Source organism: Lolium perenne, chromosome 3, assembly GCF_019359855.2.
Source record: "Lolium perenne isolate Kyuss_39 chromosome 3, Kyuss_2.0, whole genome shotgun sequence".
Classification (NCBI taxonomy): domain Eukaryota; kingdom Viridiplantae; phylum Streptophyta; class Magnoliopsida; order Poales; family Poaceae; genus Lolium; species Lolium perenne.
The window spans coordinates 149,435,577-149,507,665 of NC_067246.2; the positions used below are offsets into that span (position 1 = coordinate 149,435,577).

Consider the following 72,089-nt stretch of genomic DNA (forward strand, 5'->3'; position numbering starts at 1 on the left):
CCTCGTGATGAGATTCGGCATCCCACACAGCATAATCACAGATAATGGCACAAACTTCGCACAGGGAGAATTAAAGGATTATTGTGAGGACGTAGGGATACGGCTGGACCTTGCTTCTGTGGCTCATCCACAGTCCAATGGTCAGGTCGAAAGGGCCAATGGTCTCATATTATCAGGAATTAAGCCACGTCTTGAAGAACCGCTGCGACGCGCAACTGGAGCTTAGGCTGATGAGTTAGATTCTGTCTTGTGGAGTTTACGAACTACCCCTAACAGGTCAACCGGATTTACTCCTTTCTTCCTGGTATACGGATCCGAAGCCGTGCTCACATCCGACATCATCCACGATTCACCGTGAGTTTCTGCCTACAATGAAGAAACTGCTGACGAGGCCAGACAGCTATCTGTGGACCTGATCGAAGAAGCTCGGAACTTAGCTGACCAACGCTCCACCATATACCAGCAGAAGCCCCGACGCTATCACAGCCGTCGAGTTCGGAATCGCTCTTTCATGGCCGGAGACTTGGTCCTCCGCCTTCGTCAGGTGAAAGACCATAAGCTGCAATCTCCATGGGAAGGACCCTTTGTCGTTAGCAAAGTGCTTCACAATGGATCGTACTACCTTGTCGATTTCCGGGAGCTAAAGGACAGACCTGCTAACTAGTACCGGAGACGCAAGCGAGAGGATCCGGATGACATCTATGACGAAACAGATCGCCCTTGGAACATTGCACAGCTACGTCCTTTCCACACTTAGCAAAAAATTTCCGAGTTACATACTCTGTAATAGTTATAGATGATCAATGAAATAAAGCTTTTGGTTCACTTTTTGAGTCTTTTACCTCCTTTACTTGTTCATTTTTAGATCGTGTATGTTTTCCAACTAAAACCGCAGAGCTGGATATTTCCGCCTAGGCGTGTATGAAAGTTGTGATTTTCAAAAATCGTCCCCTAGGACGTAAGCTTAAGTTTTCTGGTGGAAATATTTTATGTTGCGAACTCGTGGATTCCTAGTAGCGATTTCCGGCACCTTGGCTGGGGGCTTGTTTCCGCGGTTATTGACGGATTGCCATTGGGCTTCGTCGCCACTGGCGAGCGTTTCCGGTTAAAGGTCTTCCGGCTCGCGGAAGGTCAAATGAGTAAGCCGGAAAACATAGAAATCAGCACTTGCTTTCCAACAAAACGAAACATGCAAATAATATTAACGGATAGCAGGATAAGTTGTTTCCGCCCATGCATACGTGTTTCGTCCCTAACTACTTAAGAATTTAAAGTTATCTTACAAACCCTCTCGGGGCCAAAATGATGAATTGTTTTTTCCATCTTTTCCGCAGGAACAAGTTTTTACTTCTCCTTAGCCGGAGAAGTTTCCACATCAACATCAGCCTTTTCTGCGTCCTCCGGAGCTTCCTTCTCTGCGTCTTTGGCAGGAGAGGAGACATCTTCGTCGTCTTGTTCTTCATCTGCAGCAGGAGTTGCAGCGCCACCTTGGTCCTTGGAGCTTGTCCAGGTGTACTGGCTTCCGGATTGGGCAGGCCTGGATTCCGCCTAGCGCTCCTTGAGAAGCTCAGCTTCGAGGGGCTCGTCGGCAGGAAGAACCGCCTTATCATAAAATTCATCATGGCGAATTCTCCGGGCAATGCGTGTGTCGTAGCTACTGACTGCATCCAGAAGTGCGTTGACGTCCGCGTCCGGAGGAACACCAACAGTTAATTGGTCAAGGTTAAGCTCCGGGTTGTGCGCTAAGCACATGGCCAAGGACATGGTAGCTGCGCCCCGTGCCGAAGAAGCTTGCAGATCCACCACCAGCTCCGGAAGCACATCCATCCTCTTGATGAGCTTGCGCACATCGCAGGTTCGGCTCTTCTTGATATTTAGGTTGTGGCAGATTTTCCTGGAGGCGGAGATGAGGTCTTTGCAATCTTCTCCGGCTAGCTGAAGCAGGTCATCACGCGGGAACTGGCTCCGACGCTCTTCATCATATCCAAGAGGATCTGAAAGACACAATTTTTGATAAGTATAACAAATTAAGCGCAACATATGCACTACTCTATGAGCTTCGAGGCCATACCCATAAAGTCGGAATTCAGCAGGTCCCAGCAGTTCTCCGCTGTCTCCATATAATTCCGGAGTCCTCCTAGCTCCTTCTGCTGCTCCTTGATGGTCTCACTGTCAGTCTTCCTCTTGAGCTGGAACTCGCCCTCTTTGCGGATGAGCTCCGAGCTTTTCTCAGCAAGCTTTTTCTCCGCCTCGGCAAGTTTTGCCTCGAGAGTTTTCTGGGAGGAGCGCAGGGTTTCAAGCTCGGAGGAGGCTGCAGCAAGGGACGAGGATGAACCTATTCAAAAGATATGCAAACGTTAAGTTTGAGATGCGGAACATAACCTACGGGCAAAGGAGAGTCGAAACCAACCTTGGGCTTCCGACAACTGCTTCTTCAGATCTGCATTCTCCTCTTTGTAGTGTTGGATCTTTTCCGCCTGGCTGAGGGTAACGCGGCGCTGAAGAGCAATGTTTTTATGCAGCTCAAAATGCAGAGCCTGCTGTTCCTGTAAATCCAGTCAGTGCAGGAGTGAGTTCCACAAGTATTTTATGGTTAAGTCTTTCTAAAGCATTGTTGCCGAAAATCTTTCCGCCGTAATGCTTGGGGGCTGCCACGACATTTAAATCTTCCTTTAGTTTGAGTTTTCTCTAAGTATCTAGATGCTAACTACAGTAGTTTCCGCCTAAATACTTGGGGGCTACTGGGGAGTTACCTTCCGCTTGCAGATAAGCTTGTCCAAGAACTGGCCGGTTTCCCTTTTGAAGTCGTGGATCTCCGACGTCTCGGCGTCAGGTTTGCCCCAGGCATTGTTCAACATAGAGTTGAGCAGATCTTGCTCCAACTCCCATTTTTCCGCCTCCGTTAGTTTGTTGAAAAACTTTGTGGCATAGGCTTTGGGGTGGAGGTAAGATCAGCCGGATCTCCAAAATTCTTGGGGAAAACGACCATATCACCAGTTGCGGTTGCAGCTTCAGCTTTGCCGGAGGAGGTGACCTCTGCTTCTTCACGGCCTTGTGCTTCAGCTTCTTCAGGGGCAGGGCCCTTGCCGCCGGAACTTTCTCCGCCCGCTCGGTCGCTACTAACCAGAATTATCTCCGGTGGAGTGGATGCAGCAGGAGCAGGCGATTGATCCGCGGGAGGAGGAGATGGCTGTGGGGTAGCTGGGGGGGCGCTTGGCGGAGCAGGAGTGGCAGGACCAACGGCTGGGGACTTCTTCATGTATTTTGTGATAGGTTCTTGCACATTGGTCCGCGTAGTGGTGGTGCTCGGATTCCTGCAAGCAGGCAAAGGAAAAACATAAGTAACAAAGCTTGTCAAATTTGAAAGACGCACGGTACTCGGAAGCTTACATCGCGCCCGAAATGTTGGGGCGTGAGCGCTTTCCTGCTGTCATCAGCAGCTTAAGACGCTCACGCTCCGCCTTCTTGGAGTCGAGCGGAGGCGGCTTGGTAACCTTGGGCTTCTTGACGGAGGCCTCGCCGCTAGCTCCGGCTTCAGAGCCGGAAGCTTTGGCGCGGGGACGCTTTGAAGGTCGAGGGGCAGCCTTTCGAGGCGCTCGCTCCTCTTCCTCCTCAAGGTCCTCCGGATCCTCCTCCGCCGCGTCGCCGCTGACTGGGACTCGGAGTATGGTGCGCAGATCCTCCTCCGCCAAAGTATCGACCTGCGAGGTGGGTTAGAAGAACAAGTTAAAACACTTAGAAAAATTGAGAAGTTGAAGAACAACGAAGAAGCAAGTGCTTACCGGAGGACATTGGTCGTTCGTCTTGATGTCTTTAATCAGTTCTGGGACCTCTTGGCCCCAGCCTATCTTCACCAGCTTCTTGAATCTCCTCTTGAGGGAGTCAGCCGGAAGATCATGGCGCGTCACCCGGAGAGGATCGTCCGCCCCAGTATATGCGCACACCATGCGTGCGTTGTAGCGCAGAGGTTGGATTCTCCGGGAGAACCAGCTAAGGGTCAGCTGGGCTCCGGTTAGTCCATCGTTGACCAACCAGGAAATCCTCCGGGCCGCCTTATCCAGTATCGGAGTTTGAGCGAGCGAGGGGATGAAGCTCCAGCTAGCCAGTTCTTCTGGGGGCTTGTTGCTGAAGGTGGGGAGTCCGTCGTGGACACTCGGAACTGAAACATTCTTCACGTAGAACCATCCGTCGTTCCAGTACCGGATGGACTCGTGGGAATCATGAGGCGGATACATACGGCTAGGTCGGAGCATGAAAGTCACGCTCCCGCAGTTCAGCATAGCCTTTTCCTTTGTCTCCTTCTTCAATCGGAAGAAAAATCGCCACAGCTTGACATCTGGTCAGATCCCAAGATGCCCTTCGCAGAGAGTTGCGAAGTTGGAGAGGAGAAGGTATGAGTTGGGGCAGATGTTGTGGGGCTGGAGCCCATACGTGTCGAGGACGGAGAGAAAAAACTCCGAACAGGGAGCGATAGCCCGCGCTCCACCCATGCCTTGGTCATGACTCGTTCATCCGCATCGGGTTTGGGGACGTCGGAGTCGCGCATTAAGCTCCAGTGCTCGGAGATCATGCCCTCGTTCTGGAGCTCTCTAAGCTCCGCGTCAGTGGTCTCGCAGGGCCACCATTGACCCCTCACGCCTTCGCGGATCCGGGCCTTGGAAGCCTTCTTGTTTTCCGCTTCCTGAACCTTGGCTGCCATTCTAGCTTGGCCTTGGAGTTCTTCTTGGAGCTCTTGAGCGGTTGGAATCCGGCCTAATACGGTACTGGAAGAGGCGGAGAATGGTTGAGGGAGCCTAATGTCGGAAACGTATGGTGGAAGATATGCAATGGGATCCGGGCAGATTGGTTCTACAGTGCTGGGATCCGGGCTACTCGGAGAACAACCACTACAGTGTGGTGAACCATGCGACATGCTTCCGGCTGCACCCATGCGAACTAACTTGAGTAACCAGAAAACTACGCTAAGTCTACTTCTTCTTCTACGGGGCCGGTGCACGTACCGATTAATGGCGCGGCGGTCCGGCGAAGCTCCGGTGAGATGGAGGTCCTCGAACTTGCAGCTTTGAGCCTCCGATGACCACGAATCGGCGGCGGAGACGCTATCCCGATCAACCGTGGCAAACTCGGTTCGGAGAGAGGCCTGGAACGACGGTGCGCAAAGTTCCCGTGGAGAAAGCTCGCCGGAGTCAAGATCCGTCGGGCGGCGCGGCGCGAGGAGGAAGACGATGCGGTGAAAGAATGCGAAGTTACCGAGCTGAGGGGTATTTATAGACCTCGCGCGGAGATTCGTGATTCGGATCCAACGGTGGAAACGAAACGGTCACACCGTCAGATGATTGACACGTGTCTTAGGTCAAAAGCGGTAAAATGACGTGGAGGTAACTTAACTGTGCGCTCCCGAAATTTCCGGCTAAAGATTCGCATCTCCGAAAATTTAGCGCGGGAAAAGAGGAAGTTGTGCGCGGGAAAAGTGGAATCTCCGTTGCATTATCAATTTAGAAGACAAGAGGAATTCCAAGCAGATGAAGCCGGAAAAAAGTTTGAAGCTCTTCAAGATTCTCTTCGGATCCGAGCTGAATGAAGTCGGAGGAATGATGAATCTTGGAGAACTTCGGGGGCTACTGTTGTGGGTATACTTTATGGGTATATCAACAGCATGGCCTAGATCCGGCAAGCCCGGGTGGCCCATTGGTTGGTGATGAGGCATGTGGCCCATCGGGCGGCCCAGTTGCTGTAGATCCTGAAGGATGAAGTCCAGCCCAGGAGCAGGAAGCCGGATCCCAACCGACCTACGGAGGAGGCCGGATCCGTGAAAGCCCATGAAGTATCCGGATCCAGCACGCACTTAGGGGAAGGCGGATCCTTGACGTACACGGCAAGACTTTGTACCGTAGTTAGGCAACTTGTATTCCGGCTAGGACTCTCCATGTAAACCCTAGATCTGTGCGCCTTTATAAGACGGATCCCGGGAGCCCTAGAGGCACAACCACAACTCATTGTAACAACGCGAAAGCGCCCAGATAATTCCAGACAAGCAGCAGTAGGCCCTGTCATCGTGCAGGTGTTCCGAAGTTGGGTAAATCGCGTACCACCGTCCCGTGTGCACTCCGCCCTATGGCCCCTACTTCTTCTCCCCCTCGTGAGGATCCCTCCTCCGAGGCACCGTCAAATAGGCAACGACAAGAGGCTACAGCAAGATTATAAAGTTGAAGCAAAGTGCTAAAACTGTACATGACCAGAACATCCATTCTCTCAGCAGTCATGAATATATGATCCTCCTTTACTCCCAAAACTTGGCCGGAACATATCCAAAAAGTGTCTATGAACATTATATTTGCCCTATGATTTACAATTTCACTCACAACTCTACACTATTTCACTTAAGATTATATTTCTATTTGTATGAAAATATCACTGAGGATTTCCTCCGCAGCGCGCGGAGTATTCATCTAGTTCCCAAGTATGAGTGACTCTTTTGATACCTAATTACCCTCTCCTTAGTTGTGTGATGAGTAGCATCATGCCCTTATTGTAGCCCTTGTTCAAGACAATAAAACCTTAGGTTGGGAACCCCTCGGAAATGTTTGCCAAATGTTTTGAAAACCTTGGAGGATTTTTGGTCTTGCCCAAGTGTGATTTTATGAAAGTAGAGATCTTCGTAAAAATGGATGTTCAAGGAAAAGGAAGGAGAATGATGGTTCAAAAACATTTGCGCCTATGTATTCATCCAAACTATTTAACCGTGCAACCGCATTACCCTTAAGGCCTCGTTCGTTTAATCCCTCAGAGGCATGGATTGGCCTAGATTGTGGTCCAATCCCGGTTGCCCAGCCCGACGCGTATTTTTTCCAGCCCAACATATTTGTTGTCTTCGGTTATTGGAGCACTGGATTCTACTGGATAAATAGCCCTACCCATCCCGTCAAATTTCACTGAGCACGTTTGGAAAAAATACAATCGCCATCGAACATGTCGAATTTTTCCACGACGCGAGGGAGCGCTAGCAACGGCAGGTGAATACAACGATGCTGCGTTCTCGTTGGATTAACCGAACGCCTGGAAAACATATCGGGTTATGGGCAAGGGATTAACATGGATTGTTGGGGTTTGGGTGGAGGGTCGGGATTAACCAAATCCAAACCTGGATGTATTCCAGGGTCTGGATGCAATCCCAACAAAACGAACAAGGCCTAAGTGGGATGGGCTTAACTCGGAGTTTGTTCGCCTTAGTATGGGATGCCTCACAACTATATAAGGGTGTTGTCCCCCAGAATTCGGATTGTCGTTGGTTTGGACAATTGTATAACGGGATGCCTTCGGGGCTACCTGTCCGGAAGACACCATGGGTCTCCCGTGTGGTAATGGGGTCACACTCAATGAGGTGAGCTGCCATGGTTTGCCGGGGAGGTACACACTCCATGGGGAAGGGTCCTATGCTAGGGAAAATAGGAGAAGATTTATGTCCGATTGTTTTTCATGGCATAGTTGATATGCATGGAAGATGCGCACATGATAGACTCACGGATCTTGTGGGGAAAGTGTGCAACCTCTGCAGAGTATAAATCTATTCGAATAGTCGCGTCCGCGGTCATGGATGATTGGAATGGCCGTTGCTTAGCCTGATAAGTTTTGTTTTGAAAATGTTTTCAATGAGAAAAAAGAGGAAGTTGTTTTGTTGAGGTATCGGGAGGGTATGGAGGAAAGTGGAAAGGTTTTTGGGGTCATATGGTGAGTGCTAGAGAAAGGAAAATAGAGTTATCCCATCCTAGTGGTTTTAAGTTCAGATTTTTTTTGAAGTATCTTCTTCAACAAAGATATAGAGATGCTATATCCACGAGAGAAGCTATCTCTCGCACACATGTTATATCCACGAGAGAAACTATCTCTCACACACATGTTATATCCACGAGAGAAACTATCTCTTGCACACATGCTATATCCACGAGAGAAAACTATCTCTCACTTTGTTGCCTTAGAATAGCGTCTATTACCTTGCTACTTCCAAATATGCATCCCCTTAATCTCTCATGATGGTTTGCGAGTATAATTCCAAATGTACTCACGGTTTTGTCCCTAGCTATTTACTTGGTCAGACTTGGAGGAATTCGACATATGAAGAAGGATTTTGACGACGTCTATGCGAGCTAAAAATGTTCTCCAGTCAGTTGTTGTAGGGTTATGACAGATGACTTGAGATCTGCGTTGTTGAAGTGATTCCGCTACTCTGGTGTTAAGTTAGACCTTTCGAGGCTACTATGTAAGTATTGGTCATGTGACCTATTTGTAATATTCTTATTCCGTTTCGTAATGGATGATGTAACTTTGATATCAGTTCGGTTATGTGTTCACAGGGTACTGATCAGGGGATCGTGAACTGAGTGCATAACGGGTATTTCGGACAGCTAATCCGGGGGTCCCCACAGTACAGGCCTTATCTTCAACTACTAGGTTCTTTAGGGTGAGTGTTGTAAAGGGCATGTTTGCCCTTTGTAGCTGCCACGTGTTACTTGAATGAAAAGCCACCTGGGTAATTTAGACCCCTCTGTTGTTCAAAAAAGAAGATGTTGACTGTTTACTTTCTAATAACGCAACCAGTTTAAAGAGAACGGAGGTAGTATAAACAGCACGAACCAAACGTTTTCACATTCTCTCGGACAAAGAAATGTTCTTCAAATCCCGTGAGACTCAGTTTCATACAGGTCACCGTTGAACTAAAAATATTTGCAAAATACATTATATACCAGCTTCAGCTCATAGTAGTAGAAAACATTCAAGCTTGATAAGCTCAAAGATATCTTGGAGTTTGTCTCTGCACATCTCGATGCCTACCTCACACTCTGGCTTCTCCTAATCTTTCTCATGATCAATCACAGCTCACATATTTTTTAGGACATGCTGCTCAGAGAGCTTGAATGATGGTTGCTCGTGTCACCTCCTGAAGATCCCCATCCAGGAATTCCTCCCAAATTTTGAACTCAAAAATTGGCCATTACCTCATTGGCTACACGTCAGATGACCGGTTTGCATACTCTTGAACCAATGCTCCAAAGAGCGATGGCCTTTCAATCAGGGCGGCAGGCCGGTCAAACTCCTTGGCTAGTCCTGATAACAGTGATTCGCAGTTTTAGAAATGTTCTTAATAAAAAGCTAGTTCTTTTTCGCGGGTGAGAAAAAAAAAGGCTAGTTTACTTGTGAACTTTAACAAACCCCAAATATAGTGTCGGCCGACAAGATGCTAATTTCAGTGTGGGTTTTCGGAAGAGAGGGTACGCTAAATTTCAGGTGGTTACCTGCATCTATGACCAGGACTCTGTCGCAGTCCATGACCGTCGGTATCCTGTGCGCAATGCTGATGATTGTACACTCTGCAAAGTCTTCCCGGATGATTCTCTGAATCACAGCGTCGGTTTGGGAATCCACCGATGCAGTGGCCTCATCCATGAACAGTATTTTACTGTGTTTCAGCATCACCCGGCCTAGACAAAGCAGTTGCCGTTGTCCCACACTCCAGTTCTCACCGTTGTCAACAACTAAATACGGAAATATATTAAAAAAAATTGATTCAACAAAATAATTTTATGACAATATTTTTGCATGTTAATGGACAACATTAAGCATCTTCAGTTAGTTTGTTCATGCAGGACAGTATGGAAAATCGAATCAATGAACACTAAACTATAACTAGGGTACCTGATGCGTCAAGCTTTTCAGGTTTTGATGTCACAGCTTCTTTCAGCTGACACCGGTCCAAGGCCTAAACGTAAACAAGTTCAGGCTCTGATGATAGCAATATTTTTTGGAGATAACAAACTAAATTTAGTATTAATTGTTAAATACCTGCCAAATTTCAACATCTGAGTACTCCTGGAGCGGATCAATGTTGCTCCGGATGGTACCTTCAAAGAGTACTGGCTCTTGAGGGATGATACCGAACCGAGACCTCAGATCATGGAGTCCTAAGGTGCAGATGTCAACGCCGTCAATGATTATCTTCCCCTCTGAAGGTTCCACTATTCTGAACAGGGCCTGGATCAATGTTGATTTCCCACTGCCAGTTCTACCGACAACTCCAATCTTCTCTCCTCCGTGTATGCGTAGCGTGATGCCCTTCAGCACGAGTGGTGTGTTATGCCGGTACCTAACCTGCATATATACCATTGCACACATATTAAGATCTTGTTCAGATCATGTTTTTCTGTTTCAGGACAAGGTCACAGAATGCACCATGAAGAATTTACCTTGAGATCAATGACATCGATATCGCCTCTTGTCGGCCAGTTTGCAACAGGTAGGCAGTCTTTGATCCTCCATTCTGCCTCAGATGCTATGTTTGTAAATTGCTTTATCCTCTCGACCGAGACCATTTTGTTTTCGATGAAGCAACTCATCCATACGGCCCAGAACAACACTGAGTTGAGAGATAGACCATAGGAGAGCGAGAGACCAACAAATTCTGCATCATAAGCAGAGTCAGCTGACTGCAACTTTCCAACTCCCAGGAAGTAAGTCAAAATTGTGACATCTGTTCTTTGACAAACTTATTTGGCATTGTTCAGTGCAAAAAGTCCATCACAATTCGGTCTGCTGAAGGTTTGTAGTTGAAATTCTTGGAACATGTTTTTTAGAAAAACAAATTGTGGAATCTTAACAACACCTTTCATGAGAGGTTACTCATAATGATCATTTGTTCATCATTTGTGCATTCTAACAACATGTTATTTGTGCATTCTAACACATGATTCCGGTTACTACAATGCATTCAGAGTACATACTTATGTAAAGTCGAGAACAGCGAGAGAAGAAGTTTTACCTGGCTTGACAATGCTTTTGGGAAGAGTGACCATGAGCAAGGCTGTGAAGCAGAGAACAAAGCTCCCAACCAGCTCTAGGCGGAACCCGAGCCACTCGTTGGCGCCATTGTTGTGGAAGTCCATCCTCAAGCTGGAATTGACCCGGTTGAGGTTCTCCTGGAAGAAGCTATCCCCCTTCCTGAAGCACCTGATGGTCATGACACCCTGAACCGTCTCTGAGAAGTGGTGGATCACCGGAGCCTTGGTGATGGACTCGAGGCGAGTCAGCTCCCTCGATGTTGCCAGGTAGTAGCCCTGCAATCCAAATAGGAAACTTACTAAGGTGTCGGTTAAAACAAAACGTATGTATGCACCAGGTTCATTGGCAGCGGTAGCTAATAAACTTACCCGGTACCACATATTGAGAATGAGCAGAGGGATGATAGCGATGACCGAGGGCCACGCCACCTGGCATGTGACGATCAGCACGCTGATCACCGTGATGTACATGGACACGCTGAGCCAGACGAAGAACGGCAGGAACAGATCGACGTTCGTCTGATCTGACGAGGCCTGAAGATCGAGGAGAGTCGAAACCGTGTTCAGGATATGGAATTAACATCATCATCATCGTGTCAAAGTAACAAGAAAGACATTACGATTTGCTACGTGCGTACCCTGCTGAGGATCCTGCCGGATGGGGTGGTGTCGAAGAAGGACATGGGCGCGTGGAGGATGCTGTTGAGGATCTGCTTGAAGAAGGAATTGGCGGTCTGGAGGCCGATGAATGCCACGAGGAAAGACCGCCCCGACACGAGCACCACGGAGACCGCGGCCAGGATGGCATAAACATGGATGAAAAGCGACGGCTGGAATGTGGCGGCGTTCTCTGCAGAGGTCTCGTAGGCGAGCCAATAGTCGCTGGCCATTACGGAACCCTGCCACGCCAAGGACACGGCGATGACCAGCGCCACGCCCCACCACCCCCATGCCTCTGTCATGTACTGCTTGTACACGGCCAGGCTCACGTGCCCACTCGCGCGCTCCTCCTCCTTGATCAGCCGGGCCGACGCCTTCTCCGCCTTGGCCGCCACCACAGACACGTCTCCGTTCGACGTGCTGCTGCCGTGGCCGTTGGCGGACGGCTGCCGGGAGACTGCCGGCGCATCTCCCTTCTCGGTCACTGGCGCCGCGCTCTCGACGAGCTCCATGGAGCTGTCGTGCGCCGCGACGAGCGCCGCGAAGTCTGAGCCGCGCTGGATGAGCTCGTCGTACTTGCCAGATTGGGCTATCGTCCCATCCCTCATGACCTGCAAGTACACACGCATACGTTTGAAGTCATTAGCAAGCAATGCCCAGCTACTGCTCGAATTTGCAATGATACGACTTGGGCTTACATATATGATATCGGCGTTGTGCAAGAAATCAACTTGGTGAGTCACAAGTACCACAGTCTTGTTCTTCAGAGCACCTCTCACACATTCCTGCAGAAACATAATTAAGCAAAACAGACTTCAGAATTCAGACAATTAAAAAACATTCAGTTCAGTCTAGCTAGCGTGTCAGCCACAACATAATGTACAGTAAGTACCTTGAAGATCTCACTGCCCGTATGCGCATCAACTGCACTGAACACGTCGTCGAGGAGGTAGATGTCACAGTCCTGGTAGACGGCGCGGGCGAGCTGGATGCGCTGCTTCTGCCCGCCGCTGAGGTTGATCCCGCGCTCGCCGATCTCTGTCTGGTCGCCGAACTCCATCATCTCCATGTCCTTCTCCAGGCAGCACACCCTGATCACCTCCTTGTACCGCTCCCCGTCCATTGGCAGCCCAAACAGGATGTTCTCCTCGATAGTGCCGTTCTGGATCCATGCCGTCTGTGCAACATACGCCGTGGTGCCGCACACCTTCACCTGCAAACAGTTTCAGAACTGGTTCAGTATCTATGCATCATTGCAACAAACATGAGTTTTATTCTTTGGAAACATGATAATTAAAAATCGTTTAAAATATGTAGATCGAAGTATTGGATGCAGCAGGATTCATCACTAAAAATTCGTTAATACAGCGGTTTGATGTAATGTTGCCAGAAAGTGGAAATATTTGTTATGGTGTGGCTTGTGTACAAATGATATCCACCCGAAACATGATTGATCTTTTTTTTTCTTTCTTGTCTAAACCTGTAGTTTTTTTTTTTTTTTGAGAACTGAGTTCTAGCTCAGTGGCAAGGCAAGCGAGTGCGCAGCCAGCCCACCCGGGTTTGAATCGCCATCCGCGGTAATTTCGCAGGAAGGGCGAATAAACCGGGTTATCATCCATCCGCGTCCATCCACGGGAAGAGTCTCATCCTACCTAACAACGTATAGCCAAGGGAGGGATCATTCCCCCGTTGGTCAACGTTTTTTTAAACCTGTAGTTTTTTTTTCTAAAAGAAATCGGGATCCCGTTATCACCTGTTTTTGAGTAAATTGCAAAGAACCACCACAATTGAGGAAAACTTAACAATCATGTACTAGAAAAAACCCTCCACAAATCACATGAAATTGTAGGTGTTTGACACGTTTGCCCCAATTATGGTGGTTTTCTGCAATTCACTCTCTGTTTTTGGATAGAAATTCAAAGGCAAGTCTTTCAAAAGTGCAACATAATTACTTTGCTAAATCTATCTGAATCTGAAGTTTTCACTTTGGCTTTTGTTTCTACAAAGCAAGGATTGTACTATACCCATGTGCATACCACCAGAATTGGTGGCACGTTTGTTTCTTTTCTGTGATTTTCATTGATCAGGGCATTCCAAATACCAATCGTGTTGTATTGTACCCCCACGATACTCGTACTGTCGTTTTTGTCGCACTATAAAAAAGGGCACTTCCATGGATCATCAAGAAGAATCATGATGAAGATCAATCAGGGCAGTATAATTAATAAGTGTCTCAGCCATCATGGGAGAGGCAAGAGTTAATATGGTGTAGCCGTCTACAGAGCATAGGTAGAGTTGGGGAAATTCAATTTGGCTCCTGGCTCCTGGATGCGTATGCTCTCTCTATCAAGAAAATATATTTTCGAAGTGTCGAAAAATTTTAACAAAAAATTCTACATGTACATCTCCACAATATATGTGCGTACGCCAAGTTTAGAGAAAAACTGATTTTTTGTGGTCTATATAAAAAATAGAAAATTTATGTTGTGATAAGCCTTATTTTAAGCACCGAATTTTGTCTTTTTACACACGCCACAAGTTAAGTCGAATTTTCATGAAACAATTTATGTTGTGATGCCTTGCTGCCATTCAAAGGCGCGATCTTGGATGCCGACAAAAGTGACCGGCTCGATCGGCGGCGTGGCGGTGTCGGTAACGGCGCGGTGATGTCCCTGGGCGTTGCGGCGAGGGTGCTTCTTTGCGGCGGTGTGCGGCCTTGGCCATGGCTGTCTTGCGGGAAGTGAGGTCGCGGGGACGCTGCGCATGGTACCTGGCTAACACATTGCGGTTAGGTTGGGGGCGACTTGGCTAGGTTTGGGACGGAGCTGCAGATATGGCTTAGGCGGCATGGGTGTAGCAGCGTGGCGGCACAGCTAATGGGACTTGATCGAGACCTAGCAGGCGGCTGGGCATGATCTTGGCCTAATTGGTAGTGCTACTGCGTCCGGACGACGGTCACCTCGCGTGGCGGAGGGCGGATCCCCTTCCCTGGCTGCCGTTGGCCTGTTGGCTGTTGGCTATGTGTCGGCCTGCCCTGTCCAATCCGCCGGCCTTGCGGTGTTGTGGCTAGGCCATGGGCTCGAGTTCGTGGGATGCCGGGGCGGCGGTCCTGGAAGGTGGACTGCGCGGTTGGCTCTACGGCGGGCAACGTTGCGGTGGTGGTGGTCTCGCTCTTCGGCCATGAGGATGGCGTGGAGCGGACGGCGGGAGAACCTGGTGTTGGCGGCACTTCGGCTGTGGCAGCTCCCAGATCGTGGTTTGGGAACCTTCCTAGGGGGCAGCGGGCGGCTGAGTTCTCGGGCGTGGTGTGAGGCTACTTCCGGGCGAAAGCTCAGCGCCGAGGCGCCAACGATGGCGATGCCCGCGGGTGTCGTAACCCTCTTGGGGGCGTCGTTGTGGGTACCCTCCCCGCGGTACGGCTCCGGGTGAAAACCCTAGACCTCACGGTCTCGACGACGGCGGCGTAATGCGTCGTTACCCTCTTGGGGGCGTCGTTGTGGAGCCCCGACTCGACTCGGCCTGTTCCAATGTCGTCGCTAGTTTTGGTTTTCCTTGTTCTTTTTTGTTTATCCTTTGATCTGCTTTGTAAGAGGCTCCTCTCCACCATGTATCGGTTCGGCCGTTGCGGCTTTATTTATAAAGCGGGGCGAATGCCTATTTCGAGGTAAATGATGCATGTAATAAAGGCTTAATTCAACGTTTCAATCGTCCGTAGGTCTGCATCGATCGGTACCCGGTCGTTTGACCTGAGGCCTCGCACGTTGCAAACTGTACGACGACGGCGGTGCCCTCGCGTCTCGCTGCTACAGCGAGATCAAGCGTGATCGAGAGGCTGAGGCCTCAGGGGCTCACATAGTTTACAGGTCCTTGATGTGATGGCTGGTGGAGGATCTATCTAACTATCGCGCATTGGGTTTTCAGATCTGAACAAGTCTCTGTCGTGTTGAGAGGGTCTTTTTAAGGACGTCTTATTCCTAGGAATGACATATAGCTAGTTGTGTCTTATCTTTTGGATTGTTGTTCACACCCACTTAATTACAATACCGTACGGCACTCCTTCACACCTGCTCGTATTTAAAATTGGTGCCGTCCAATTCCGCGACTGGTTCTGCTTAGGCTGGTCATAGTGCATAGTATCATATACTAGTATCATGCATATGATACTTGTCTATGATACTATCTCTATAGTAGGTGGTATTATAGAGTAGTATCATAAACTTCTAAATTTATTGTTTTGTAGAATCCCAATGTAAATCTATGTACAAGATCAATTTGGCATTTAGTTTTCTCGTAACGTGCGCTATGATACAGTATCCACCTATATTACTCTAATCATATCTCTCCTCCTTAATTGCATGCCACATCATCATTTTTGTGGGTCTAGTATGCATGATACTACCTATGATACTAGCACTATGGCCAGCCTTAACTATAAGGTTGTTGTCGGATCCTTCTTGGAGCTCAAGCTAGCGATACTACCATCCAACGATTGGGTGGAAGAAAAAAAGTATCTGGATGAATGAGATTGTGAGCTAGGGCCACTCCATGTGGCCCTATTTCAACAGCCCAGCAACTTCAGTCGATCCTGGTCAGCATCCGTTCAATACGTAGTACTACCTCCGTCCCAAGGAATAAGGCGCACACGTATTCCAATGCAAACTTTGACCATAAAATTTGAGCAACAAAATCATTGCTATATTATATGTAATTAGTATCGTTGGATTCGTATTGAAAAACACTTTCTAATGATGTTAATTTCATACAAATAATCTTTATACATTTGAAGTAATTCTTAGTCAAACGAAAAGCACGTAAAACGAGGGCGCCTTATTCCTTGAATCGGAGGTAGTAAGTTACAAGCATACAGCTACAGCTATACTCATTCCAAAAAAAAAAAAAAAAACTACAGCTATACTCTACTTGGACAATATAAATACTTTTGCTACTCCAAGCTTTATAGGCGTGTGGTGCATGTACGTACGTTGATACGGTCCAACCATGCATCACCAAGCTTGCAGCCATATGAGTAAAGTATACTAGTAGTACGTAGTATAGTACGGTAGCACCACAGGTGGACTGTGACGGTGTCCAACTGTCCACACCAATCTGGCCAAGTCAAACATTCAGAGGCTGTTTAAGAGAAAAGGGAAGATATACTAGTTCAGTGTAACCTAGCTAATCGTTGAGTTAGAGCATCTCTAGCGGGCGCGACGCAAACGGAACTTGAGCGACCGTTTGTGTCCGCCGTGACCGGAAATGCGTCTGGCACCACCTCCAGCGGGGCGACCCATAGTGAACGGGCCGTCCGCAGAGACGCAAACCTGGCCCAAATATGCGCCAGCGTCTTTGCGGACGCTGAGCGGACACAACTGCATCATCTTCTGCGGTATTACTTGCGAGCGGCGCGCTGCAGCCTTTGCAGGGCCGCGTTAATGGTGCGCCTCGACTTCCACGAGCGTGAGCAGCGAGGCGGCGTTCCAGTGGCAGACCATTGAAGGCGAGATGGCGTCCGAGCCTCTTAAAGGGACGCTGCCGACGGCCATTTCCCCGACCAAACCATTGCCACATCCCACGGTATCCACCCCACCGACGCCATGGGGAAGAAATGCTGGCCGTTCCGTAAGACCAAGAACGACCACGAGTCTAGCGGCTCGCGGTCTGGCAAGAAGGCACGGGTCGGCCTGTACGTCCGCGTCGACTTCGCGCGACAGCTATGGGAGGAAAACCGGCCGGTACCATGGTCGGACGCGAGCTTGCCGGGAGGGGGCTGGTACCTCAACTCGAGGCGCGTGCCGGTTCCCCCCGTGCCGCGCGAGGGCCGAGAGCGGCGGGACGAGGTGCGCCGCCGCCGAGCGATCTTGCCGCCGGATCTGCGGGAGGATCCGGCGTACGCGCTGAACTCCTGCAACTGGATTTCATTCGGGTTGTGGGAGTTCGCCGCGCGCCGCCGCGCTGGCAACCTCGCCGACGTAGACTACTTCGAGCGCGAGATCGCCGCAAAAGAAGAAGAGAACGACCAGGAGGACGCGAACGAGAACGGCGAAGAGTACGAGGACGAGGACGTGACCATGACACAGTAGGACCACGACGCCGGCGGGCCGGCGTGGGATCCGGAGACCCAGCCGCCGGACATTTCCGAGGAGGAGGCCATTACCATGGCACTGGCCAACAGCGAGAAGGACGAGCTCAACAAGCTCGCTTTGTGGGACGGGCTCGCAATCAAGCTCCGCGAGTCAGCGCTCGCGCAGGGGAGGCTGGCGACTCCTCCGACCACGCCGACGCGTTCCAACGACCGCGCTGCGCCTGCTGCTCCGGCGTGGGATCCCTGGCCACAGCCTCCTGCCCATGCGGCGCTACCTCCTCCACCGCCGGTGTACGAGCTTCCATGGCCAACGCCAAAGTTGATTGACCTCGTCCGCGACGACGACTAGTAGGCAGCACCTACTTTTAGCACGTCTTTCTGGCTTTTTTATGTTTTTTTATTAATGTAAATTATGGCTTCATGAAAAAAATGCTTCGTGCTGCTGGAGCCATCCTGACGAAAATGGACGTCCGGAGGATTTCGACCATTTGGCCCGACGCAAACGGACACGACGTAGACGTCCGAAATGCATCGCGCCGCTGGAGATGCCGTTATCGTGTGCATTGCTGCGCGCGGTGTACAGTGGGTGGGGCTCAGTTACTCCGTACGGAGCATGTAGCAAACACTGAAATGCTAGCTGCAGCAAACGATTCATCGCAATCGGCTACATGATCACTAACGTCCGATCTGTTTGGACGCCGCCCTAAATGCAAATTCATTGCCCAGCTGGTCCTGCAAAACATGATTTGGACCGCCAACAGTCCTGCCTCCTGGGATGACCGCATGATGACCTTTGTGTGATGTGTAATTAGGGCATGCCTAATCCACTGCCCTAGAGGTACTACCTCATAACTTTAGTTAGGTTCGGCTGGTCCAAAATAGGTCCGGATGAGGAGGTAGCCTCTTCATCAGGAGGCAACCTCTTCAGTCATAGAGTGAAAACTGAGTGAAAATATGAGAGAGAAAGAGAAAAACAAAATCAACTTTAAAAAAAAGATATATTAATAGGACCATAACATGGCATGCATATGTTAAAAGTTTTATCCAATCCTAGTTGGACAGCTACCTTCATTGCTCATGCCCTTAGGTTCCAAGACCACTGCTCACAATGAGGTTACTCCAAGCGCATCTGGACGAGGCTCAACTGTTGATCAGGTCGACCTTCCAACTGACGAGGCCTCAGATGGTCTGGCATCCATCGCTGATTTATTTCGAACACTCCTTTGGGACAAGTCGCCCCCTCCCCCTCCGGCGATTCTAGCGCGAATCAATAACAAGGCAAAGGCCACCATCCGGGCAACCAGACCGCATGCATGTATTGTTCGGCGTGAAACGAATACATTCTACGGCATAAAACGGCCGCCCATGTTGCAAATTCGGAATCCGCCAACATGCAGGCAACCACTAGTGTACCGCTTCAAGCGAATATATGCACCAGCTATTCTTCGGAATTTATTAAAACGATGTCAGAAGATCAGTAGTCCCTCCCTCCACGAATAAGTGTATGTTTCTTTTTTCGAAAGTCAAACAATTTTCAAATTTGACTAAAATTTACGCAAAAGTAGCAATATATGTGACATCAAATTGGAGTATTACTTTAGAGCCATAAAGGTTGCTACTTTTTTCAAGAAAGTTGGTCAAATTTAATAAAATTTAACTTACGACATATCCTAACGAACACTTATTTAAGGACAAATTAAGGGAGTATGGTTGTACAAACCTTGCCGGAGACCTTGCGCATCTCACCGAGGATGCATCCGAGCAGCGATGACTTGCCAGAGCCGACCATACCGACCACAGCCGCCAGCTTGCCACTCCGGATCTCGAGATCGATCCCACGCAGCACCTCCTTCCCCGCCTCCGTCTCCTCATCATCCCAAGTGAACACCCCGTCCCTAGCCTGCACGGCCACCCCGCCATCGTTCGACGCCACCGGCTCCCTCTCCACCGCACCATCATCCAGCTCAGCGCTCGTCATGTACCTTCAAATAATAATTAATTAAAAAGCCTTTAGTTAATTCCTTATATACTCAAAAGCTTCATGTATGCCACGTAAAAAAAGAATTTATAAGCACGTACGAGTCTAGCCGCTGGAGCGATATCATGGCCTGTGAGGCTTGGATCATGGCCTGCGGGAAGTTCCTCATGGGCTCCTGAAGGATCTTGAACAAGGAAGTGGCGGTGAAGACAAGTCCGGCGTCGAGGGGGACGCCAACAGCGACGCAGGTGCCGAAGACGAGCGCGGAGACGATGGTGGGGGCGCTCCAGAGCACGACAATGTTGCCTGAGATGGAGTACATGAAGCGCGTGAGCCAGCCGAACTCGAGGCAGCGGAAGCGGCCGATGCGGGCGTTGAAGTGCTCCTCCCACGCCTGGAACTTGATCACCCGCATGTAGCTCAGCATCTCGTTCGTCGCCTTCATCCGGCGGTCACGCTCGCCGGAGAGCGAGAACTGGTATCGGTTGTTGCGGCGGGTGCCCAGAAGCACGAACGCCATGACGCCGAACACGCCCAGCAGCGCTGACGTAACCGGCGGGCCAAGGTAAATGTACAGCAACCCAAGCGCAACGCCCACCTGCAAAGCATCGATCATCAGTACGTACTATTGTTTCTCTTGTCGACAGCACACGTGTCACAACAAGAACTCATGCATGCCATGCAGAATTGCAGATGTGCGCGCGGTAAATTACAGGTTTGACCAAAATTAAAAGGAAGAGGTACCGAGACTATACTTGCTTAAACGATTAATCAAAATGAATAAGACTGCTCATAGTGGGAGTAACATAGCTAGTAACATCACACATCTCAAGGCATTTTGGTGACATGGCATGCGAATAAATGAAGAAAGAGAGTGAGGTGGTAACTAGCTATGTTATCATAACATCACACCCCAAGGCAAAATGAGTCTACAACATAATAAATGACACAAAGCATGACACCACATATAAGTTACTACCCACTATGAAGGTAGTAACATAGACTAGTAACATGGCATATGTTACTAGTCTAAGTTACTCCTCACTATGAGCAGCCTAAGAAATCTTTCTCTACTCCTACTTCAGCTAGTAGTACGACGAGCGCCTGACTGTGATCATGTACGACAAGTAGTGTACCACCCAATCTCGCGGCCCACGGGCACGGTATAATTCGGGCCCTACCCAAGCGGATCCCAGATTTCAATGCATCTCAGCGCATGAGCAATGGAGGCAGCTGTCCAACTAGGATTAGATAAAACTTTTGACATATGCATGCCATGTGATGGTTCCATTAATATATCTTTCTCTCAAAAGATGATTTGGTTTTTCTCTTTCTCTCTCACATTTTCACTCAGTTTTCACTTTAGGGCATCTCCAGCGGCGCGACGCATTTTGATATCCGCGAGCGTCCGTTTGCGTCGCGCTGCGGATGCAGAAATGACCGTTTTTGTCCGCGCGTGCTTTGCGTCACGGGGTCGCTCCGGGGCGACGCATTTAATTTTTTTTTCATTTCTTCCCTCTTCTCCATTTAAACATAGTTTCAAATATAACATTTTAAAACATGATTTTACACAAACTAACACATAGTTAGGCACATGATTTACACAAACTAACACATAGTTTGAACCATTGTTGACACAAATATAAAATTTAAAAAAATAGAAGCCAGTTGTGTTGATTTACGTATGTTCGCTGCCAAGGAAGAACATTCGAGAGCATACCCAATCACCCAAACTGAAAAATCCAGCGAGAGGAGACGGTGCCCTTGTTGGTTCTACCGAGGAAGAACAGACAGAGACCTTCACTATTGGCTTCGTCTGGCCTATAGCCAGATTCGTTGCAAAGAAAGAACACTCGACGTTCTAACTATCGGTGTCGGAGCCGGAGTCGTCGGTGTGGTAGTGCCTGCGGCAGGCTGTGTCGTCGAACACCTTGACGATCATCTCGCCGTCCCCCTCGTAGAGGAAGGTGAGCTGGCAGCCGGGCTCGAGGTCGAGGTCACGGGCGAACTTGTCCCACCCCGTGTGCAGGTACATCTTGCCCTGCCCGTCGAACAGGACCTCCACGGTCCTGCGGCGTTGCTGCACTGGCCTCCCGTAGCCGCAAGTGCGCCGGCTCGACGCCGTCGACGAACTCGGCGAACTTGTCCCAGAGCCGCTTGATGGCGAGTGGGTCGTCGTCGATGCGGAGGAGGAACTCGAAGTAGCGCTCCTCTGCGAGGACGAGGAGGGCGCAGCGACGGCGAGCGTGGGGCCGTAGGCTGCTCCACCACGGCGGCCCTGCCCCGGCCACGGGCGCCAGTGGCCGCGGCCTCGACCGCCTCGCCGGCCACCAGGACCGGCCATGGACTTCCTCGCGGGCTTGGCTGCGTCGCAGGAACACCTAGGCGGCGCTACGGTCGAGCTTTGTGGCGGCTAGCTAGGGTTTCTTTGGAGGAGTGGATGAGGAAGAAGAACGCGCGCCCCCTTTATATAGGCCGGCGGCATGCGGTGGCCGCGGGACGCGTGGCGTCGCCATTAACCTGGTTGGCGGAGGTGGGCGGCCGCTCGGCAGCCGAGGCATCGTCGCCATTAGTGGCGCAGTGTCCCGAAGCGATGCAGCGACGCAGCTTTGCAGTCGCTGGCGCGTTTGAGAAGACGCATCGACGCAGGGTCGCTGCCAGGCGGGCCAGCCGAAACGATGCATCGACGCAGCTTTGCAGTCGCTGGCGCGTTTGAGAAGACGCATCGACGCAGGGTCGCTGCTAGGCGGGCCAGCCGAAACGTCCGCCAGACACGAGCGGACGTTTCCGGACGTCCGCCGAGACGCAAACCTGGCGCATATTTGGGCTAGGTTTGCGTCTCCGCGGACGGCCCGGTCACTTTGCGTCGCCCCGCTGGAACAGGCCCCAGACGCATTTCCGGTCACGGCGGACGAAAACGGTCGCTCAGCGACCGTTTGCGTTGCGCCGCTGGAGATGCCCTTATGGCTGAAGAGGCTGCCTCCTGATGAAGAGGCTACCTCCTCATCCGAACCTACTTTGGACCACCCGAACCTAACAAAGTTGTGAGACAGTATTTCCTTGCCCTCATGTTCTCAACTCCACCCTACCCAAGGCAAGGAATTAAATGTTTTCGCGTAATCAATGGACTGATCCTACATTTAACGAGTAGCGTGCCTGTGGTCTGAGTCCTAACTTCTAGGTCAATGAAATTATATGAAAAAGTACTCCCTGTCCTCCGTTGCATAATTTTTGCTGTGGTTCAGTTTTAAATTAAAATAAAATCATGACCAGAATTATGATATAGAGGGAGTACTCTCTTTTTTTTTGCCGGAAATATGATTACTTGAAACAACAGCAAATGATGGCCCATTTTCAAACTATGGATGCATGGAATGTGACATGGACTAAATTATATGTTGGGGTGCCGTCCGGATTCTGAAGCTTCACGCCTTCACGTCCTCCCCCAAAAGAGAAAGGTGCATGTGGTGAGTCGATGAGTCGCTCAGCTATGTGTCGTGGCATGGGTGCAGGCTACACTTGGTACGTACTACCTGGCGCGTAAGTGCATCTCCAGCGGCGCGACGCAAATGGTCGTTTTCGTCCGCCGTGACCGGAAATGCGTCTGGCACCCTCTCCAGCGGGGCGACGCAAAGTGACCGGGCCGTCCGCGGAGACGCAAACCTGGCCCAAATATGCGCCTCGGATGCGTCTCCGCGGACACTGCGCGGACGCCGAAAGTGTCCGGTCGTATCCGGCGGACGTTTCGTCGGGCCCGCCTGGCAGCGACCCGGCGTCGATGCGTCTTCTCAAACGCGCCTGCGATCGGGCGCCGCCGTTGTCGCTTCGGCAGTCTGCGCCACGTTAATGGCAATGCCTCGGCTGCCGAGCAGCCGCAGCCCACCTCCGCCAACCACGTTAATGGCGTCGCCACGCGTCCCGCGGCCACCGCATGCCTCCGGCCTATATAACGGGGCCACGCCTTCTTCTTCCTCATCCACTCCCTCCATAGAAACCCTAGCCGCCACAAAGCTCCAGCGTTCCGCCGCCTAGGTGTTCCTGCGACGCAGCCAGTAGTGGAAGGTTTCTGTCTGTTTGCCTCATCGGTAGAACCAACAAGGGCACCGTCAATCCTCCCGCTGGATTTTCCAGTTTGGGTGACTGGGTGTACCCTCGAATGTTCTTTCTTGGCAGCGAACATACGGAAATCAACACAACTGGTTTCTATTTTTAAAATATTTATATTTGTGTCCACCATGGTACAAACTATGTATTAGTTTGTGTAAACCATGTTCCAAACTATGTATTAGTTTGTGTAAAATAATCTTCCAATTTGTAATATTTGGAAGTATGTTGAAATGAAAAAGAGAGAAAAAATGCGTCGGGCCGCTGGAGCCAACCCCAGACGCAAACGGACACGCGGACGAAAACGGTCATTTCAGCGTCCGCTGCGCGACGCAAACAGACGCGCGCGGACACTAAAATGCGTCGCGCCGCTGGAGATGCCCTAACATTGATCAGGGTAGCCACATTGGCAGTTTGGAGTATTAAACAAGGCAGTGTCAGAAATGGAGTATACTAGCGGTTTGTGCTCCCTACTCGAACTCAAAAATTTCCAAGTCCCAATAACTTGTTTGTCAACGAAATCATGTGAGTGACTACTATTCCCTCCGTTTTTATTTACCCAACATTTCAGCTTTAGTCAAAGTCAAAATTTGTAAATTTTACCAAATCTATAAGAGAAAATATCAATATTACGAAACTAAATGCATATAATATGAAGTATACTTTATAAAAATTCTATCATGATATATTTACATTGTAAATATTGATATTTTTTACTAAATATTTAGTAAAATGTTAAGTTTCACTTTAACTAAATCAGAAACGCAGGGTAATTGTGAATGGAGGGAGTATATAGCTGAAACGACCCCACGTGATGGTCCGTTTTCAGACTGATGCGATGGAATGTGGCAGTGCTTTATCGGAACTGGAGTACCGTCCGGATTATGAAGCTAGCTAGCGTCGTGGCATGGATGCGAGCCACACGTGGTATCTACTACCACGCGCGTGCACGGAGCTACACTTGGCACCTACTACGGCCTCAAGGACAAACAAGGATGCTATTTGCCATGGAGGCCAAAATCACAGCTATACCTCCTTTTATGGCTCCTAGTTTGGTCCCAAAATTTAAAATAGAATTGAGAAAGTGAATTACGAGTGAGACTTTGCATGCATGCGATCCAGTAATGCAGACAAAGCCGGGGTGGTCCTCGTGTATATATCCTGAGCCGATAAAACCTCGAGGACCGACGGTTTTGTGAGCAAAGCGACACCAATGCAAAACTGGCATGCCCATATCTGTTAAACGGAGTCGACGTGCGTCTCTTGTTTTTGTTGGCGTGGTGGTTATAAATAGATTTTGCTTACAGACTCACGAAAGGCACGGCTGGAAATAGCATCACGGTCCGGTTTTCAAGGAAAGGATCAGGATTCAGCCAAACAAACTGAGCACACGTACGTCCGTAAAGGTTTCCGTAAGTTCACAGTCCGCATGTCTAGGATTTCCGATAAATTTCATTTCCCAAATTTTAGTCATCTTTAAATTTCATTTTTTATGAATTATTTTTTATAATAGGTTTATATATATGCACCTATGAGCCAAAACACCTTCGGGTCACAGGTGCACGTGGACCCAATGTGTGAAAATATATTTTAATATATTTATAAATTACGAAATAAAATTCATCATGTACATCTAGACATTTTAATTCAGTATAGAAGTTTTGGAAGAAAACAACAATTTTTTGGTCCCACGTAAAAAATGATAAATATTTATGCACCAAAATGACTGTTACTGGAAAACTTTCTTGTCTACTTTACAAGGGTCACGTACAACTGTTCTTTTTCCATGGACACTTGGGTGCGAACATGGAAGTCCAAATGTACATGCGAAATTTTTATTTCCCCATTTCTTGGAATTTTAGATTTTATTTTTATGAATTTTTTCTAGTAGATTCATATGCACCTCCACACATACATGCTGAACCGAATTTTTTAATTTTGCTTATTTAAAAGAAAAAACTGAAACCCTGTCACCGTCCACGTTGACGACCTCCATGGGAAGCACGGAGAAATTTCTTTATCCTAGCCTCCTGCGTGTTCCGGGCATCTCACTCTCACTCAGTGACGTCCAAGCTAAGGCGAAGTATAAATATACTGGATTTCTTGTTGAGTTACTATAACCAGGAAAAAGGGTTGGCCAAGAAAAAAGAGAAGAGGGGAAAGAAGAAGATCAACAACACAGGACAAACGAATGTGGTCGCAAATCAGTATCGCGCCTAGGGTTATTGCGCCGCTTGATCGCCAAGAACCAAAACGCAATAAATGCGTGTGACGACTGGCGAGCGAAGTGCTCACGTGCGCCCGTCCAGAGCTCGTCCGGAGATAGGTTCTGTGTGATCTCTAGTACTCTACACACGCCTACTAGTAGCAACAGAAATCGAGAGATACACGATCGACCTGCCAGAGCCGGGCATAGTGCTACGGAGACAAACGTGACAACAGGACACGAATCAAAATAGTACTCCCTCCGTCCCAAATTAGTTGTCCCAATTTTTTTTAAATATGGATATATCTAGACTTGTTTTAGTGTCTTTATGCATCCATATTTTAACAAACTTGAGACAACTAATTTGGGACGGAGGATAGTACTACTGTGGATAAAAAAACGTGCAGTGTCAGAAGAAAATGTGAATGCCTGCGCTGCGCAGAAATGGAAGCCGTGCTCGTCGCAGCTATAGTACAATGATGAGTGTACCATGCTGGCGAAGAAAGAAAGAGGAAATTCAGGTGGAGACGTTTTCTCTTCTTTCTTTTCATAAGACGTGGACCAGGATAGGATACAATCTACGACTGCCCACCTACGTCAGTGAGTACCTCATCAACCGGCCGCTTGTTTGGAACAAAATGTAATGATGCCGGATTATTGAGAAAAGCAATTCGAGAAAATTAGTACTCCGTACTAGAATGATCCAAAACATGCCCGATAATAAGAACCTAGTACCACTACCCATCATCCATGAACAGGTCCGGGAAGGAAGAAAGGAAGGAAGTAATGTGTAGGTACCTGGAGCGGCATGAGCCAGAGGTAGTGTATCTGCAGCATCATGTCGGAGAGCTGCTGCGCGTCGACGGCCATGTAGTTGACGATCATGCCCAGCCCGTGCTTCTGCCGCGCCGAGCACGACAGGCGGAGCCCCTTGCGGTAGAGCGCCGTGATGAGCGCGCCCCTGATCTGCATCCCCAGCTTCTGGCAGTGGAAGTTGTACTGGTGGCTGCAGAACGCCTCCATCGCCTTCGCCGCCAGCAGCGCCAGCACCAGCCGCATGCCCTCCCACAGCGGCCGACGCTCCGCCGACGACGTGAAGCTCACGAAGCTCTGGATCAGCGTCGGCCCCACGTACATCACCGTCAGCCGGAGCAGCGCCAGCGACGCGTTCGCCAGGAACAGCGGCCAGAAGCACCGGAAGAGCGCGTGGCGGACTGGGTTGTTGTCCCTGCGCGCCCACGACGACGGCCAGTGGGAGATGAACAGCTCGTGCATACGCTCAGGCCGGTGCGCCGGCGCCAGGGTCGGCACGTCCGACAGGTCCAGCGTCGCGCGGTACCCGCGCTGGATCAGCGGGTTCATCCACGCCCACGACGCGCGCGACAACCACGACGCGCTAGCGTACGGCGTCACGTTCTTCTCCTTGCCATCCGCATCCGCCTCTTCTTCTTCTTCTTCTTCGGCGGACGGCGCCACCGCGGTGGTGATGCCGGTGGCGCCCGAGATGGCGAGGACGGGGAGGGGGACGGATAGCACGAGCGCCGTGATCGCGAGCGCGTCGTCGGGGATGGCAGCCGCGCCGGAAGCGAGGCGCGCGACGGCCGCGCCCGCGACGAGCGCCGTGAGCGCGGACGAGGCGAGCCAGAAGAGCCGGAGCGTGAGCGGGTGCGCCGCCGCGCGGAACCGCTTCTCGTGCGCCACCAGCGCGGCGGCGCCGAGGTGCGCCGCGAACTGCAGCGCGAGGAACACCGCCTCCATGACCTGCTGATCGCCGCCGCCCCGCGCCACGACCGAGAGAACGAGCAGCACGCCGTAGAACACGGCGAGGACCGCGGACGCCGCCAGCGCCACGACGAAGCCCGCGCCGACGCGCACCACACGGCGGGGAGGTTGGCCCCTGTCGAGCAGCGGCTTGTCCGCGCCGTTGCCGTTGACTAAGTCGCGCCGGCGGGACACGACCTTGTGGATCGCGAGGCAGAAGACGACCAGCAGGAACGCCGCGGACGCCGCCGAGAGCATGAGCCGGTGCGAGCACGTGGAGAGGAAGAGGAAGGCGGCCCACTGGAGGAACCCCGTGGCGGGCGCGGAGGGGAGGTCGCACGTCCTGGTGGTGAGCCACCACGGGAGCTCCATGGGCAGCGGAGGTGTGTGGGGGTCAGCCACCGCGCATGCAGAGCAGAGCCGGGGAGGCTGGAGCAGAGCAGCTGGCGTTGCGTCTCGGAGAGGAGAGGGGAAGAGGGAGATTGGCTCGGTTTTAACGACAAGGGTTTTATGGCCAGTAGCGGCTTGGACGTCTATCACCACGCGGGCAAACGCTGTCCCTGTTGAGATACGCTCAATTACTCACCAATTTATTCACCAAATCGGTTTGGTGGAATCGATGTGTTCAAAACAATTGCTTGGTTCTACAGCGTCTGAATTAAGGTGCCGTGGCGACCACATTCACACAATATACAAGGGGAACGCATCAGTTTAATTTTCTTTCCCAGAAAATGCGATTCGCTCTAGTTCTACGCCTCCAACCTGTACCTAGTTCAATTTTTTTTACAGACTCTGTTCTTACAGAGTGGCATGAGAGATTTGTCCATAAAAGGGGAAAATATACAGAAAACAAGGCTAAAACTATCTACCCACGTGGAGAAAGCTAAATTATTTCTTCTCGACTCGAGCCATCAAATTTCATCTTTAAAAATATCCCGGCGTCTATAGAGGTTAGGTCCTAGACCTTTTTAAAATATTGGCATTTACCATTTTGCAAATGGAGCATGCACAATGAATAATAAACTACATGTAAAAAAGGTTTGTCAATCCGCTGCTTTAGAAGATCCAAAACCGTTAAGTGGCTGGCTTCTATTGAAACTGAAACATTGGGTAGTAACAAGCTTGAGAGAAAGGACTCAAAGAAGAGAAAGAAGAGGTGGTCTCTTATTTCCACACCAACAACATTACATACCCGTGGAGAATACCCGTGTGGAGCTTCTCTTCCTTGACCTCTTCCTCTGCTCCCATCGCCAGCCTCTCTCTCCCTCGCCTCCGGTGGCCATGGTGGTAGGCGCTGGGTGGGAGAGGGGTCTGGTTCCGAGTAGTTGTAGGTTCTTTAGTGTTATTTTCTTCCACGCATGAATAACCTGGTGGTCCGATCTGGATCCACTGTTTTTCTTCTTCCTGCCTTTCTTGGTGGGGGTGAGGATGTGCTTGGATCCTATGTTGACACCTCCTTGCCGAATCCATGGCGAGGAGTAGCTTTGGATCTCCTTGCTCCTCCCCCCTCTTTTCTCTTCTCTGAATAAACAAGGAGCCCCCCAATTTTCTTGCCCTGATTCGTCCTGGTCATCAAGGTGGCAGAGGGAGGGAGGAGGTGCAAGATCTGGATGGGGTTCCTGATGGTGTTGCTGCCTCAGATCTCGGCCAAGAACCCAAGCTTTGTCTTTCTCGTCGTGATGACGTTGAAGGCCGGGTGCTTTTCTTCCTTGGCTGTTGAATGGCAGACTACTGGCACGGGAGCTCTGGAGCTTCTCTATGGAGGGCATCCGCGACAGTCATGGCTTTGCTGTTGCCTTTGATGGTTGAAGGGTGACCCCTCCACCCCCAATCACCGGCGGCAGTTTCTTCCGATCGGCGGTTGCAAGTGTTCAACAACCTCTGGCATGCCATCAAGGAGGCCTCTTAGCTCCATCACACCAAGCTCCCGGAGCTCCGTCCCAATTGGTAGTGTCCCCGTCGGTGGTGTTCTTTGTTGTGGTGTGTCGCGGCGATGCGGTGGAGATGGTGCTAGACCCGCTTGTCCTTTCTGTTTTAGATCTAGGATCGTTAGTGCAAAAAGTGTGGACTTGATTGTAATTTAAATTTTCCTTGTGGTCTACTTTGTACGATGTACATACACCGCTTTTAATCAATAGAGCTTCTCAGTCCTTCGAGACCAAACCCCTGTTAAAAAAATTACACACCATACAACCATTATCTTCCAGGAGTAATGTCATTCTCTCTTTTAAGAATACCAGAAAATACCACTCTAATTTTTTGATAAAATAAAAATACTAATATCACGGAGATACCAATTACACATACCGTTTGTAGCAACGCAATGTTCTCAAGACATTACGGATGCACACAACGAAGAAAAAAACGTCCCGCTAAAGAGTGATCTTTTCTTTGTAGCTACAACATATCCACCACCAAGACAACACACAAAGTCCAAATTCTCCAAAAGCGATGCCTTCAAGATGAGAAAACAGTGTACAAGCACTATCATCGTTCGATCATGGATCTTAGGTTTTCACTCTGGAGAAAGTCTGCTCTCAAAATAATGCATTCAACAAGGTCATTGCCAGGTACAACAAATTAATGATAAGCCTTAGATTTTCACCCTGAAAGATAAGTTTTGTAGTCTTCATGTGTTGCCGCCCCCACTGCCACAAGTCATGAATCACCAAGCAAGTTCATCATCACTCCAAATACTTGAACCTTCATTACTAGACCTCAGAACCTCAGATGTCATGACATTCTTCGTCACCTAGTTCACCATGGGACTCGCAAAACATGTCTCATGATGGCAATAGACAGCGAAGCTTCAGGTCTTGCCCTCCCGAAAACATATGACCAGAATATCGGTGCACACAACCGAAACCCATTCGATCCAACAATCTACAGGCATCAGACACCCAAGGGAGATCGCTGGGGCAGAGCCTTCCGAAACTCGTCACCAACCAAAACAAAGAGGGAATGCAACAAGCAGAGAAACGTCTTGGCGCGAGAAGTACCCTAGGAACGCATCCTTAGTCAAGCACACCAGCAGACCCCCACGCCACCGGTCGAAGTAGCAAATGAGGAGGAAGCCGCAGAAGCATCCACGCAATCCATCCATGCAAGTTGGCCAGCCCAGATCAGGCCCTAAGGCCTAGAACCTTGACCCGGAGCCGCACCACCGGAGGATCATGACGGGCTTCACGCTGTCCACCGCCACTAGGCCTGGAATTAAAACTCGAAACTCGCGAGCTAAACGAGTAACTCGTGACTCGACTCGCCTCGACTCGAACTCGGTGTATAACGAGCCAAGCCGAGTTTCATATTTTGTTGTTAAACGAGTTCAAGCTAAACGAGCCGAGTTCATCGAACTCACGAGTAGCTCGTTTAACTCGATAAAAATGAATTTGGCCCAAGCTCACCAAAATATGCAAATATATTTGTCGTTTCTCAACTTGGCAATCATATGCTGATGATATATTGATCATTGTGGTTTATATTTTTGTGGTACCATAGTCCTAATGCTTGTTGTTCATTATTTATGCCCAAATATTCGGGGAAAATGCATTGTACATATTACATGTTCTATTTGACAGTTTTAAACGAGCTACTCGTGAGTTACTCGCGAGCTTTGCGAGTCGAGCCGAGTTTCAAATCTGGACTCGATTATTAAACGAGTCGAGTCGAGCTAACTCGATTGTTGACCGAGCTTTAGCGAGTCAAGCCGAGCTGGCTCGGCTCAACTCGAATTCCAGCCCTAACCGCCACCTCACTGCCCCTGCTTCAAGCTGCGACCAAGAAGGCTGCGTTGCCTAGTACCACAGTCGCCGCCCCACCAGCGCTCGACCGTCCGTGGATTTTCTTCCATAGTATCATCTTCTCCCCTCTGTCCTTTGTTGGGAGGGGACTGCCACCATCGCCGACATCGGTGGTTGCGCCAGCTAGGATCCGCTGAAGTGGAGGATCAGCAGTGGGGTCGAAGCTCACCTCTGGAGTCACTCCGGCGGGGAGCAACACAGGAGAAAAATAACTTTTCAGAAATCTTGATCTCAATCCTCTTAGAGCAAGTACAACAAGTCCTAGTCAGCTAGCTATAAGGATTAAAATAATATATTTTTGCTTAGTTGGAGGAGAGATAAAAGGAGAGAGAAGGTAAGTGTGTGATGCATGTAAAATGCATACATGAACTTGGCACTTTATTGCAACATATTACCGCATATTTGCATCTTATATAATGTTATTCCCATGTTTTATGATGTTTAAGGGGATTTTCTAAACATCCCCTCTCCTCCAGTTCTAATTCTGTTTGGGGGAAAGCGCCTCTTTTTAGTGTTTTTGACTTTACAGGAGCTACGAGACTCGAAAAAGGGCAACGTCAGAGGCCACACTTCGGAATTTTCGAGACGAACAAGATGGGTTGAAGAGGGACACCAGGAGGTCAACAGGATGGGAAAGAATCCTGGTGGCGCGCCCTACCTCTTTGGGCGCGCCACCTGTGCTCTTTCCCATCTCGAGCGTCCGTTTCGCGTCATCTTTTCGCCCACCAACTTTTTGACCTAAAAACCACTATATATACAACCCGCAGGGGTTTCGTCGAGGCTACTGCAGCGGAGATCAAAAAACACATAAACAGAGAGTCAGCAGGCGCCGTCAGCGAAGATCGGAGGAGGGGAACGCTGGCGGAATCACCTCCGGTGGACTCCACCCCCTCCGGTTTGGGCATCATCAGCATCTTCATCATCTTCATCACCATCTACATCAGCACCATCTTCATCTACCCCTTGCAATCTCCCGACAAACATGATGTGCGAGGCAATATATTGTTTTCCCATGATCTATTGTATCTCTATCTTGATGTTTGAGTAGTGACTTGTTCAAGGAAATTGTGAGATAGTTTGTGATGGTTGCATATAAGTATTTGTTATCTTCTATGATGATCTTTTGTACTGATATATGAGTGCACACATATGTTGGGGGATCATTGTTGGACAACGCGACACCTAGGCACCGCTTAAGCACGCTTAGGCACTAGGCAATGGACAAACGCCTCGCCTAGGGCATAGGCGGAAGTCTAGGCAGTGTAAGCAAGAAATTGTCTTCATAATTAAGAAATCATGCCATACTTCACAATCGAGCTGTATGAGCATTATTCTAAAGGTAGTTATTAGAAAATTATCACATTTACATGCTCTAAATTAATATTTATTCACATATAATAACCCATATCCACACTTTCTGGTATAAACTATGCCCGCCTAGGCTGCGTCTAGGCCACTTAAGCATCGCCTAGGCACTAGGCGGATGCCAACCGCCTCGCTTACGCTTAGCGCTTTTTCTTGTGGATAGGATGAGGGACAGCTGGAGCCTGGCAGAAACCATGTCCCAATTCTTAGATGCATGTTGTGTTAATTCATGGTTAATCAAACATGGGGTATAACTATGGGGACCTTTAAACTTACAACGGTGGTTGGAATTTATGTCTTAATAATTCCTATTTTTGCTCATACATATAGCCTTAGGATCAATCACTAGTGGTCTATTTGCACATGTCCATGGCTTCACCTCTCTATGGCTCCTCTGTAGAAGAAACTATAAAAAGACTATCTTATGCTTCACTAATTATGAAAACCACACAAATGAAGTAGCAATTTGCTAGAACACTTACTTCATTGAGTTACTCCACTCCACTTCACTTCCCTTCATCTTACTTTACCTTATTGCACTTTACTTGTCTTGCATTTTACTCATTGCATTTTAATTTCAGCACTTGTAGTTTCATAGTAAAAACCTCTTCACGCACACACACCATATCCCCTAGCTTTGCATAGAAGGCCATATAAGTGGGTTATAGGTCTTTACAGAATAGTTAGTTTACCTTCAGCTACTCGGGGGTTTGACACTCAAATACTTATTGAATTGTACTGCGATGATACCCTGCACTTAGGGGTTATCAGTGTGCTCTCATGCAAGAGCTAGCTTTTACACGTGCTCCTGGGCACTTTGGGAGAGTGGAAGGTGGGTCATCAATCAACAAAGCAGTATAATTTTGTAGCTATCTATTGTACAAGTTGTCTATATGGCTGACTACAGATGAAATGGCCATGTCTTATAGCCAACACTTAACTCTACTATTGAACTTGTTCTGCCGTCAGTCAATCAAGAACAATCTAATGAAAGAACAAGTGACCAGAGGGAGTGTAAATAGGAACTATGCCCAGTTTTAGTCTTTTCCAATTTTAGGCGTAGGGGAATGTAAAGGTGAGAGCTTCTCACAAGTAAGGTGTTCCTACTATGATGCGATGCAAGAAAGCGATAAGATCAAGTAACGAGCAAGTTTAAAAATCGAAACAACCGGGTGGACGGTAGCGGAGACGAGACACACGATGTGTTTACCGCAGTTCCCTCCACTAAAGGAGGTACGTCTGCGTTGAGGAGGTGTGGACCACGAAGGTGCCAACATCAATGAAGGCTTCACCTTATTCCTCGTGAACACCCCATAAAGGAGGATTCACTTCTCCACTATCAAGGCCGGTCGAGGCGGCGATTCCTTCACACAAGGTTGGGGCGAGCTTCGCAACATCTGGAGGCTCCCAACACCGTGTAGGGATATCACAACACCAAGCTTGCCTCCACATAGGCTCATCTCAAGGGATCCCACAAAAGGAATCCTAGGGTTACAATATCCACAAAGGACTAGGTGGGATTGGCGAATTCTTTCTTGGTGGATGGGTAGATCAGAACCTCCTCCTTCACTCCTCAAAGTATGGGCTTGATTGGTTGGCTAGGGAAGGAGATATTCTAGGTTTGAGATCGGTAACAATGGAGGACAGAGAGTGAAAATATGCTTGAACGAGTTGGGGAAGAAGACCCCCTTTATATAGGAGGGATTCGAAATCCAGCCCTTCCATCCCGCACGACCGGTACTACCGCTCCCATGTGACCGTTGCTACCAACTGAGGCACATCCCGCACGGCCGGTACTACCGGTCACGGTAGCGCTCGCGGTACCGTTCATGGTAATTTGGATACTGGATCCAAGGCGGAACCGCGGGCGGTACAGCCACCGGTAGTGTAGTATGTGGGATCTTTGGAACGGTACCTGAACGGTATCACGACCGGTAGTACCGCGATTAACTCAAGAGTGATTCAAGTAGTGGTTTCGATTGTGGTACCGCTTTGGTACCGAACAGATTCCAGTAGCTCTGGCCACTTGGACCGGTACCACAACCGATAGTACCGGTTCCGCAGGGAACCAGTAGTACCGGCACGGCGGTTCCAGCTGGCGTGTACCAGGTGTTGAAGGTGGTAGTGGTACTACCGCTCTTAACACTGATAACCCACAAGTATAGGGGATCGCGGCAGTCTTCGAGGGAAGTAAAACCCAAAATTATTGATTCGACACAAGGGGAGGTAAAGAATACTTATAAGCTTTAACAACTGAGTTGTCAATTCAGCTGCACCTGGAAAAGCACTAGTAACAGGGGTGATGTGAAAGTAGCAGTAATATGAGAGCAATAGTAACAGTAACACAGCAGCAGTAATAGTAACACAGAGCTAATGGCACCGGAAAATAGTTGATACTACTTCCAATGACATATAGAACAAGTATATGATGATGAGAGATGGACCGGGGTTCCCAGCGATCTACACTAGTGGTAACTCTCCAATAACAAGTGACAAGTGTTGGGTGAACAAATTACAGTTGGGCAATTGATAGGAATCAAAGCATTAAGACAGAACATCCGGATTATTAATTATGTAGGCATGTTTTCCATATATAGTCGTACGTGCTCGCAATGAGAAACTTGCACAACATCTTTTGTCCTACCAGCCGGTGGCAGCCGGGCCTCAAGGGAATCTACTGGATATTAAGGTACTCCTTTTAATAGAGCACCGGAGCAAAGCATTAACACTTGGTGAAAACATGTGATCCTCACATCACCACCATCCCCTCCGGTTGTCCCGATTCTTGTCACTTCGGGGCCTTTGGTTCCGGACAGTGACATGTGCATACAACTTGTAGATACAATCTAAGCAATACATATAGAGCTTAAATCTAAGATCATGCCACTCGGGCCCTAGTGACAAGCATTAAGAATAACAAGATTGCAGCAACAATAACTTCACAAACTTTATAGATAGACTAATCATAATGTATCATCCATCGGATCCCAACAAACACAACACCGATTACATCAGATGGATCTCAATCATGTAAGGCAGCTCATGAGATCATTGTATTGAAGTACATGGAGGAGAGAATACCGACTAGCTACTGCTAGAACCCGTAGTCCATGGGGGAACTACTCACGGAGCATGATGGAGGCGATGGCGTCGATGGAGATGGCTTCCGGGGGCACTTCCCCGTCCCGGCAGGGTGCCGGAACAGAGACTTCTGTCCCCCGAATTGGAGTTTCACGATGGCGGCGGCGCCCCTGGAGTCTTTCTGGAGTTTCGTCAATTGGTACTGTGTTTTTAGGTCAAAAGGGGTTATATAGGCGAAGAGGCGGCGCAGGAGGGTCGACAGGGCGGCCTCCTCATAGGGGGGCGCGGCCAGGTGTGACCCGCGCGGCCCACCCTCCTGGTGGCCCCCTGGCTCTCCTCCGACTCTTCTTCGGTGTTCTGGATGCTTCCGGGAAAAATAAGATCTTTGGCGTTGATTTCGTCCAATTCCGAGAATATTGCCCGAACAGCCTTTCTGGAACCAAAAACAGCAGAAAATAGGAACTGGCACTTCGGCATCTTGTTAATAGGTTAGTTCCGGAAAACGCATAAAAACATTATAAAGTGCAAGCAAAACATGTAAGTATTGTCATAAAACAAGCATGGAACATCAGAAATTATGGATACGTTGGAGACGTATCAGCATCCCCAAGCTTAGTTCCTGCTCGTCCCGAGCAGGTAAACAATAAAAAGAATAATTTCTGTAGTGACATGCTACTTACATAACCTTGATCATACTATTACAAAGCATATGAAATGAATAAAGTGACTCAAGGCAATGATCTATAGTTGCTAACAAATAGATAACATATAGCAAAACTTTTCATGAATAACTTTCAAGACAAGCATCAAAAGTCTTGCACAAGAGTTAACTCATAAAGCAATAAATTCAAAGTAAAGGCATTGAAGCAACACAAAGGAATATTTAAGTTTCAGCGGTTGCTTTCAACTTTCAACATGCATATCTCATGGATAATTGTCAACATAAAGTAATATGATGAATGCAAATAAGCAAGTATGTAAGAATCAATGCACAGTTGACACAAGTGTTTGCTTCTAAGATGGAAGGAAGTAGGTAAACTGACTCAACATAAAAGTAGAAGAATGGCCCTTCGCAGAGGGAAGCATTGATTGCTATATTTGTGCTAGAGCTTTGGTTTTGAAAACATAAAGAGAGCATAAAAAGTAAAGTTTTGAGAGGTGCTTGTTGTTGTCAATGAATGGTAGTGGGCACTCTAACCCCCTTGCCAGACAAACCTTCAAAGAGCGGCTCCCATTTTATTTTTATTTTTGTGTGGCACTCCTTCCAACCTTTCTTTCACAAACCATGGCTAAGCGAATCCTCGGGTGCCTGCCAACAATCTCATACCATGAAGGAGTGCCTTTTTATTTTAGTTTTATTATGATGACACTCCCCCCAACCTTTGCTTACACAAGCCATGGCTAACCGAATCCTTCGGGTGCCGTCCAACAATCACATACCATGGAGGAGTGTCTATTTTTGTTAATTAATTTGGGACTGGGAATCCCATTGCCAGCTCTTTTTGCAAAATTATTGGATAAGCGGATGAAGCCACTAGTCCATTGGTGAAAGTTGCCCAACAAGATTGAAAGATAAACACCACATACTTCCTCATGAGCTATAAAACATTAACACAAATTGAGAAGCATTTTGAATTGTTTAAAGGTAGCACTCAAGCAATTTACTTTGGAATGGCAGGAAATACCACATAGTAGGTAGGTATGGTGGACACAAATGGCATAGGTTTTGGCTCAAGGTTTTGGATGCACGAGAAGCATTTCCTCTCAGTACAAGGCTTTGGGCTAGCAAGGTTATTTGAAGCAAACACAAGTATGAACCAGTACAGCAAAACTTACATAAAAACATATTGCAAGCATTATAATACTCTACATTGTCTTCCTTGTTGCTCAAACACTTTTACCAGAAAATATCTAGACCTTAAGAGAGACCAATCACGCAAACCAATTTTAACAAGCTTTACAGTAGTTCTCCACTAATAGGTTTAAACTACATGAAAAAAATTAATCATGATCTACTTGAGAGCTCAAAACAATTGCCAAGTGTCAAATTATCCAAGACATTATGAGGCATTTTCTATTTCCAACCAAACAATAATAAGTGCTGTAGCTTCCAACTTTTATCATTGAACATTAAAAGTAAAACGAAGAACACATGTGTTCATATGAAAAAGCGGAGCGTGTCTCTCTCCCAAACAAGGATTGCTAGGATCCGAATTTATTCAAACAAAAATAAAAGCACACAGACGCTCCAAGTAAAGCACATATGGTGTGACCGAATAAAAATATAGTTTCAATAGAAGAAACCAGATAAGTTGATGAAGAAGGGGATGCCTTGGGCATCCCCAAGCTTAGACGCTTGAGTCTTCTTGAAATATGCAGGGATGAACCACGGGGGCATCCCCAAGCTTAGACTTTTCACTCTTCTTGATCATATATCATCCTCCTCTCTTGACCCTTGAAAACTTCCTTCACACCAAACTTCTCATAAACTTCATTAGAGGGGTTAGTACTCAAAAAATTTGAATCCACCTTGGTCCTGTAGTGACACATTGCAAGTACTCAATAAAACATTAGCTACAGCTCTCCACGTGTAGAAAGCCTTGCTTAAAGTCCACAAGAGACAATGCAAAAAACAGAGACAGAATCTGCCAAAACAGAACAGCCAGTAAATACGAATTTTTAATAAATACTTCCGTTGCTCAAATCAGAAAACTCAAAACTAATGAAAGTTGCGTACATATCTGACGAACACGCACGTAAATTGGCATATTTTTCCGAGTTACCTACAGAGAAAACAGCCCAGATTCGTGACAGATAGAAATCTGTTTCTGCGCAGAAATCCAAATCTAGTATCAACCTTCGATTAGAGGCTTCACTTGGCACAACAAAACACAAAACTAAGATAAGGAGAGGTTGCTACAGTAGTAAACAACTTCCAAGACACAAATATAAAATAAAGTACTGTAGCAAAATAAACACATGGGTTATCTCCCAAGAAGTTCTTTCTTTATAGCCATCAAGATGGGCTCAGCAGTTTTAAATGATGCACTCGCAAGAAATAGTATTTGAAGCAAAAGAGAGCATCAAGAGGCAAATTCAAAACACATTTAAGCCTAACATGCTTCCGGTGCAAAGGAATCTTGTAAATAAACAAGTTCATGAAAAGCAAAGTAACAAGCATAGGAAGATAGAACAAGTGTAACTTCAACAATTTCAGCATATAGAGAGGTGTATTAGTACCATGAAAATTTCTACAACCATATTTTCCTCTCTCATAATAATTTTCAGTAGCTTCATGAACAAACTCAACAATATAACTATCACATGAAGCATACTTTTCATGATTTCCAAACACATAATTTTTATCAAGTTCAAGAATAGTGGAATTAAAACTTTCAAACTCACTTTTATCAATAATATGACAAGATGATTGATCAATCTCAAGAGATATGGGACTCATAGATAAAGTCAAGAACTCTCCAATCCCATTTTCATTAGTAGTACAATTAATATTATCAAGTAACATAGGACCATCATCTAAAGATTTATCATAAACATTTGCTAAGCAAAATTCTTTAGTACCATGCATTTCGACATCAGGCACAAACAAAGCATTATCATAAGATTTATAAAAGTAGCATGGATTATCATAAATAACAGTAGCATAATTATTATCACAAGTTTTAACCATAGGGAATATTTCAAGAGAATCCACAGGAACATAGCATTCAACCTCTTTCGGTAAGCATGGAGGACAATCAAATAGTGTAAGAGATAAAGAGTTACTCTCATTAGAACGTTGGCATGGGTAGCTAATCCATTCTTCCTCCTTTTGTTCATCACTCTCCTCTTCTTTTTCATCCAATGCGCTTTCAGGTTCATCAATTTCTTCTTCCACAGGTTCCTGCAAATTGCGAGTGCATTCTTGTGCATTAATGAGTCTCTCTTTATAGTCAATGATATAAGGATTATCACTGTAACTTTCATTGAAAAAATTAAGGATAGAAGAGACATAATCTTTAAGGTCCTTACAAACAACACAAGTTTCATAATTCTTAACCATGAAGGATTCTATCTCAGAGGCTCCCATAAATACGACAAATTGTTCTACCTCTTCGAACCCATAATGAATATAGCAATTCCGATTATAGTTCTTAATTAAAAATTCCTCACTAAAGCCACATTGAAATTTAAGATGTTTAGTGTCCTCTTTAGAGCAACAATTTATATCATGGCGTTTAAGCAAGATTTTAGCAATTGTATTCAATTTTTCTATCACAGCACTCATTACTTTACCAGTTCTCGATTCTCTATAATTATTATAACATTCTTTAAGCTCCAAGTAGGTTGTTGGTTCTCACATAACAGCAATTTTTAATTTTTAGGTTTTTCAAATTTTTATGGATTTTTGGGTATAAAATAAAACAAGACAAAAAGAAACTAAGCAAAGTAATACTAGACAGAAATAAACTAAGCACAAATAAACTAGGCAAAAGTAAACTAAGCGAAACAAAATAAAACAAAATAAAAACAGAGAGAGAGGTAGAGTGTACTCCCCAGGTGAACTTATGAGTAGAGCTATGCCTCCCCGGCAACGGCGCCAGAAAACAGTTTTGATAACCCACAAGTATAGGGGATCGCGGCAGTCTTCGAGGGAAGTAAAACCCAAATTTATTGATTCGACACAAGGGGAGGTAAAGAATACTTATAAGCTTTAACAACTGAGTTGTCAATTCAGCTGCACCTGGAAAAGCACTAGTAACAGGGGTGATGTGAAAGTAGCAGTAATATGAGAGCAATAGTAACAGTAACACAGCAGCAGTAATAGTAACACAGAGCTAATGGCACCGGAAAATAGTTGATACTACTTCCAATGACATATAGAACAAGTATATGATGATGAGAGATGGACCGGGGTTCCCAGCGATCTACACTAGTGGTAACTCTCCAATAACAAGTGACAAGTGTTGGGTGAACAAATTACAGTTGGGCAATTGATAGGAATCAAAGCATTAAGACAGAACATCCAGATTATTAATTATGTAGGCATGTTTTCCATATATAGTCGTACGTGCTCGCAATGAGAAACTTGCACAACATCTTTTGTCCTACCAGCCGGTGGCAGCCGGGCCTCAAGGGAATCTACTGGATATTAAGGTACTCCTTTTAATAGAGCACCGGAGCAAAGCATTAACACTTGGTGAAAACATGTGATCCTCACATCACCACCATCCCCTCCGATTGTCCCGATTCTTGTCACTTCGGGGCCTTTGGTTCCGGACAGTGACATGTGCATACAACTTGTAGATACAATCTAAGCAATACATATAGAGCTTAAATCTAAGATCATGCCACTCGGGCCCTAGTGACAAGCATTAAGAATAACAAGATTGCAGCAATAATAACTTCACAAACTTTATAGATAGACTAATCATAATGTATCATCCATCGGATCCCAACAAACACAACACCGATTACATCAGATGGATCTCAATCATGTAAGGCAGCTCATGAGATCATTGTATTGAAGTACATGGAGGAGAGAATACCGACTAGCTACTGCTAGAACTCGTAGTCCATGGGGGAACTACTCACGGAGCATGATGGAGGCGATGGCGTCGATGGAGATGGCTTCCGGGGGCACTTCCCCGTCCCGGCAGGGTGCCGGAACAGAGACTTCTGTCCCCTGAATTGGAGTTTCGCGATGGCGGCGGCGCCCCTGGAGTCTTTCTGGAGTTTCGTCAATTGGTACTGTGTTTTTAGGTCGAAAGGGGTTATATAGGCGAAGAGGCGGCGCAGGAGGGTCGACAGGGCGGCCTCCTCATAGGGGGGCGCGACCAGGTGTGGCCCGCGCGACCCACCCTCCTGGTGGCCCCCTGGCTCTCCTCCGACTCTTCTTCGGTGTTCTGGATGCTTCCGGGAAAAATAAGATCTTTGGCGTTGATTTTGTCCAATTCCGAGAATATTGCCCGAACAGCCTTTCTGGAACCAAAAACAGCAGAAAACAGGAACTGGCACTTCGGCATCTTGTTAATAGGTTAGTTCCGGAAAACGCATAAAAACATTATAAAGTGCAAGCAAAACATGTAAGTATTGTCATAAAACAAGCATGGAACATCAGAAATTATGGATACGTTGGAGACGTATCAAACACCGGTACTACCGGTCATGCTGAGAATACATGTTTTCATAGCTTTTCACCATCTCTTCAACGGTTGCCTCGTGATGCACACACAAATAACCGAAAAGACTACCAAGTATACCTAGCTACAGTCTTGGTGTTCCAATTTTGAGTGGGTCAACGAGAACACTGTGTAACTACATATATTTCAACAATTATGCACACGGTAAAGTTATATTCTAGTGCCGTGATCAAACACACAAACCTCAAGGGAAGACTTTGCTCTTTAAATCTCCCCCTTTTTTGTGTTTGATGACAACACATGAATTTGCAATAGGGCACAATATAATATGATAAGATTGAGATTTGAAAAATATAGACGGAGCTCCCCCTAGATGTGTGCATGCTTGAAATATTCATTTGAATACAATTGCACAACATCCTGGGGAGAAAAGTCCCCCTAGATTTTACAAAGCAATAGCATATGCAAGACAAGGATATATATATATATATATCAAGATATAGCATATGCAGAACTCGAGGCAACACAAATTGATACATGGAGTTTGGGTTCAATAGTCATTACTTAGCTTTGAGAATTCCCAAACTACGACTTATATGCCTCCATTGAGATGGTGTAGAGTAGCCAATAGATATGAATACCGAAATCCAAAATTTAGGCACACCATACTTAAGTAGCTATTATAAACCGATAGTCCACAAATAGAATAAATTCAAGAACAGATAGTTCAACATACCTAGCGGTAAAAGTGATGCCAAGGCCGAAAAGACCAAAAAGGAGACACCAAGCCCTTGGCATCAACCCATGCAAATTCCCGCACCTAATAGACCGACTTCTCCCCCTTTGGCATCGGGACACTAAAAGGGAGAAGGAGCATGCTAGCATCCCAAGGAGTCAATCATCATCCTCTTCTTCATCCTCATCTTCATCTTCATCCTCCTCCTCATCATCCTCATCTTCGTCTTCATCATCACTATGAGGCATATCTTGAGGGCGGATAGGAGAAGAACGAACCCAAGGCTCATGAGCTTCGGGAATGGAGTATTCAGAGCTAGTCCACTTGTTCTTGGAGATCCAATAATCTTGCGGCGTGATGAAATTCTAAGAACCTTCGGAGACTTCAAGTCCCATATGTGTCATCATCACTGTTCAAAAAATCGTCCGATTCAACGATTAATCGCCCGATTAATCCCTATTCAGCGGTCACCGATTAGCCGATAAACTCATTTATCACCCGATTAACCCATTTATCGACCGATTAATCGGCCGATTTGCCTATTAGTCGCTAATCGTTAGCCGACCGAGTTAACCCCGATAAGCGATTTCCTCAACATTGGTCATCATGGCCTTTTGGCGTTGCCAGATCTTCTTGTTTTGCTCATGCTCATAGTACATCTTCTCTTGGAGGTCAACCTTAAGGTAAAAAAAAACTTATTGAGTCTAGTGGTAAGCTTCTCAAACCAACCCTTGGTCTTGGAGATGGGCACTTCATAGTCTGGGTCCTCATCATATTCGTCTTCATCTGCCGTTGCACCGAGTCCATACCTTGGCTATGCATGTTGCTTGATCAAGGGGTCTCGGACGAGATGTGGAAGGAGGCAGCCACATTGAGTGAGAATATCATCACTTGCTCCGGCTTCCCACTTGCGAAAAATGAGGCACAAGATATATGGGGCGAAGGCCGGTAGCTTCCTTACTAGAGCGCAATCACGCATTGCAAGCCAAATGTAGTCCATGGAGTCAAGCTGGTTGCCACATCCCTTGTTGCGGTGAGTAAGGACTAGGAGGTCCACAAGGAAGCCATGTACTTCATCATGATTGCCTTTATTGGGGTTTACGGTGTTGCGGAAGACTCGTTTCATGATATCATAGGTGGGAAGAAAGTCATAGGCGCTGCCCCATAGGGCTCTTCCAGCGATGTAGAGATCAATCATCTTGTCCTTGGACATAGGCTTGTTGCGAAGATGAACACGGAAGACATTGGGGGTGTGATACGTCTCCGACGTATCGATAATTTCTTGTGTTCCATGCCACATTATTGATGATATCTACATGTTTTATGCACACTTTATGTCATATTCGTGCATTTTCTGGAACTAACCTATTAACAAGATGCCGAAGTGCCGCCTCTGTTTTCTCTTGTTTTTGGTTTCAGAAATCCTAGTAACGAAATATTCTCGGAATCGGACGAAATCAACGCCCAAGTTCCTATTTTCACCGGAAGCATCCAGAACACCCGGGAAGGACCAGAGGGGGGCACTGGGCCCCCAGACCCTAGGCCGGCACGGCCCAGGCCCTGGCCGCGCCGCCCTATGGTGTCATCGCCCCTTCGACCCTCCTGCGCCGCCTCTTCGCCTATTTAAAGCCCCTGGATCGAAAACCCTGATACGATTGGCGAAAACCACAGAAACCTTCCAGAGCCGCCGCCATCACGACGCCAAGATCTGGGGGACAGGAGTCTCTGTTCCGGCACGCTGCCGGAGCGGGGAAGTGCCCCCGGAAGGCTTCTCCATCGACACCGCTGCCATCTCCACCGCCATCTTCATCACCGCTGCTGCTCCCATGAGGAGGGAGTAGTTCTCCATCGAGGCTCGGGGCTGTACCGGTAGCTATGTGGTTAATCTCTCTCCCATGTACCTCAATACAATAATCTCATGAGCTGCTTTACATGATTGAGATTCATATGAGTTTTGTATCACTACTATCTATGTGCTACTCTAGCAAAGTTATTAAAGTAGTTCTATTCCTCCTGCACGTGTGTAAAGGTGACAGTGTGTGCACCGTGTTAGTACTTGGTTTATGCTATGATCATGATCTCTTGTAGATTGCGAAGTTAACTATTGCTATGATAATATTGATGTGATCTATTCCTCCTACATATGCATGAAGGTGACAGTGTGCATGCTATGTTAGTACTTGGTTTAGTCTTTTGATCTATCTTACACTATAAGGTTACTTAAACATGAGCATTATTGTGGAGCTTGTTAACTCCGGCATTGAGGGTTCGTGTAATCCTACGCAATGTGTTCATCATCCAACAAAAGTGTAGAGTATGCATTTATCTATTCTGTTATGTGATCAATGTTGAGAGTGTCCACTAGTGAAAGTCTAATCCCTAGGCCTTGCTCCTAAATACTGCTGCGTTACTACTGCTTGTTTACTGTTTTACTGCGTTACTACTGCTGCAATACTACCACCATCAACTACGCGCCAGCAAGCTATTTTCTGGCACCGTTGCTACTGCTCATACTTATTCATACCACCTGTATTTCACTATCTCTTCGCCGAACTAGTGCACCTATTAGGTGTGTTGGGGACACAAGAGACTTCTTGCTTTGTGGTTGCAGGGTTGCATGAGAGGGATATCTTTGACCTCTTCCTCCCTGAGTTCGATAAACCTTGGGTGATCCACTTAAGGGAAAACTTGCTGCTGTTCTACAAACCTCTGCTCTTGGAGGCCCAACACTGTCTACAGGAAAGGAGGGGGAACGTAGACATCAAGCTATTTTCTGGCGCCGTTGCCGGGGAGGAAAGGTAAAAGGTACTCACACTCCGGATCTCGGCTACTAAGCTATTTCCCGGCGCCGTAAGTACTCGAAGCTATTTCCTTTAGATCCTGCAATTGCAACTTTTTGTTTCTTGTTTACACTAGTTTGGCATAATGGACAAGAATGATCTTCTTATTCTATTTCCTGATTTAAAACATGGATTGTTTGATGCGAAAATTAAAAAACCTATGGAATCTTATTTGCATGCTGGTAGTAATATTAGTATGAACGCTTTGAACACCATTGTTGATAATGATATAGAAAGTTCTAAGCTTGGGGAAGCTGGTTTTGATGAGCATGATCTTTTTAGTCCCCCGGGCATTGAGGAGGAAATTTACTTTGATGATACTTTGCCTCCTATTTATGATGATTATAATGATAGTAGTCTTTTGGTACCACCTACTATGGAGAGTAAATTTGATTATGATTACAATATGCCTCCTATATTTGATGATAGCTACTTTGTTGAATTTGCTCCCACTATTACTAATAAAATTGATTATGCCTATGTGGAGAGTAATAATTTTATGCATGAGACTCATGATAAGAATGCTTTATGTGATAGTTATATTGTTGAGTTTGCTCATGTTGCTACTGAAAGTTATTATGAGAGAGGAAAATATGGTTGTAGAAATTTTCATGTTACTAAAATGCCTCTCTATGTGCTGAAATTTTTCAAGCTATACTTGTTTTATCTTCCTATGCTTGTTACTTTGCTCTTCATGAACTTGTTTATTTACAAGATTCCTATGCATAGGAAGCATGTTAGACTTAAATGTGTTTTTAATTTGCCTTTTGATGCTCTCTTTTGCTTCAAATATTATTTCTTGCGAGTGCATCATTAAAACTGCTGAGCCCATCTTAATGGCTAAAAAGAAAGAACTTCTTGGGAGATAACCCATGTGTTATTTTGCTACAGTACTTTGTTTTATATTTGTGTCTTGGAAGTTGTTTACTACTGTAGCAACCTCTCCTTATCTTAGTTTTGTGTTTTGTTGTGCCAAGTGAAGCCTCTAATCGAAGGTTGATACTAGATTTGGATTTCTGCGCAGAAACAGATTTCTATCTGTCACGAATCTGGGATTTTCTCTCTGTAGAAAAATCAGAAAAATATGCCAATTTACGTGCGTGTTCCTCAGATATGTACGCAACTTTCGTTAGTTTTGAGTTTTCTGATCTGAGCAACGGAAGTATTTATTAGAAATTCGTATTTACGGACTGTTCTGTTTTGACAGATTCTGCCTTTTATTTCGCATTGCCTCTTTTGCTATGTGGGATGGATTTCTTTGTTCCATTAAACTCCAGTAGCTTTGAGCAATGTCCAGAAGTGTTAAGAATGATTGTGTCACCTCTGAACATGTGAGTTTTTGATTATGTACTAACCCCTCTAATGAAGTTTATGAGAAGTTTGGTGTGAAGGAAGTTTTCAAGGGTCAAGAGAGGAGGATGATATACTATGATCAAGGAGAGTGAAAGCTCTAAGCTTGGGGATGCCCCGGTGGTTCACCCCTGCATATATCAAGAAGACTCAAGCGTCTAAGCTTGGGGATGCCCAAGGCATCCCCTTCTTCATCGACAAATTATCAGGTTCCTTCTCTTGAAACTATATTTTTATTCGGTCACATCTTATGTGCTTTACTTGGAGCGTCTGTATGCTTTTATTTTTGTTTTTGTTTGAATAAATTGGATTACATCATGCTTGTGTGGGAGAGAGAGACGCTCCGCTGTTGCATATGAACACATGTATTCTTAGCTTTTAGTATTCATGGCGAAGTTTCTTCTTCGTTAAATTGTTATATGGTTGGAATTGGAAAATAATACATGTAGTAATTGCTATAATGTCTTGGGTAATGTGATACTTGGCAATTTTTGTGCTCATGTTTAAGCTCTTGCATCATATACTTTGCACCCATTAATGAAGAAATACATAGAGCTTGCTAAAATTTGGTTTGCATAATTGGTCTCTCTAAGGTCTAGATAATTTCTAGTATTGAGTTTGAACAACAAGGAAGACGGTGTAGAGTCTTATAATGTTTACAATATGTCTTTTATGTGAGTTTTGCTGCACCGGTTCATCCTTGTGTTTGTTTCAAATAAGCCTTGCTAGCCTAAACCTTGTATCGAGAGGGAATACTTCTCATGCATCCAAAATACTTGAGCCAACCACTATGCCATTTGTGTCCACCATACCTACCTACTACATGGTATTTTCCGCCATTCCAAAGTAAATTGCTTGAGTGCTACCTTTAAATTTCCATCATCACCTTTGCAATATATAGCTCATGGGACAAATAGCTTAAAAACTATTGTGGTATTGAATATGTAATTATGCACTTTATCTCTTATTAAGTTGCTTGTTGTGCGATAACCATGTTCACTGGGGACGCCATCAACTACTCTTTGTTGAATTTCATGTGAGTTGCTATGCATGTTCGTCTTGTCTGAAGTAAGAGCGATCTACCACCTTATGGTTAAGCATGCATATTGTTAGAGAAGAACATTGGGCCGCTAACTAAAGCCATGATCCATGGTGGAAGTTTCAGTTTTGGACATATATCCTCAATCTCAAATGAGAAAATTATTAATTGTTGTTACATGCTTATGCATAAAAGAGGAGTCCATTATCTGTTGTCTATGTTGTCCAGGTATGGATGTCTAAGTTGAAGAATAATCAATAGCGAGAAATCCAATGCGAGCTTTCTCCTTAGACCTTTGTACAGGCGGCATAGAGGTACCCCTTTGTGACACTTGGTTAAAACATGTGCATTGTGATGATCCGGTAGTCCAAGCTAATTAGGACAAGGTGCGGGCACTATTAGTATACTATGCATGAGGCTTGCAACTTATAAGATATAATTTACATGATACATATGCTTTATTACTACCGTTGACAAAATTGTTTCATGTTTTCAAAATCAAAGCTCTAGCACAAATATAGCAATCGATGCTTTTCCTCTATGGAGGACCTTTCTTTTACTTTTATGTTGAGTCAGTTCACCTATTTCTCTCCACCTCAAGAAGCAAACACTTGTGTGAACTGTGCATTGATTCCTACATACTTGCATATTGCACTTATTATATTACTCTATGTTGACAATTATCCATGAGATATACATGTTACAAGTTGAAAGCAACCGCTGAAACTTAATCTTCCTTTGTGTTGCTTCAATGCCTTTACTTTCAATTATTGCTTTATGAGTTAACTTTTATGCAAGACTTAATGATGCTTGTCTTGAAGTGCTATTCATGAAAAGTCTTTGCTATATGATTCATTTGTTTACTCATGTCATATACATTGTTTTGATCGCTGCATTCACTACATATGCTTTACAAATAGTATGATCAAGTTTATGATGGCATGTCACTCCAGAAATTATCTGTGTTATCGTTTTACCTGCTCGGGACGAGCAGAACTAAGCTTGGGGATGCTGATACGTCTCCGACGTATCGATAATTTCTTGTGTTCCATGCCACATTATTGATGATATCTACATGTTTTATGCACACTTTATGTCATATTCGTGCATTTTCTGGAACTAACCTATTAACAAGATGCCGAAGTGCCAGTTCCTGTTTTCTGCTGTTTTTGGTTTCAGAAATCCTAGTAACGAAATATTCTCGGAATCGGACGAAATCAACGCCCAAGTTCCTATTTTCACCGGAAGCATCCAGAACACCCGGGAAGGACCAGAGGGGGGGGGGGCACTGGGCCCCCAGACCCTAGGCCGGCGCGGCCCAGGCCCTTGCCGCGCCGCCCTATGGTGTCATCGCCCCTTCGACCCTCCTGCGCTGCCTCTTCGCCTATTTAAAGCCCCTGGATCGAAAACCCTGATACGATTGGCGAAAACCACAGAAACCTTCCAGAGCCGCCGCCATCGCGACGCCAAGATCTGGGGGACAGGAGTCTCTGTTCCGGCACGCTGCCGGAGCGGGGAAGTGCCCCCGGAAGGCTTCTCCATCGACACCGCTGCCATCTCCACCGCCATCTTCATCACCGCTGCTGCTCCCATGAGGAGGGAGTAGTTCTCCATCGAGGCTCGGGGCTGTACCGGTAGCTATGTGGTTAATCTCTCTCCCATGTACCTCAATACAATAATCTCATGAGCTGCTTTACATGATTGAGATTCATATGAGTTTTGTATCACTACTATCTATGTGCTACTCTAGCAAAGTTATTAAAGTAGTTCTATTCCTCCTGCACGTGTGTAAAGGTGACAGTGTGTGCACCGTGTTAGTACTTGGTTTATGCTATGATCATGATCTCTTGTAGAATGCGAAGTTAACTATTGCTATGATAATATTGATGTGATCTATTCCTCCTACATATGCATGAAGGTGATAGTGTGCATGCTATGTTAGTACTTGGTTTAGTCTTTTGATCTATCTTACACTATAAGGTTACTTAAACATGAGCATTATTGTGGAGCTTGTTAACTCCGGCATTGAGGGTTCGTGTAATCCTACGCAATGTGTTCATCATCCAACAAAAGTGTAGAGTATGCATTTATCTATTATGTTATGTGATCAATGTTGAGAGTGTCCACTAGTGAAAGTCTAATCCCTAGGCCTTGCTCCTAAATACTGCTGCGTTACTACTGCTTGTTTACTGTTTTACTGCGTTACTACTGCTGCAATACTACCACCATCAACTACGCGCCAGCAAGCTATTTTCTGGCACCGTTGCTACTGCTCATACTTATTCATACCACCTGTATTTCACTATCTCTTCGCCGAACTAGTGCACCTATTAGGTGTGTTGGGGACACAAGAGACTTCTTGCTTTGTGGTTGCAGGGTTGCATGAGAGGGATATCTTTGACCTCTTCCTCCCTGAGTTCGATAAACCTTGGGTGATCCACTTAAGGGAAAACTTGCTGCTGTTCTACAAACCTCTGCTCTTGGAGGCCCAACACTGTCTACAGGAAAGGAGGGGGAACGTAGACATCAGGGTGTTAGGTAGAGGAGCCATGTATCCAAGCCCATTGGCAAACTCTTCCCAAGTGGCACGCATAAGGAATTCCTTGGTCATCCAAGTGAGGGAGCGAACCTCATTCTCATCTTGCTCAAAGTTGACGGTGGCGTAGAATTGGCAAATGATCTCGTCGTTGAAAGGATGCTTGAAGTTCATCAAAGCATGATCCCGAACTCCTCGCAAATGGCTTTGGTTTCTCCAAAGTACTCAAGGTTGGCATCCATCTTCCCAATGTTGGTGGTTCATTGGGGATATTAAGCAAAGTTCTTGACCTTGTAGATCTCATTGAATATCTGCTCTTGATTCTTGGAGAAGAAGTACAGATTGGGGCATATCCCGGTGTTCTTCTCCACCAAATAGGGGTTGACATTGCGGACCTCAAGAAATTGCCTCAAAGTGAATTCCTTCATAGATTTGATTGACCCGAAGGTGGTCTTCTTAGGTGCCACATCCCTTTGTCTCTTTGACGTACGTGTGGGCGTCTCTTCTTCAATCTCCCTTTGAGAGCGAAAAATGGGAGGGTTTGTATCCTTTGGAGCTCGAGGACGGGAGGTGGAACCTGCACCAGAGGCCATGGTGGAGAACAAGTTAGAGGAGCTTCCCCTCGGAGGAGAAGGGGCCGAAGATGGCCGGAGGAGGAGATTCAGGCGGTTCTCCTCAAGGATCTTGGAGCCGGCAGCAGTGGTTGACTAAAGCTAGGTCGGGGGGATAGTGGTTGGACTGATGGGGCTAACCCCCCGACCCACAATCCTTAGTCGAAAACCGCGAAGCGGTAGTACTAGCTTGACCACCGGTCGTACCGGCTACCAAATTCCAATAATCCCAGATTTTATGTGGGGGCTTGTGCCTTTAGACGGAAATGGTTCCTAGGGGTAGGAAAAATCTTAGGATGAGACATGATAGGTGATAAGGATACTAATCATTCGAGTTTGCAAAATATCAAAATAGAAAATCCAAACTTGGATGAAATTTCCCAAAAAGAACATAAGAAATAAGGGACAAAACCAAACGCAAAAGACAGGAAAAGAAACTCAAAGAAATCCAAGAGAAAGAAAAAAAGGACAAAAACTCCTCAAAGAGGAGGTTGGTGGCCGATGTCGCCGTGTTTGAGTATAATGGCGTGAGTTCGCGTAGGAATCTATGACTCACAACTAAGACTCAACATTGAAGCTCATTTAGTCACTTGAATAAAAAATAGAGAATGTTTTGGTTTTCTTTATGCATTATGGGGGGAGGGATAGCTCAATAAATTCAAACCGCACTCCCCCTATGTCCATGCGCACTTCCCATCAAGATATTTGCTATAAGAGTAGGTTGTGTGCATGATGGCCAAGCGATATTCGACGAATATAAGATGTTTAGCTCATGCCTCAACTCAATGAATCTCCTCTCATCCAATGGCTTGGTGAAGATATCCACCAATTGATCCTTAGTGCCAATGAAGGAGAGAACAATGTAGCCTCTAGAAATGTGATCCCGAATGAAGTGATTTCATATCTCAATGTGCTTCATCTTACCATAAAGTACCGTATTTTAGGCAATCTTTATGGCACTCTCGTTGTCGCATAATAGACGCACCTTGTTGTACTCAAGTCCATAACCCAACAAGGTTTGCCTCATCCACAAAATCTGACCACAACTACTTGCCGCGGCAACATACTCGGCCTTGGCGGTAGAGACGAAGATGCAATTTTGCTTCTTCGAATACCAACATACCAATGATCGCCCAAGGAAGTGACAAGCACCGGATGTAGACTTCATATCAACCTTGTCACCGGCCCAATCCGAATCGGTGAATCCACATAATGAGAAGTCTTTGTCCTTCGGTTACCATAGTCCAAAGTTTGGGGTATCAACTAAATATCGGAAGATCCTCTTCACCGCCATAAGGTGGCTTTCTTTTAGATTCTCTTGAAACCATGCACACACACCAACACTAAGCATAATATTCGAACGGGAGGCACAAAGTTAAAGAAGCAAACCTATCATGGAACAGTAGAGCTTGTGATCCACCGCCTTGCCATTTTCTTCAAGGGTGAGTTTACACTTCAAGTGCATGGGAGTCGCAATACCATTGGCTCCCTTCATACCAAAGCGCTTGATAATATCTTGGAGGTACGTCACTTGGTTGATGAAGGTGCCTTGACGAAGTTGCTTGATCTCGAACCCAAGAAAGTACTTTAGCTCCCCCATCATCGACATCTCAAACCTATCAGTCATGAACTTAGCAAACTTATCATTAAACATGGTGTTAGTAGACCTAAAGATCATCTACATTGAGTTGGCATATGAAAAGCTCCTAATTGACCTTCTTAGTAAAAAAAAGTGGGATCGATTTTCCCCACTTAAAAACCACGGTCCTTAAGCAACTCACGTAAATGCTCATACCTAGCTCGAAGAGCTTGTTTGAGACAAAATAGAGCCTTGTTAAGCTTGAAGATGTGTTCCAGGAAGTGAGGTTCCTCGAATCCCAAGGGTTGCTTCACATATACCTCCTCATGTAGATGACCATTGAGGAAAGCACTTTTCACATCCATTTGTTGAAGCTTGAAACCATGGTGAGCGGCAAAAGCCAAAAGGATACATATCAAATCAAGTCGACCAACGGGTGCAAACATCTCGCCGTAGTCCACTCCGTCAACTTGTGAAAACCTTGGGCAACAAATCTTGCTTTGTTGCGGATGACGATGCCATGTTCATATTGCTTGTTCTTGAAGACCCATTTAGTGCCGATAACATTGCGGTAATGGTCCGAGCGCTTAACTAGAGTCCATACATCATTCCTCTTGAAATTATTCAACTCTTCATGCATTGCTAGCACCCAATCCAGATCTTCAAGCGCTTCAAAGACTTTTTGTGGTTACACCATGGAGACAAAATCATGATGCTCACTAAAGTTCGCTAGTTGCCTTCAGGTAGACACTTTGCTATTAAGATCTCCAAGAACATCACACAAAGAATGAGACTTGAGGCAGAGATATTTTGATGTCTTTTCTTCACGGTGAGTGTCGGCCTTGAGGATAGGTTCTTGAGAGGCCTCTTGATCTTCATCACGGTTTAGGTCATCGCCTTGACCTTGATTGTTTCCATTGGGGCGTCGTCATCATCACTAGGAGGAGGTAAGTCTTGTTGGTGTTGAGGACCGGACGATCCAGAGGAGTTAGGAGATGTAGGATCTGGGGCACTCGCCTTCGAAAGGTTCGGTGTAGCACTGGAAGCTTGGCCTTGATCACTTGATGGTGGTTTTTGACGATCATGCGGTTGCTGTTGTCGATCATGGGTTTGTTGTAGTTGTTGGCTTCCATTTGTTTGCTCGATAGAAGAAGCTTGGCCTTGTGGTGTTGATGGCTCTACTTGAGTAGAACTTGGTCCTTCCCCGTCATTCATAAGAGGTAGCTCTTAAGGTCGGTAGAAACCAACACCCATCCTCCTTATGGCCTTCGGGGGAATTGCATCACCTTTCTCACAAGAAGCACTTCGCCCTTCTAGAGAAGTATCGTCTTATATGAACATCACAACAAAAGATTCCACAACTTGACCCGTGGCCTTGTTCAAGACTCTATAGGCGTGAGAATCCGTAGCATAGCTGTAATATCCCAGGTAATGGGGTTACAAAAATAGAGGAAACAGATGTGTGCATTGCATTCATGCATAGAAAATCTGGGGATTTTTCGCGCTTTAAAGTAAAACAGTCACAGTAACTGAAGTATCACTTGACCTTGGTGGAATTGAAGTAGCTCATCAAGTCAAGCGCTATAAACCTCAATGTGACTTTGCTAAAACCTTGTTTTGGGGAGAGATGATTTGATCTAAGGGGTTAGATCAAATGGAACTAATAATCAACACAACAATACTTTACTCAATGATCAATTGCTTGATCCTATAAAAGATCATAAAATGGAATTCCTTGCCATAACATATGAACCTACAATTAATTGGAAATCAAGTAACAATAATTGGAGAAACTACTCTTCACTTATCTTCTCCATGTCTTAAATTAATCCATGCTCTTACCATAAACCCTATGATACCCATTGTACTTTAATCCTTGGAAACAAGACAAGGAGATCCCACCAAGGAATACATATCTTTCTCTATTCAATATTATTATACATCAATCCCTATGGAGCCTAACCTTAAGTTAGTATTAAAGTCCTTCCAAATGAGAGAGACCATTCATACCAATCTTAGACTTCCCTAGTTAAGAATAAAGGACAACCATTGAACTAAAGTATTAGGACCTAAACCATTTCACTTTGAAATGATGGGATAACCTAATATCAAATGGAACGAGACTATATCCATGAATTGATAAAGTAAGAATGAGACTAATTTAACCAAGATAGCCAAGTGGAGTTTTAGACTTGATACCTATTGAGATATTGTGAGTACACCATAAACCCTAGAATAATTGTTCCTATGAGAGAGTTCAACCTATGGTATTATACTCAAGATAGTTGAGGCAACACTTAACCTAAGGAAAAGAACTATCCATATACCCAGATGATTATATCATCATTCCCTGGAAAGAACCCTAAGAAATATCTCAGGCATTCTCCTGGGATATAATCTATAGAGACAACCATAGCCATGTCCACCCAAGAAACTATAAGAGAGTTATTATGCTTAGCTGATCAAGACAACACTTGATCATGGAAGTGAAAACCATTCCATTAGAAATACTTTAGGAAGCCAAACCTTGATCATTATAAATTGGTGAATGATCATAAAACCTAAGAACTTGAGGTAGAGATGTTAAGAACAAGTTGATCATGCCTAATCCATGATCATGCTCTTGAGATATGTGAGGACAAGTTAAACCCTAATAGGATAAGCAGATATCATTCACCACATGAAATCATAGGGAGGTAACTAGTAAGAAACCCTAAGCTTATATTCCGATCTTAACTTGTGAATCACATGGAGATCATCAGTAGAACCCTGTCACATCTATATTCTAATTATTCCTCAAATAAAGGACCTAAGAAAACCTTAGAGTAACTCCATACTTTATATGGTAAAGAAACCATTAATCCATATAACCAAAGTTAACTATAAAAAGAAACATAACTACTTTAGTTACTTGAACAATAGATTAAGGATATAATAGAAATCTATTGATATAAGATAAAACCAATTCTCAAGTCCTTAGTAATTAAAGGAGAACAGAAACAATTAAACAACTAACCTTATTACCTTGGTTAGGGAAGATTAAAACCTAGCAAATGCAATATGGTGGCATCTCAACTCTATAAACTTGATTTATATCTCAACTCTAGTTTATGTATCACTATGGTGATCATAATATAAACCCATGCCATAATTGAGATTCAAACCAATTGCCATTAGGTAAATATCATAAGAACCCTAATGGTTCATTAATTAAATCCAATGTTTCAATTATAAAACATAAGAGCCACCTAATGCTAAGTGCTATCATTAAACCATATGTGTAGTAATCAACCATTTATCTTTGTAACCAAGATAAACCATGATGGAAACAATTTCTACTGAGATACTTTCAAATGTAGTGACAGTATTAACCTTAACAAGGGAGTTATACTAGAAATGATAACACCCTAATAAATATGTGCTCACATAAAATCATGTGCAAGTGACCAATTCCCCAAATGGAAGTCAAGTCCTAATACAACCTCTGAAATACTTTAAGTTGAAAGTATCAACTCCAATATTTCCAAACAGACTTGATTCACAAGATAAATGGAAATTAAAATGAGAGCATAAATCATGCTTAATTAAAATTTGCAATAAAGGTTCACATATATTAAATGCTCATTCAAAAACAATTCAGTGTTACAATGATCCTTTATTTAGTCCTAATGAAATTCAAATCATCAAATACCTGCAAAACGGATTTGAATTCAAAAATAGAAATTGAAAATAGAAAATAAAAACAGAAAAAGGAAAAGAAGGGAAAAACTTACCTGGACCCTACCATACCGCAGCAGCCCAGTAATTGGCCCAACAGCAGCCCACCAGATCAGGCTGGCCCAGCCCACTTACCCCTTCGTCTAAAAAGATCTGGGAGGCGTCGTGCTCATCTTCTTCCTCGCGTGGTGGATAGCACGACGCCGTGCCTCTTTTCTCCTCAGCGCTGGCGCCTCCTCCTTCCTCGAATCCGTGACGAGGCGCACCACAAGCGCGGTATAAAAGCTTCTGGATGAACACCAGCATCGAGTTCTTCCTCCCTCTCTCTAATTTTTCCCCAATTTGAAACCCCAACCCGTACTGCCTCCAACCATCGCCGTCGATGAGGACCTTCCCGAGTCTCGGCGTGGTCACCATCATCACCACCAACCTCGACATGCCCAGTATACGGGAGGAATTGAGCCGATAAGCCCCGAAGCATCTCCGACGAGCTTGTCTTCTCCGTCGATGGGAGATGTCGATTGCGCCGATTCCGACCTCCCCTTGCGCCACCGTCAAGCCCTTCGTGATCACAGTGAGCTGCTGATGCTCAAGCAACCCGTAGCTTCCTCTACTTCTCTTTGCATCGCCACCACGACGCGCGTCTGCGTGAGCCGTCGCTCGGCATCACCGGCGGTGAAGCTCCGGTGACCAATAGATGGGGGCGCCGCCACCCTTAGGTTCGCTATGGCGCCGCGCATCCAACCAGAGCCTCCACGCATGCGCGGGAACGCCGTATCGCCGGCGTCAACCTCGACTGGCCGCCGGCCAGGAACTCCCATTGCCACGTTCCCTATTTTGACTCAGTCGTTGCCACCGTGGCGGGTGACATGGCCACTGGCCCACCCATCAGTGGCTACGGGTAGGTTTAGACCAGGTGTAGTTAGCATTTCCTGTTTAAATTCAAATCCTTTTAAATTGCTGCAACTTTACATTAGTTGATAAAATTCAGTTTAATTCGGAAAAATATAAATAAGACATTAAAATTCTTAGAAAACTAAACTCTATCCAATAAAAATATAAAATGAAATTTTTATTTTTAATAAAAATTTAATTATTTAATACTTGTTAATTAAGCATTTTCTTTTAAATTCTAAATTCAATTAAAATTCAATAATTAGTCAAAAATATCCAAAAGTAAATAAAAACCAGTAAATAAATAAAGAAAACATTAAAACTAATTTTCTTTATTTATTATTTGTTAACTCTTTATTAAAGAGATTTAAACCCTAATTAATAGTTACCTTAATTATTAAATTCATTAAAAATAAAAAAATGTCAAATCCAATATTATTTTTATTTCAAACTTATTAATAACTTCATCTTGATAATGAAGTTATTAATCCAAGAATTATTGGGTAATTAGGAAACCCTAGTTCCATTAGAAACAAAGTGATAACCTCATCATTTCATGTGTAATCCTAAAACCCTAATGCCATTTAGACCCTAGATCCATTACTTCTTATGAACCCTAAATTGTTCCCAAACCTAAACCTAAGTAACATGTGATTATGTTACTTCACCAGTAAACATAGATTCATATCTAGCAACTAAATACTAGCTAGAATCCACATAAAATATGGGAAACCCTATCACTACTAATTAGCATCCCATGTGTTCATCTTCATCAGACCTAAATAATCAAGTAGGGCCAACCAAGTGTAAACCCTAGATTCCATTACCAACAATCATCATCCTTAATTAACCATGCTTAACATCACATCCTTGTGATGAACCATAATAGCAACTATACCTGCTATTCTGTATTACATACCATATTCCACTAAACCATACTAGTGTTGGATACTTATCCACCATCCCATTTAGGAGCCAATTATTCTCTACTTAATAGAACCAACAGTAAAACCTAGACCACCTAAACCCTAATTAATATACTTCTTATTATTTAAGAAGTATGTTTTTCAAAAGTTGTTCTATTGAAATAAATAGAGAGTGCTCATCAACCCTACCTAATAGGACCTATCAACCCTAGGCAACTATCACCAATAAGATATAGCACCTTAATAGCAACTATTGGTAATTAAGATGTTTAGACTTAATTCAACCATACAAGCCTAGTAGCTGATGAATCCAACCAGGTTGTGATCCATCTACTACTTACTCCAGACAACAATTAGAACCATGGAAAACCATAGAACCTCAACAACCTAATTATCATACTTGTTCTTTCTCAAAGAACATGTTCTTCAAAAGTTATTCTTTTGAAGTATATGATAATCAATCATTAACCATGCCATATAGTACTAAAACTAAGCACTGTTCTTTACTTGTTAACATTATGCCAATTATCATTCTCTGTGTGCTCAATTGATTACTGTGCTTTATTATCTACCAGTTCATGATACCAAGTAATCACACCTGAATAAGAACCTTGTATGAGAATCACTCTAAAAGTACAACACACCCTGAACTAATCATTACAACTCACTGATCCTAAATCATCGGGGTTAGGTCACGCTTAGAGCGAATGCATCTCATACTTATGCATTATTGCATCATTGCCATTCTTTTAAACATCGTCCTTACCGGACGATGATGCTATTTCAGAATTTGGAGTTATTGCGTATCGAAGACCTTGTCTGCATAATCTTGCAGCCAAGAAAGGCAAGTTCATCACTTGCTCATGTCATTTGAGTATTTCTATCAAATTACTTGCAAAGTACTATGATTATCACTATTGCATAAAAACCAAAACCACTACTTTCATAACTATGAATATGACTATGTGGTGGGCAATGGAACCATGGATTGTGTTGATATGGTGGAGGTTCCATTGCAAGGGTTTATATCCATCTAGGATTAAACAACAAATGTCGCCAGTGATTCTTGTGCCGTAATACCCGTGTTAACCATAAGATCCGGAGTGGGACGGAGTAGTCAAAAGTGTTTCCACCTCTCGTTCATCAACGGATGCGCTTTACCGTAGTACACTTGTAATCCAAGGGGGCAAGCGGTGAGGCTGGGGAGTCCTAAGTCCCCACGGCATTGTCCGTAGTACACTTGTCGCCCGAAGGAGCAAGCGGTGAGGCTGGGGAGTCCTAAGTCCCCATGGTATTGCGGTCTATGATGGGTTGCAGCTACCGGCGTAGGAATGTATGGTAGAGCCCTGCATTGACGTCGTGGTCGGGGTCCACCCTGAAATCTACGGGAATAATGGGACCGGCGTGGACCCAGGGTCGGGGCATGCAACAAAGGGTGGGTGTTCGAGGTAGCGGAGGAACATGATTGGCTAGACCTTATACCGGGCCTCACACCGATGGAAGTGTGGACGGGAAAGCTGCCCGGTTGGCACCAAGGTTAAGATCTCTTATGGGTAAAGCAACACACCTCTGCAGAGTGTAAAGAACCGTGGCCTGTCACTCCCTGTTCCGGGATATGGAACTGCGAACGCGGCCGGAAAGGAGCTCCATGAAGTTCTAGTAAACCGGTGAAGGCTGAAGGACATAGTTCTTCTGAATAAAAGCAACCTTTTGAAGAAATGGTTATGAAAACTTGCATTGGTATTAGACTTTCTGGTCTAATGCTGTAGCTAGTGCATTAAACACCTCTTTCCTATAATGAACTTGTTGAGTACGCTCGTACTCATCCCACTCTTAAATCCCCTGCTTAGGTATGGAGGCATCAAAGGAGGATCTACAGTGCAACTCGAAGGCCGAGGAGTCAACAACTACCTCAAGAGACAGGAACCTGTCAAAAGAGACAGATACCACATCCACAAGGAGAAAACTTAGTTTAGCCATAGAAGGGAACTAGTTTCCTAAACCTAGCTCCTATTTAGCTAGAATCTATTCTTAGCCTCTTTAGCCAGTTAAATACTCTACAGGTAGAGTTCGTGATAAGACTAGACTACGAGTCGTTCTTCTGGAGTTTATTTGCAATTTTACCTAATTGTAAAGTAGGAGGCTGTGATGATCTTATGTAACAGAGTCAATGTTGTAATTCTATAGACATGCCTTGGACCCGCATATGTTTCTGTTGTACCACTCTGAGCGATATAATACTAGTGGAACTGTGTTTCATTGGTGTTATATCAGACTTGCATACTACACCATGCAGTGGTATGCCGGGTCACCACAATAGCTAACAAATATACCTTCCTGAGCTTTGGAGTCAAACTTGGATAGACATGTGTCCTTGATGAGCACATAACACTTGCATCCGAAAACGTTGAAGTAGGAGACATTGGGATTGTTTCCGGTTAGGATCTCATATGGTGTATTCTCTAAATCCTTGCGAAAGTATAGGCAGTTGGTGTAGGGATTCGTTGCATAGAAAACAAAAAAATTCCTACCGCGAGAACGCAATCCAAGCCAAGATGCAATCTAGAAGACGGGAGCAACGAGGGGATGAACGAGACTCACCCTTGAAGATTTCCAAAGCCTACAAGATGAGGCTCTTATTGCCGCGGTAGACGATCACTTGCCGCTTGCAAAAGCGCGTAGAAGATCTTGACGGTGCCACAATCGGGCAGCACCTCCGTACTCGGTCACACGTTCGGTGTTGATGAAGACGACCTCCTTCTCCCCGTTCCAGCGGGCAGCAGAAGTAGTAGACCCTCCTTGAATCCAGCAGCACGACGGCGTGGTGGCGGTGGCGATGGAGATCTCCGGCGGATATTCGCTAAGCGTTACGGGAGAGGTGGAGGAGAGGGGGCGGCTAGGGTTTGGGAGAGGGGGAGGTGGCCGGCCACTTTGAGGGGGTGCGGCCACAATGGCTTTGGTGTGGCCGGCCCCCTCCCCTTGCTCCTCATTATATATAAGGAACCCCCATGTGTTGGACTACAAGTCTTCGAATAAGACCCCAACCCAAAACCTTCCATGTGTAGGGAAACCTACCCAAGGTGGGACTCCCACCTCAAGTGGGATTCCCACCCTTCCATGAGGGGGGGTGGCCGGCCCCCTTGGTGGAGTCCACCTTGGACTCCCCCTCTAGGGTTGGCCGGCCATGGGTGGTGGAGTCCCACCGGGACTCCGCCTTCCAAAGTGAATTCTTCCGGACTTTTCTAGAACCTTCTAGAACCTTCCAAAATTTCACCGGATCATTTTCAAACTTATAAAATGACTTCCTATATATGAATCTTATTCTCCGGACCATTCCGGAACTCCTCGTGATGTCCGGGATCCCATCCGAGACTTCGAACAATACTTAGAACTCCATTCCATATTCAAGTTCTACTATTACAACATCAAACCTTAAGTGTGTCACCCTACGGTTCGCGAACTATGTGGACATGGGTGAGAACTCTCTCCGACCAATAACCAATAGCGGGATCTGGAGATCCATAATGGCTCCCACATATTCAACGATGACTTAGTGATCGAATGAACCATTCACATACGATACCAATTTCCTTTGTCACGCGATATTTTACTTGTCCGAGGTTTGATCATTGGTATCACTCTATACCTTGTTCAACCTCGTCTCCTGACAAGTACTCTTTACTCGTACCGTGGTATGTGGTCTCTTATGAACTTATTAATATGCTTGCAAGACATTAGACGATATTCCACCGAGAGGGCCCAGAGTATATATATCCGTCATCGGGATGGACAAATCCCACTGTTGATCCATATGCCTCAACTCATACTTTCCGGATACTTAATCCCACCTTTATAACCACCCATTTACACAGTGGTGTTTCATGTAATCAAAGGACCTTTCCGGTATAAGTGATTTACATGATCTCATGGTCGAAAGGATTAGGTAACTATGTATCGAAAGCTTATAGCAAATAACTTAATGACGTGATCTTATGCTACGCTTAATTGGGTGTGTCCATTACATCATCTATTATATACTAAAAGCAAAATAAGAGGTTTTAACGGAGACACGAGGTTAATCCACATATCCTTAAATTATAGACTTCATTGATCTTGATTTTAATGGCTGAGATTTAAAATCATTAGATGTTACATAGATATTGTCACGTCCAGGAGACACATAGCGCACCAGCGTATGTACATGGAAATTACAAGGAAATGGAATCTTAGTCAGGTACGATTGCTTCTTTTAAATGCCTATTCTTTTATCCGTGTAATCTAACGAAATAGAATCCATCTTCTGCACGTTATTGTCCCAGATCGCCTAGGAACATTCCATTGTTGCTAACTAGCACGAGAAAAAAAACAAGATGATGCATGCTATGCATATATCAACTGGAGCGGAAATAATGAGCAGATCAAGTAGTATCATATTTTTGTTTTTCAAATGAGAAGGTGACGATCTAGAAAAAAACTTACTATTTATCTAGATTCATATATATACTTGTACTTTAACGTCTGAGTACACATGAATGATGAATATAGACAAATCCGAGTTATTTATTTCCAGATGGATGGAATATGTACGGTTTTAGTGATAATTAGGCAAACTATTATATAATCTGAATTTACGGAATATAAATAAACCGACTTTACATAATATTTGTATATATTTTTCTATTTTGTACTCAAAATAAAAATAAATTTTCTTCTGATGATTACTGTATAATGAACCATGCTCACGTATAAATCATTGTGACTGCGTGCTAAAATTAATATAATAGGTAATCACGTGTTTTGTGGTTTTCATAATTAATATTAAATTTATACTTTCTCTGATTCGGAAATAAGTAACTTCAATTTGTCTAGATTCCTATGTATCTACGCTCTAAAATACGTCCCAATACATGTGAATCTTGACAAATTCGAGTAACTTATTTTCGAATAGAGGAAACATGTTTGGTGTTAGTGATAATTCACCATAATTATATAATAGACTGAGTTCAAGGAATATTAATAACCGAGCTTACATACTATTTGTATCTGTTTTTCTGTTTTGTACTAAAACAAATTATATATTTTTTCTGTATTTTTGTATATCAACCATCCTCGCGTACGTGCCCAAAATCAACCCATCTTCATGTATGTCCAACACCAACTAAAGCAAGGTGCACATAATTCTAAAAAAAACTGACTCGGCTATTTCATATTCGTAAGATTTTCTCAACAGGCTCTGCTATTGTTTTATGGGTTGACAAACAATACAACTGTACTGGTCATAAAAAAAGAGTTATGATTATTAGTTTTTTGAAAAACATTTCGACCATTCCTCAATATGATATTTTACATCTTGGAGTCATATCTAAGACATCACACTTTTTGGAATTAAGTGACCAAATGAGGGGAAGACATACCTGCTAGGTCAAAATATTTTATCAAGCCATGATGGTAAACATTAATCTATCTATCTATTATATACTAAAAGCAAACTACATCACTAAAATAGAGACACCACACTAACTCACGTAGACTAAATAATCTAATCCACTGATTTTACCTTAACCATATATATATATATATATATATATATATGTAATAATAGTAGAGATTTAGAAATTTAGGTACATGGGATCTTCATTAGAAAATATTTGATTTTCACTTTGTAAGATTAACTAACAAAATTCTAGCCATTTTCCTCTAGCTACACCTTCATCATTATTTGGGGCACGACGTATAAACTTCATAGATCCACATCTAATGCCAATAACATACTATCTGAATGTTTAGATAGCATATTGATTCAACAATATTACATAAATTCTAGGGTAATATGAACTACAGGATGTCACTAGATAAATATTATTATATGTACTAATCTAATATCATGTACAAACGGGAGATATACTCACTTATATGGTCTTTTCGTCTCAATATGGAAAATAATCATTCATCCAAAAACTAAAGATTATTGAAGTTGTTACCTGCAAATTTGATGTTTTGTTAAACACAATATCTAAGTACGATGTTCCTAGAACTATGTTATTCACATCACATAATATGAATATCTCCTAAATGATAGATTTAATTCATACATACTTTAAATAAAGATGGTGCCCTCGCATTTGCGAGGGCCACTATGCTAGTTCATATAATGATATAACCTTGTTATTAATAACATCCAATGTTCATGATTACGAAACTAATCATCTATTAATCAACAAGCTAGTTAAGAGGCTTACTAGGGACTCATTGTTGTTTACATATCACACATGTATCAATGTTTCGGTTAATACAATTATAGCATGGTATATAAACATTTATCATAAACATAAAGATATATAATAACCACTTTTATTATTGCCTCTTGGGCATATCTCCAACAGTCTCCCACTTGCACTAGAGTCAATAATCTAGATTACATTGTAAGGTACCTAACACCCATGGCATTCTGGTGTTGGTCATGCTTTGCCCTAGGGAGAGCTTTAGTCAACGAATCTGCTACATTCAGATCAGTGTGTACTTTGCAAATCTTTACTTCTCCATCTTCGATGTACTCGCGAATCGAGTGATAACGTAGCGTGATATGTTTCAGCCTCTTGTGTGACCTTGGTTCTTGTGCATTGGCGATGGCACCCATGTTGTCACAGTAGATGACTAGTGGGTCCAATGCACTAGGAACCACACCGAGCTCTACAATGAACCTCTTCATCCATACCGCTCTGATGAAGCCTCTGAAGCCGCTATGTACTCTGATTCTGTTGAAGACTTCGCCACCGTGCACTGCTTCGAGCTTGCCCAGCTTACTGCAGCACCATTCAATATAAACACGTACCCAGACTGAGACTTAGAGTCATCAGGATCAGTGTTCCAACTTTCATCGGTGTAACCGTTTACAACGAGCTCTTGGTCACCTCCATAACAAAGAAACATATCCTTAGTTCTTTTCAAGTACTTCAGGATATTCTTGACCGTTGTCCAGTGTTCCAACCCTGGATCACTTTGATATCTGCTAGTCAGACTAACAACATGTGCTATATCCGGTCTAGTACATAGCATGGCATACATGATAGAGCCTACTGCCGAGGCATAGGGGATCTGACTCATCCTTTCTCTTTCTTCTGCCATAGCCGGACCTTGAGTCTTACTCAAGACCTTGCCTGGTAACATAGGTAAGAACCCTTTCTTACTTTCGTCCATTCTAAACTTCTTTAGAATCTTGTCCAGATATGTACTCTGTGATAGCCCTATTAGACGTCTTGATCTATCTCTATAAATCTTGATGCCTAATATATACGATGCTTCACCAAGGTCTTTCAATGAAAAACTATTATTTAAATAACCTTTTACGCTGCTTAATAGTTCTATATCATTCCCAATCAATAATATGTCATCTACATATAATATCAGGAACGCTACAGAGCTCCCACTCACTTTCTTGTAAATACAGGCCTCTCCATGACATTGTATAAACCTGAAGTCTTTGATCACCTTATCAAAGCATCGGTTCCAACTTCTCGATGCTTGCTTCAGTCCATAAATTGAACGCTGAAGTTTGCATACTTTGTCAGCATTTTTAGGATCGACAAAACCTTTGGGTTGTACCATATACAACTCTTCCTCAATGTCTCCATTAAGGAACGCCGTTTTGACATCCATCTGCCAAATCTCATAATCGAAAAATGTAGCTATTGCTAACAAAATCCTCACAGATTTCAGCTTCGCTATAGGTGAGAAAGTCTCATCGTAGTCAACACCTTGAATTTGTCGGAAACCCTTTGCGACAAGTCAAGCTTTATAGACAGTAATATTACCATCAGCATCTGTTTTTCTCTTGAAGATCCATTTATTCTCGACAGCCTTGCGGCTATCAGGTAAGTCTACCAAAGTCCACACTTTGTTATCATACATGGATCCTATTTCGGATTTCATGGCTTCTTGCCATTTGTTGGAATCTGGGCTCATCATCGCTTCTTCATACGTCGCAGGGTCTTCATCATTGTTGTCCACAATCATGACATTTAGACAAGGATCATACCAATCTGGAGTGGCACGTTCCCTTGTCGATCTGCGAGGTTCAGTAGCTATCCCGTTCGAAGTTTCATGATCATTATCATTAGCTTCCTCTGTTGCCGGTGCAGGTGGCACAGGAACAACTTCCGGTACTGCGCTACTTTGATCAACGAGTGAAGATTCAGTAATCTCGTCGAGTTCTACTTTTCTTCCAGTCACTTCTTTAGTGAGAAATTCTTTCTCAAGAAAGGATCCGTTCTTAGCAACAAAGATTTTGCCTTCGGATCTGTGATAGAAAGTGTACCCTACAGTTTCCTTAGGGTATCCTATGAAGACGCATTTCTCCGCTTTGGGTTCTAGCTTGTCCGGTTGTAACTTTTTTACATAGGCTTCGCAACCCCAAACTTTAAGGAACGACAGCTTAGGTTTCTTATTAAACCATAATTCATACGGTGTCGTTTCAACGGATTTAGATGGTGCTCTATTTAAAGTGAATGCGGCTGTCTCTAATGCATAACTCCAAAATGATAACGGCAAATCAGTAAGAGACATCATAGAACGAACCATATCTAAGAGAGTTCGATTACGACGTTCGGACACACCGTTTCGTTGTGGTGTTCCCGGCGGTGTCAATTGTGAAAGTATTCCGCATTTCTTTAAATGCATGCCAAACTCATAACTTAGATATTCACCTCCACGATCAGATCGTAGAAATTTAATCTTCTTGTTACGTTGATTTTCTACTTAACTTTGGAATTCCTTAAACTTCTCGAAAGTTTCGGATTTATGTTTCATGAAATAGATATACCCATATCTACTCAGATCATCTGTGAAGGTTAGAACATAACGATAACCACCACGCGATGCTACACTCATTGGTCCGCACACATCGGTATGTATGATTTCCAATAAGTCAGTAGCTCGCTCCATAATACCAGAGAATGGAGTCTTAGTCATTTTTCCCATTAGACATGCTTCGGATCTATCAAGTGACTCAAAGTCAAGTGATTCAAGTAATCCATCGGTATGGAGTTTCTTCATGCGTTTTACTCCAATATGACCAAGACGACAGTGCCACATATAAGTAGAATAATCATTCAATTTAATTCGCTTAGCATCAATGTTATGTATATGTGTATCACTACTATCGAGATCTAACAGAAATAAGCCATTCTTTTCAGGTGCTCGACCATAAAAGATATTATTCATAAAAATAGAACAACCATTATTCTCAGACTTGAATGAATAACCGTCTTGCATTAAACAAGATCCAGATATAATGTTCATGCTCAATGCGGGTACAAAATAACAATTATTTAGGCTTAAAACTAATCCCGAAGGTAGATGTAGAGGAAGTGTGCCGATAGCGATCACATCGACTTTGGATCCGTTTCCAACGCGCATCGTCACTTCATCCTTTAGTAGTCTTCGTTTATTCTTTAGTTCCTGTTTCGAGTTACAAATATGAGCAACCGAACCAGTATCAAATACCCAGGTACTAGTACGAGAACCAGTAAGATAAACATCTATAACATGTATATCAGATATACCTTCTTTCTTCTTCTTGACAAGGCCGCTCTTCAGATCAGCCAGATACTTGGAGCAATTACGCTTCCAGTGTCCCTTCTCCTTGCAGTAATAGCACTCAGCATCAGGCTTAGGGCCGTTCTTAGGTTTCATAGGAGGCGTGGCAGCTTTCTTGCCACCCTTCTTGAATTTTCCCTTAGACTTGCCCTGTTTCTTGAAACTGGTGGTCTTGTTGACCATCAACACTTGGTGCTCTTTCTTGATCTCAATCTCAGCAGCTTTTAGCATGGCGAAGAGTTCAGGTAACTGATGTCTACTCACGCTTCTTTTCCTGTAGACAGTGTTGGGCCTCCAAGAGCAGAGGTTTGTAGAACAGCAGCAAGTTTTCCCTTAAGTGGATCACCCAAGGTTTATCGAACTCAGGGAGGAAGAGGTCAAAGATATCCCTCTCAAGCAACCCTGCAACCACAAAGCAAGAAGTCTCTTGTGTCCCCAACACACCTAATACACTTGTCAGATGTATAGGTGCATTAGTTCGGCGAAGAGATGGTGAAATACAGGTGGTATGAATGAATATAAGTAGTAGTAACGGCACCAGAAAATAGCTTGATGCTACAACTGGCGTGTGGTTGATGGTGGAAATATTGCAGGCAGTACAGATGCAGTAAAACAGTAAACAAGCAGCGATTTCAGTATTTGGGAACAAGGCCTAGGGATTATACTTTCACTAGTGGACACTCTCAACATTGATCACATAATAAAACCACTCTACACTCTGTTGTTGGATGATGAACACCACTAATTGTGTAGGATTACACGAACCCTCAATGCCGGAGTTAACAAGCTCCACAATATTCGATATTCATATTTAAATAACCTTAGAGTGCATGATAGATCAATAGTGATACAAAACACATTGTAATCATAAAGGGATATAAATAAGCACTTCACTATGCTATTCATAACAGTGAATAAGTATTCTGTGAAATATAGCCTAAGCGACCCACACGGTGCACACACTGTCACCTTTACACACGTGGGACAAGGAGTCTCCGGAGATCACATAAGTAAAATCCACTTGACTATCATAATGACATCTAGATTACAAGCATCATCATATGAATCTCAATCATGTAAGGCAGCTCATGAGATTATTGTATTGAAGTACATAGGGAGAGAGATTAACCACATAGCTACCGGTACAGCCCTTAGCCTCGATGGAGAACTACTCCCTCCTCATGGGAGACAGCAGCGGTGATGAAGATGGCGGTGGAGATGGAAGCGGTGTCGATGGAGAAGCCTTCCGGGGGCGCTTCCCCTTCCCGGCGGCGTGCCGGAACAGAGAGTCATGTCCCCCAGATCTTGGCTTCGCGATGGAGGCGGCTCTGGAAGGTTTCTCGTACCGTGGCTTATTTGTCTCGAAGATTTAGGTCAGGGACCTTTATATAGGCGAAGAGGCAGAGTCGGAGGGCTGACGAGGCGACGACACAACAGGGGGCGCGACCCATCCCCTGGCCGCGCCAGCCTGGTGTGTGGGGCCCCCAGGGCTCCCCTATGGCGGCTCTCGGGTGTTCTGGAAGCTTCGTCCAATTCTAAGACTCTGGGCGTTGATTTCGTCCAATTCCAAGAATATTTCCTTACTAGGATTTCTGAAACCAAAAACAGCAGAAAATAGGAACTGGCACTTCGGCATCTCGTCAATAGGTTAGTTCCGGAAAACGCATAAAAATGATATAAAGTGTGAACAAAACATGTAGGTATTGTCATAAAACAAGCATGGAACATAAGAAATTATCGATACGTCGGAGACGTATCAGCATCCCCAAGCTTAGTTCCTACTCGTCCTCGAGTAGGTAAACGATAACAAAGATAATTTCTGAAGTGACATGCTACCAACATGATCTTAATCATACTATTGTAAAGCATATGAGATGAATGCAGCGATTCAGAGCAATGGTAAAGACAATGATTAAACAACTGAATCATATAGCAAAGACTTTTCATGAATAGTACTTTCAAGACAAGCATCAATAAGTCTTGCATAAGAGTTAACTCATAAAGCAATAAATTCAAAGTAAAGGCATTGAAGCAACACAAAGGAAGATTAAGTTTGAGCGGTTGCTTTCAACTTGTAACATATATATCTCATGGATAGTTGTCAACATAAAGTAATATGATGAATGCAAATATGCAAGTATGTAGGAATCAATGCACAGTTGACACAAGTGTTTGCTTCTAAGACAGAAAGAAGTAGGTGAACAGACTCAACATAAAAGTAAAAGAATGGCCCTTCGAAGAGGGAAGTATGGATTGCCATATTTGTGCTAGAGCTTTTATTTTGAAAACAAGAAACAATTTTGTCAACGGTAGTAATAAAGCATATGTGTTATGTATAAGATATCCTACAAGTTGCAAGCCTCATGCATAGTATACTAATAGTGCCCACACCTTGTCCTAATTAGCTCGGATTTTCATGGATTATCATTGCATAACATATATTTTAACCAAGTATCACAAAGGGGTACCTCTATGCCGCCTGTACAAAGGTCTAAGGAGAAAGCTCGCATTGGATTTCTCGCTTTTGATTATTCTCAACTTAGACATCCATACCGGGACAACATAGACAACAGATAATGGACTCCTCTTTAATGCATAAGCATTCAACAACAAATAATATTCTCATAAGAGATTGAGGATTGTTGTCCAAAACTGAAACTTCCACCATGGATCATGGCTTTAGTTAGCGGCCCAATGTTCTTCTCTAACAATATGCATGCTCAAACCATTCAACTCATGATAAATCACCCTTACTTCAGACAAGACGAACATGCATAGCAACTCACATGATATTCAACAAAGTGTTGATGGCGTCCCCAGGAACATGGTTATCGCACAACAAGCAACTTAATAAGAAATAAGATACATAAGTACATATTCAATACCACAATAGTTTTTAGGCTATTTGTCCCATGAGCTATATATTGCAAAGACAAAGGATACAAATTTAAAGGTAGCACTCAAGCAATTTACTTTGGAATGGCAGAGAAATACCATGTAGTAGGTAGGTATGGTGGACACAAATGGCATAGTTTTTCGCTCAAGGATTTGGATGTACGAGAAGTAATCCCTCTCAATACAAGGCTTAGGCTAGCAAGGTTATTTGAAGCAAACACAAGTATGAACCGGTACAGCAAAACTCTCATAAAAACATATTGCAAGCATTATAAGACTCTTCACTGTCTTCCTTGTTGCTCAAACAATTTTACCAGAAAATATCTAGACCTTAGAGAGACCAATCATGCAAACCAAATGTCAACAAGCTCTACAGTATTTCTTCACTAATAGGTGCAAAGTATATGATGCAAGAGCTTAAACATGAGCACAACAATTGCCAAGTATCAAATTATTCAAGACATTATACCAATTACCACATGTAGCATTTTCTGTTTCCAACCATATAACAATTAACGAAGCAGTTTCAACCTTCGCCATGAACATTAGAAGCTAAGAACACATGTGTTCATATGAACCAGCGGAGCGTGTCTCTCTTCCACACAAGCATGAATTTATTCAAACAAAACAAACAGACGCTCCAAGTAAAGTACATAAGATGTGACGGAATAAAAATATAATTTCACTAGAGGTGACCTGATAATTTTGTCGATGAAGAAGGGGATGCCTTGGGCATCCCCAAGCTTAGATGCTTGAGTCTTCCTGAAATATGCAGGGATGAACCACCGGGGCATCCCCAAGCTTAGACTTTTCACTCTTCTTGATCATATTGTATCATCCTCCTCTCTTGACCCTTGAAAACTTCCTCCACACCAAACTCAAAACAATCTCATTAGAGGGTTAGTGCATAATCAAAAATTCACATGTTTAGAGGTGACACAATCATTATTAACACTTCTGGACATTGCTCGAAGCTACTGGAAGTTAATGGAACAAAGAAAATCCGTCCAACATAGCAAAAGAAGCAATGCGAAAGAAAAGGCAGAATCTGTCAAAGCAGAATAGCCCGTAAAGATGAATTTTTTAGAGGCACCAGACTTGCTCAGATGAAAATGCTCAAATAGAATGAAAGTTGCGTACATATCTGAGGATCACTCACGTAAATTGGCAGATTTTTCTGAGTTACCTACAGAGAACACTGCCCAAATTCGTGACAGACAGAAATCTGTTTCTGCGCAGTAATCCAAATCTAGTATGAACCCTACTATCAAAGACTTTACTTGGCACAACAATGCAATAAAATAAAGATAAGGAGAGGTTGCTACAGTAGTAACAACTTCCAAGACACAAATATAAAACAAAA

The 72,089-nt window shown here is 44.8% G+C and overlaps 1 protein-coding gene across 1 annotated transcript; it reads right to left on the reverse strand.

Annotated features, from left to right (window-relative positions):
- Positions 1-8,617: 8,617 nt before the first annotated feature.
- LOC127327159 (ABC transporter C family member 4) lies at positions 8,618-28,124 on the reverse strand. Its single transcript, XM_051353936.2, has 13 exons — positions 26,658-28,124; positions 19,651-20,147; positions 19,292-19,553; positions 12,382-12,702; positions 12,188-12,274; positions 11,468-12,100; positions 11,199-11,363; positions 10,811-11,105; positions 10,239-10,453; positions 9,838-10,143; positions 9,691-9,754; positions 9,291-9,530; positions 8,618-9,102 (listed from the first exon to the last, which is right to left on the reverse strand). The coding sequence occupies exons 1-13, from the start codon at positions 27,990-27,992 to the stop codon at positions 9,002-9,004; spliced, it is 4,521 nt and encodes a 1,506-aa protein (XP_051209896.1). The 5' UTR covers positions 27,993-28,124; the 3' UTR covers positions 8,618-9,001.
- Between the last annotated feature and the right edge of the window lie 43,965 nt (positions 28,125-72,089).

Coding starts and splice junctions, on each gene's coding strand:
- LOC127327159 (XM_051353936.2), bottom strand. CDS start 27,992: ATGGAGCTCCCGTGGTGGCTCACCACCAGGACGTGCGACCTCCCCTCC. Junction 20,148..26,657: donor TCTGGCTCATGCCGCTCCAG/GTACCTACACAT, acceptor GATGCTTTGCAG/GTGGGCGTTGCGCTTGGGTT. Junction 9,755..9,837: donor CAGATGTTGAAATTTGGCAG/GTATTTAACAAT, acceptor GTTTACGTTTAG/GCCTTGGACCGGTGTCAGCT.